General features: G+C 42.2%; 3 protein-coding genes across 9 annotated transcripts; 1 reads left to right on the top strand and 2 right to left on the bottom strand.

Moving 5' to 3' along the window:
* The first annotated feature begins 23,981 nt into the window (after positions 1-23,981).
* Positions 23,982-49,583, top strand: zc3h14 (zinc finger CCCH-type containing 14). 7 transcript variants are annotated; one of them, XM_082977084.1, is made up of 18 exons: positions 23,982-24,199; positions 24,924-24,966; positions 25,186-25,300; positions 25,456-25,496; positions 26,026-26,179; positions 26,447-26,825; positions 27,108-27,289; positions 27,688-27,788; positions 27,959-28,135; positions 31,282-31,365; positions 34,641-34,762; positions 35,809-36,032; positions 36,472-36,692; positions 37,464-37,599; positions 37,815-37,960; positions 47,784-47,863; positions 48,051-48,157; positions 48,929-49,583. In XM_082977084.1, exons 1-18 carry the CDS (start codon positions 24,164-24,166, stop codon positions 48,930-48,932), a joined length of 2,352 nt encoding a protein of 783 aa, XP_082833210.1. In that variant the 5' UTR covers positions 23,982-24,163; the 3' UTR covers positions 48,933-49,583. The 7 variants fall into 7 exon arrangements, with proteins under 7 accessions (XP_082833210.1, XP_082833208.1, XP_082833207.1 ...); XM_082977082.1 differs by having other exon boundaries at positions 23,984-24,199; positions 26,450-26,825; positions 36,469-36,692; XM_082977081.1 differs by having other exon boundaries at positions 23,984-24,199; positions 27,111-27,289; positions 36,469-36,692.
* Positions 49,584-53,076: 3,493 nt separating this feature from the next.
* LOC106608291 (translation initiation factor eIF2B subunit beta) lies at positions 53,077-58,005 on the bottom strand. Its single transcript, XM_014206154.3, has 8 exons — positions 57,718-58,005; positions 56,407-56,527; positions 55,854-56,005; positions 54,938-55,101; positions 54,043-54,138; positions 53,785-53,922; positions 53,443-53,509; positions 53,077-53,279 (listed from the first exon to the last, which is right to left on the bottom strand). Exons 1-8 carry the CDS (start codon positions 57,887-57,889, stop codon positions 53,122-53,124), a joined length of 1,068 nt encoding a protein of 355 aa, XP_014061629.1. The 5' UTR covers positions 57,890-58,005; the 3' UTR covers positions 53,077-53,121.
* A 2,329-nt stretch (positions 58,006-60,334) lies between these two features.
* On the bottom strand, positions 60,335-70,323 carry tmed10 (transmembrane p24 trafficking protein 10). Its single transcript, XM_014206155.3, has 5 exons — positions 70,044-70,323; positions 69,116-69,236; positions 68,514-68,587; positions 60,997-61,123; positions 60,335-60,737 (listed from the first exon to the last, which is right to left on the bottom strand). Exons 1-5 carry the CDS (start codon positions 70,218-70,220, stop codon positions 60,616-60,618), a joined length of 621 nt encoding a protein of 206 aa, XP_014061630.1. The 5' UTR covers positions 70,221-70,323; the 3' UTR covers positions 60,335-60,615.
* Between the last annotated feature and the right edge of the window lie 1,515 nt (positions 70,324-71,838).

Here is a 71,838-nt window from a genome sequence, read left to right as displayed (position 1 = left end):
GGCCTTGGTCAAAAGTAGTGCACTAGTGATGTATTTTTTTAAAATATATATATATATATAGATAATTTTTATGATTTTTCAGGGGGTGCTGTAGCACCCTAAGCACCCCTACATCCCCGCGGCTATGGTTTATGGTCATTAAATATTATATGAATGAAAGACGAGTTGAATAGAAAATGACTCGGGAACTGTCAAGGGATGACGCTGGAGAGGAGAAGCAAGTACGGGGAGTCAAACATTTAATAGGGAACGGACATAGAACCAGACAGGAACAGCGTCAGCACACGGGTAATACAGACAAATTACAATCAATGCAGCAGCGGGGAACAGAGCTGGGGAACTGACAAATATAGGGGAGGTAATAAACAGGTAATTGAGTGAGTCCATGTGAGTCCAATGTCGCTGATGCGCATGACGAGGGAATGCAGGTATGCGTAAATGAAGGTGGCAGGAGTGCGTAATGCAGGGCAGCCTGGCGCCCTCTAGCGCCAGGGGGGAAGAGCAGGAGCAGGCGTGACAGTACCCCTTCCCCCCTCTAGGGGAGCCACCCGGCGTCCCACAAGGGCAAGCCGGCTGGGGCTAAACTCCCCACGAACCAGCAGGGGCGTGGGAGCCTGGCGAGCCGACTGAGGCATAGGAGGCTGACGATCCGGCTAAGGCTAGGACGCCTGTCGATCCCGCTACGGCGTGGGAGCCCGATAATCCGGTGGAGCATGACATGGGATGGAAACCTGCCGAGCCAACCGAGGCAAGGAAAAATCTCGATCCAGCCAGGACGTGGAAGCCCGACGAGCTGGCTTTGGCACCCCCGGATCCATCGGCGGAGGAATCCAAACCCGACGTCGCCAACAAAACAACAAAAACTCCTGGGTCGGCTGGGCGAACAAGACCTGACGATCCGGCTGAGGCCCGACGTGGGATGGGCGCCTTCCGAGCCAACCGGGGCAAGGAAACCTCTCGAGCCAGCTAGGGCGAGGAAGCCCGACGAGCTGGATAGGCACCCCCGGTTCCATCGGCGGCGACCCAGAGACTCCCCGATGCTTCGTGTGATGGCTGCTGCATTCTGTCAAGGGATGACGCTGGAGAGGAGAAGCAGGTACGGGGAGTCAAACATTTTAATAGGGAACGGACATAGAACCAGACAGGAACAGCGTCAGCACACGGGTAATACAGACAAATTACAATCAATGCAGCAGCGGGGAACAGAGCTGGGGAACTGACAAATATAGGGGATGTAATAAACAGGTCATTGAGTGAGTCCAAGTGAGTCCAATATCGCTCATGCGCGTGACGAGGGAAGGCAGGTGTGCGTAAATGAAGGTGGTAGGAGTGCGTAATGCAGGGCAGCGGGAGCAGGTGTGACAGGAACCGGAATGGCTGAAATAAATAAATCGTATTTCTCATCTTGAGAGAATGTGAATGTGCAGTTAGGGACCGTCTGTAAAGGTGCTATCTTTATCAGCACCATAACAGCTGATAGTATTTCAACCACATAAAATATGCATCCAAGCCGAACTGAAATCTTATCAGAAACATGTTGGGTCGTTTTCACAGCTTTCTATTTCCTTACAACTGGTCAATAAAATGTTGCACATAAAATCTTTTCATTTTTTGTTGTTGTTGTTATTGCATTTTCTCCCTGGTCCCTAAATGCCTTCGCTCCGTGACAGAGGCAGAGATAGTGAAGATGTTTCTATAGTGTAGAGGTCCACTGGCATCTTCATTTCCTGGTTTCTATAGTGAAGAGGTCCACTGGCATCTTCATTTCCTGGTTTCTATAGTGAAGAGGTCCACTGGCATCTTCATTTCGTGGTTGTGCCAGATCCAAACAGAAAAATGGCTTAGGTTCACCTGATCCTCTATGACTCGGATGTCTTAATTCACTTTACCTATAAGGGACTCCTAACCTCCCCATTCAAATTCTTGATATGGTGATGTTTGACAGCACAAGACTACATGGCCAGTGGCGTGTATTTATGGATGCCAAGGGAAGGCCGGCTTCCCCCAAAAATGAACTAAGAAAAAATATATATAATATTCATATTTCGTCTCTCTGTGTTTTATAGTTTTCCTTCAATTCGCAATAGGCTGAATGTATCTCACCGGAGAAAGCATTCGAGCGAACATAACAGCAACCCTCTGTCTCTGTATATGTAGCCCATCTATCTGATGCTGTCTGGTCAAAAAGACTATGATATTGTTGCCGCCCGTAGCATTGAAAGCAAATGAAGCCAGCAAGCATTTGGCCTCCCTTGATTAAAAAAAAAAAAGTCTACAATAATAGCCAATCAGCATTGAGCTAAACTGAGTGAGCTCAACTGTGAACGGTCCTGGCGCACCAACAAAAAAAAGTGTCAAGTGAAGTCAGTTTGGATTTGGCTTCACAGCAATCACATCACATCAGAAGCTAAATCTCATTGACAGAAGAAAAAAAACGTGAATTGTTGCATCTTGTTGTGTTGTTGTCCTCCGGTGGCTAGCTAGCTAAAATTGTCCCTTTCCTAAATTAGCCATGGATAGGGATTTGAACTTGTGGTTAAAGAGCAAACAACGCAATTATCACAATACATAGATTGTAATATGTTGTTTTTTTTCCTGGCGTGGCTTCCCCAGCGATTTTACCCAGGCACCGCTACTGTATGTGGCTACAGATTGAAACCCAGATCATGTGATATAACCAAAGATTTTGTTGTCCATTACTGGAAAGCCTCATACAAACCGCCACCATAGATTTTTCAACTAACTTGCTCTTGGTGATACTTTCTTCAATCTTAGAAATGTCAATTTCCTGTTGCAGGTGGTTCTAGAAGGTTCCTCGTCAGGGGCAGCAGGTATACTATCAGTTAAGAGGTGAGCCAGCAACCGGAAGGTTGCAAGTTCAAATACCTGGTCGGACGGGAAAAATATGTCAGGAAGTGAACTGGCAACCGAAGAGTTGGTGATATCAAATCCTAGATGCCATTGCCTACCGTTGTGCCTTTGACCAAGCACTTACCCCCCCGGTTTCATACAACTGTAATTGCTACTGTAATCAAACTGACTGAGATAAGATTTCACAATGAGCCGCATGGGTTTAGAAAATAAAATACCGTAAATGAATTGAGATTTCACATTGTCTCTGTGCTCTGGCTACTGGTTAGATATCTAAAACATTAGAAATAACACCCATTAACCTTCACCGTGTGTCAGTCACAGAACAAGGACCAGCGTCGTACATGGTAGACTTTGACGGTGGCAACAACAATATGACACATGAATGGACTAACTGGAGAGAGTGTGTTAGACCGACGCTTGTCTAGACGGAGAGAGCAAGATCCTTCCCGTTATTGTTAGGTGGCATTGAGCGGCTGCAAAACAGGAAGCTATCCCTGAGGAAAAACAGAAAACAGCCGTAAAATAAACCTTTGAAAAGAAGCAGTGGGCTGTAACGCTACAGTTGGATTCTGTTTGACATTCCCTGTTCTACTACTGTACAAGCTGCTTCTACAACAAAGGCCTTATGCCATAGGGCCTTCAAATTCAAATCTGGACCTCCAAGCCAGTTTCACTACTGATTTTCATTCTTCCCCTCTGATCAAAGACTGATTTAGACCTGGGAACACCAGGTGGGAGAAATTAATTATCAGAAAACCACTTGTTCACCAGACCACGTAGGGTAAAAGATTTGAATAGGTATTGAAAGACCAAAAAAACAAAGCCAGGTTGTATTGTAACAGCCCCCATTGACTTCAGTTCCTACAATGTAGTGGTACTCAGGATGCTGGTGCTCACAATAACACTTCGGCGGACTGATTTGTCATATTACACAACCCTTGCTAATCATTCATGGGGTGGCAGGTAGCCTAGTGGTTAGCGCATTGGACTAGTAACCGAAAGGTTGCAAGATCGAATCTCTGAGCTGACAAGGTAAAAATCTGTTATTCTGACCCTGAACAAGGCACTTAACCCACTGTTCCTAGGAGGTCATTGTAAATAAGAATTTGTTCTTAACTGACTTTTCAGTGCTAGCCTCGGGCTTCCTCTTAAGGCTTGGTCTGATTTCAAGGTTTTACTGTTAAGTTACAAAGCATTACTTTCTCCTACTTATCTCTCTGATTTGGTCCTGCCGTACATACGCACGCTACGGTCACAAGACGCAGGCCTCCTAACTGTTCCTAGAAGTTCTAAGCAAACAGCTGGAGGAAGGGCTTTCTCCTATAGAGCTCCATTTTCATGAAATGGTCTGCAGATCCATGTGAGTCTCAGACTCGGTCTCAATCTTTAAGTCTTTACTGAAGACTCATCTCTTCAGTAGGTCCTATGATTGAGTGTAGTCTGGCCCAGGGGGTGTGAAGGTGAACGGCAAGGCACTGCCTCTGACCTATAATAGGGGCTGAATCACTGGCTTGCTAGTGCTCTCCCATGCAGTCCATAGGAGGGGTGTATCACGTCTTGCCAGGATTTTTTTATCTCGCAAATACTCGACTTGAGTGGGTTGAGTGATTGACGTGATCATCCTGTCCGGTTGTGCACCACATCAGGCTTGTGCGGTGGGGAGAGATATTATTGGGTTCAGCCTTGTCTCAGGGTAGTGTTGATGGTCTGTTGATATCCCTCTAGTGGTGTGGGGACTGTGCTTTGGCAAAGTTGGTAGGGGTTATATCCGGCCTGATTGGCCCTGTCCGGGGTTATCGTCGGACGGGGCCAGTGAAGAACGATCTGGCCTTAATGGACATGTAGTCTTATAATCTCCACCAGGCACAGCCAGTAGAGGACTGACCACCCGTCAGAGCCTGGTTCCTCTGGTCTACCCAGTACAGCCAGTAGAGACTGGCCACCCCTCAGAGCCTGGTTCCTCTCTACCCAGTACAGCCAGTAGAGGACTGGTCACCCCTCAGAGCCTGGTTCCTCTCTAGGTTTCTTCCTAGGTTCCTGCCTTTCTAGGGAGTTTTTCCTAGATAATGTGCTTCTACATCTTCGTTGCTTGCTGTTTGTGGTTTTAGGCTGAGTTTCTGTATAAGCACTTTGTGACATTGGCTGATGTAATAAAGGCTTTATAAATACATTTGATTGATTGATATTTGTGGTGACGAAAACACTTCAGGCCAGATGAAGCATCAGAAGCCTCTTATCAGTAGGCTCACGACCATGAAACACCAAAGACTTGCCCATTCTTGAGAGTTTATCAAAAGTATGTGGACACCCCTTCAAATTAGTGGATGAGGCTATTTTAGCCACAACTGTTGCTGACAGGTGTATAAAATCAAGCACATAGCCATGCAATCTCCATAGACAAACATTGGCAGTAGAAATGGCCTTACTGAAAAGCTCAGTGACTTTCAACGTGGCACCGTCATAGGATGCCACCTTTCTAACAAGTCAGTTCGTCAAATTGCTACATTGCTAGATCTGCCCCGGTCAACTGTAAGTGCTGTTATTGTGAAGTGGAAACGTCTAGGAGCAACAACGGCTCAGCTGCGAAGTGGTTGGCCACACATGCTCACAGAACGGGACCACCGAGTGCTGAAGAGCGTAGCGCGTAAAAATCGTCTGTCCAGGGTTGCAACACTCACTACCGAGTTCCAAACTACCTCTGGAAGCAACGTCAGCACAAGAACTGTTCATCAGGAGCTTCATGAAATGGGTTTCCATGGCTGTAAAGTTTGGTGGAGGAGGAATAATGGTCTGGGGCTGTTTTTCATTGGTTTGGGCTAGGCCACTTAGTTCCAGTGAAGGGAAATTCATATTAATGCCCATGATTTTGGAATGACGAGCATTCATCCCCATACCTTTGGTAATTTGGTGAATATATATATATATATATATATATATATATATATATATATATATATATACTTCATATTAATGCCCATGATTTTGGAATGACGAGCATGTATCCACATACCTTTGGTAATTTGGTGAATATATATATTCACCAAATTACCAAAGGTATGTGGATACATGCTCGTCATTCCAAAATCATGGGCATTAATATGAAGTTGGTCTCCCCTTTGCTGCTATAACAGCCTCCACTATTCTGGGAAGGCTTTCCACAAGGTGTTGGAGCATTGCTGAGGGGACTTGCTTCCATTCAGCCACAAGAGCATTACTGAGGTCGGGCACTGATGTTGGGCGATTATGCCTAGCTTGCAGTCGGCGTTCCAATTCATCGCAAAGATGTTCGATGGGGTTGAGGTCAGGTTTCTATGCAGGCCAGTCAAGTTCTTCCATATATATATATATATATATATATATATATATATATATATATATATATATATATATATATATATATATATATATATATATATATATATATACACACACATTCAAAGGACAGTTTATTAGGTACACCACCCCGTTCATGAAAATGGATCACCGTGGCCGTGGCTTGCTATATAAAACAGGCATCCAGACATTCAGTTACTGTTGGATTGAACGTTAAAACGGGCAAAACGAGTGACCCAAGCAACTTTGAGCGTGGTATGATCGTCGGTTCCAGGCGTTCCGGGTCCACTATCTCAGAAACGGCCTCCTGGGATTTTCACACACGACAGTATCTAAGGTTTACCGAGAACGGTGCGACAAACAAAAATAATCCAGTCAGCGGCAGTCCTGTGGGCGAAAACAGCTCGTTGATGAGAGGTCGAAGGAGAATGGCAAGAATCGGGCAAGGTAACAGGCGGGCCACAAACAGACAAATAACGGCGCAGTACAACAGTGTTATGCAGAAAGGCATCTCGGAACTGCCACAACTCTTCTGTCCTTCTCACGGATGGGTTATTGCAGCAGACGACCACACCGGGTTCCACTCCTATCAGCTAAAAACAAGAAGCGTCTCCAGTGGGCGCGCCATCACCAACACTGGACAACTGAGGAGTGGAAAAACATTCCCTGGTCCAACGAATCCCAGTTCCTGTTGCGTCATGCCAGAGTCAGGATTTAGTGTAAGCAGCATGAGTCCATGGCCCCATCCTGCCTGGTGTCAACAGTACAAGCTAGTGGCGGTGGTGTAGCGTCGTCCAATCTGCAGCAACTGTGTGATGCTGTCGCGCCAGCATGGACCAACATCCCTGTGGAACGCTTCCGACCTGTAGAATCCACACCTCGAAGAATTCTGACTGTTCTGGAGGCAAAGGGCGTCCAACACAGTACTATATGGGTGTAACTAATAAACTGTCTGGTGAGTATATAAACGTAACCCTTTATATATTAGCCTACATATTTCCAATGAGTATATTATTCCTTTTAATACATTTTTATTGACAACTTTGACTCACAATATGACTGATGTGTTCTGTTGAGCTGTTGACGTGAGCTGACAGAAATGTGCTGTTCTGTTGAGCTGTTGAAATGAGCTGACAGAAATGTGCTGTTCTAATGAGCTGACAGAAATGTACTGTTCTGTTGAGCTGTTGAAATGAGCTGACAGAAATGTGCTGTTCTGTTGAGCTGTTGAAATGAGCTGACAGAAATGTGCTGTTCTGTTGAGCTGTTGAAATGAGCTGACAGAAATGTGCTGTTCTGTTGAGCTGTTGAAATGAGCTGACAGAAATGTGCTGTTCTGTTGAGCTGTTGAAATGAGCTGACAGAAATGTGCTGTTCTGTTGAGCTGTTGAAATGAGCTGACAGAAATGTGCTGTTCTGTTGAGCTGTTGAAATGAGCTGACAGAAATGTGCTGTTCTGTTGAGCTGTTGAAATGAGCTGACAGAAATGTGTTGTTCTGTTGAAGTGAGCTAATAGAGCCTTGTGTAAACATACAAATTCAACACAGTTGTATATATGATAGTCACCGTCTGCCCCCTAGTGGCCATTGGTTGCATTTTTATAGTGACGTTTCCCTTTTAAGCAAAATATAGAGGGTCTTGGGGTCATGGCTGGAAGGGATCCAGCTTTTTGGCAAATGAATGTCAGAAGTAGAACATTTTTGCACTAACCCTAACCCATTTCCTAACCTTAACCTAATTCTCCTAAACTGCTAAGTTAATACTCATAACCTGTATTTTTTGGTCTCAAGTATTTTTTGACAATCATTAGATACACATTTCACGTGGAAAGTCAAGTCAATATAACATTTGCCCAAATAGCATACTTTTTACCCAAATAACTGCTGTAGTAAATTAGATTGTCTTTCCATGTGAAATTACTTTATTTTGCAGTTGTTCATACTGCAATGTTCGATCTTGTTCGTGTCATTTTTTCAATCCAGGCATTGTTCATGATAAACAAGGTCTTTGAAGTCAAAAGATTACCCTTTTTTTTGGTAATGTAGAAAAGGAATAGCATTCACAAATTTCTACGACATCTTCAAATTCTGGCATGATCATCATTATTGGGGTGAGGGTTTAGGGCAGGGGGTGTCAAACTCATTCCACATAGGGCTGAGTATCAGCGGGGTTTTGGGTTTTTCTTTCAATTAAGTCCTAGACAACCAGATGAAGGCAGTTAATTGGTGACCTTAATTCATCAATCAAGTACAAGAGAGGAGCGAAAATCCTCAGACACTCGGCTCTCCGTGGAATGAGTTTGACACGTGGATTAGTGTTTAATAATGGACAATATACTACAGCATCTGCAGTACATTTAGCCTGTATTTCAACTCTCTCTCTCTCTCTCTTCGTTGCCTCTGGGCTTGTTGAGTTGTTCTCCTTCCACAACCTCTTCTGTAAAAATGTTATTATTTTAGCTTTATCCCCCCCCCCCCAACCCAAAACCATCTCGCCGAGTGCAGCATGCCTGTAATCTCTCTGGACTTGCTAGAGAAAGAGCGACCTGATAATGGAGTTCCTCAACCCAAAATGACTGCTATGATTGGCCTCAGCCAAGCTCAACAATCTCTATGAGGTTTATCAACCCTATTGGAGCTGGAGTTACAGTCATATCCAAAATGATTGGCACCCTTGATAAAGACGAGCAAAAAAAGGCTGAATAAAATGAATACAAATACTAAGCTACATTGTATGCTAAAAAAGATAGGAAAATTCAATTTTAGATGAATACAATTACTTAAGAGGAAAATATTTTTAAACAACGCACCCTGTTTTCAATACCTTACCTTGCGAGAATAAATGTTTTATGAGATTGGAGAACTCATTGGGAGGGATCTTTGACCATTCCTCCATACACAATCTTTCCAGATCCTTGATATCCTTCCATCTGGTCATATGGACTGCTCTCTTCACCTCAAACCACAGGTTTTCAATGGAGTTCCAAGTCCGGAGACTGAACCCTAACCCTAACCCATTGCAAAAATTTTATTTTGTGGTCAATTAACCATTTGTTTGTGGAGTTTCATGTGTGCCAAGTGTCAGCCTCCCGTTTTTGGGGCAAAAATGTCCTGCTGCTGGGTAAAGTTAATCATGCCACATCTTTATCAAGGGTGCCAATACTTTTGGGACCTGACTGTACACTGTGGTGGTGGGGCAGCATGCATCACCTGTCTCCATGACCCTATAGGCTGAACCCTCCATGATGTTGAGGCCCTATCCTCCATTAGGAGGCTGCTGAGGCCCTATGCTCCACTAGGAGGCTGCTGAGACCCTATGCTCCACTAGGAGGCTGATGAGACCCTATGCTCCAAAAGAGAAGTATAAATGACAGGTTGTATAAATGACTCAGTGTCTTTTTTCCCAAAGCAATATTTAGTGCCAAACAACTGTTGTGTTAAATGTGTTGTACAACCTGACAGGGTATGTGGGCAATGTGTGTTTGTTTTTCAGTTCCCTCCATCCAGCCCTCATCAAGAGTAGGAGTGAGGAGAATAATATCAAATCAAGTGTTTATGTGTGTGTGTTTACAGGCATGTTACTTCAGTATGATCCTATGAACCAATCAGAAGTCAGTTGTGTCTTACATATAAAAAACAAAAAGTACATTTCATGTGGTTCCCCATAAACCATATAAACAGGTTTGTGTGTGTGTGTGTGTGTGTGTGTGTGTGTGTGTGTGTGTGTGTGTGTGTGTGTGTGTGTGTGTGTGTGTGTGTGTGTGTGTGTGTGTGTGTGTATGCGTTGTGTGTGAGACCAGTTCATATACTGTATGAAAAATGACCTGATTAAATAAAACTAGTTTTATGAAACACTTGACTAAGACTGTTGAATCCCTGAAAAATATATTGTTCCTTCATAGACCGATTGCTTTGGAGGTTCAACTAACCTTTTGTCTCAGAAAGGTGGACATTGGTGAATTTGAATAGATAAAGCTTGACAAAACACTAACTCTATATCCTGTGGTCTATATCCTGGGGTTTACCAAGGGCCTCTTCCAGTATAAATGGTTTACCAAGGACCTCCTCCAGTATGAGGGGTTTACCAAGGACCTCCTCCAGTATGGGTGGTTTACCAAGGACCTCTTCCAGTATGAGGGGTTTACCAAGGACCTCTTCCAGTATGAGGGGTTAACCAAGGACCTCCTCCAGTATGAGGGGTTTACCAAGGACCTCCTTCAGTATGAGGGGTTAACCAAGGACCTCTTCCAGTATGGGTGGTTTACCAAGGACCTCCTTCAGTATGAGGGGTTAACCAAGGACCTCCTCCAGTATGGGTGGTTTACCAAGGACCTCCTCCAGTATGGGTGGTTTACCAAGGACCTCTTCCAGTATGGGTGGTTTACCAAGGACCTCCTCCAGTATGAGTGGTTTACCAAGGACCTCCTCCAGTATGGGTGGTTTACCAAGGACCTCCTCCAGTATGAGGGGTTTACCAAGGACCTCCTTCAGTATGAGGGGTTAACCAAGGACCTCCTCCAGTATAAATGGTTTACCAAGGACCTCCTCCAGTATGAGGGGTTAACCAAGGACCTCCTCCAGTATGAGTGGTTTACCAAGGACCTCCTCCAGTATGAGTGGTTTACCTAGGACCTCTTCCAGTATGGGTGGTTTACCAAGGACCTCTTCCAGTATGAGTAGTTTACCAAGGACCTCCTCCAGTATGAGTGGTTTACCAAGGACCTCCTCCAGTATGAGTGGTTTACCAAGGACCTCCTCCAGTATGAGTGGTTTACCTAGGACCTCTTCCAGTATGAGGGGTTTACCAAGGACCTCCTCCAGTATGAGGGGTTAACCAAGGACCTCCTCCAGTATGAGGGGTTAACCAAGGACCTCCTCCAGTATGAGGGGTTAACCAAGGACCTCTTCCAGTATGAGGGGTTTACCAAGGGTCTCTTCCAGTATAAATGGTTTACCAAGGACCTCCTCCAGTATGAGGGGTTAACCAAGGACCTCTTCTAGTATGAGGGGTTTATCAAGGACCTCCTCCAGTCTAAATGGTTTACCTAGGACCTCCTCCAGTATAAATGGTTTACCTAGGACCTCCTCCAGTATAAATGGTTTACCTAGGACCTCCTCAAGCATTACTGCCATCACCACAGCAGCCAGGTAACTGTCGATGCAAGCCAAACATGTTGAATAGCAGGTTTAGTCATAGGGTCACAGTCATCATATGACTCCCTAATGGATTCCAATGAAAACCTTGTAGAGTGATATAGGACAATTTTATTCAAAGGTGAATGTCTTTAAACTGCATTTTTCTCATGATGTATAGCATGTCTCAAATAAGTCAAGTTGGGAACCACTACGTCAGAGTCTCCCAACATGTTTAATCCATCATGTGACACCTGTCCTTATTCTCATGACAGAAAGGGTTGTGAAAACAATGAAAACAATATATATTTTGGGATATAAACCAGAAATATGAATCGCTGTTGATCCATCCTGTTCTGATCTAATGAGATAGATATAGGGTCTTCTGGTATCTTTCCCAGTCATGGTATGACAGAAACAGCTGTGCCTCTCCCTGAAGACCACTACTGAATTGTGGGTAGGATAGGATATCGTGGTAGTACATCCACACAGGTTAGGGCTAGGCATGGTATTTCATGTCAGACTCTTCAATGCCACTTTTTCAACATCTTTGACACCAAAGGTTGTTAATTAACCCTTTTTAAGCTCATAGGACTTGTACAATTTTGATAGGTAACAAATGATAATTTCTCACTAAATATTGCTTCTTACACAGATTACAGGCTAGGGTTAGGTGTGGAATTCCATGTCAGACTCTTAAATGCCACTTGTTTATCTTGTCATCTAATAGGAAGTATTAAATGGCCAAAACATACTTGGATCGAGGAAGTTTGCCAGTGTCTTCTATAATACATTGAAGGCAATTAGCGATGTGTCAAAATGTATTCTGGGTAGGTTTTAGAGCTGGGACATATAGACAACATGTATTATTCTGGGTAGGAGTTAGAGCTGGGACATATAGACATGTATTATTCTGGGTAGGAGTTAGAGCTGGACATATAGACAACATGTATTATTCTGGGTAGGAGTTAGAGCTGGGACATATAGACATGTATTATTCTGGGTAGGTGTTAGAGCTGGGACATATAGACATGTATTATTCTGGGTAGGAGTTAGAGCTGGGACATATAGACATGTATTATTCTGGGTAGGTGTTAGAGCTGGGACATATAGACAACATGTATTATTCTGGGTAGGAGTTAGAGCTGGGACATATAGACAACATGTATTATTCTGGGTAGGTGTTAGAGCTGGGACATATAGACGTATTATTCTGGGTAGGAGTTAGAGCTGGGACATATAGACAACATGTATTATTCTGGGTAGGAGTTAGAGCTGGGACATATAGACAACATGTATTATTCTGGGTAGGAGTTAGAGCTGGGACATATAGACAACATGTATTATTCTGGGTAGGTGTTAGAGCTGGGACATATAGACAACATGTATTATTCTGGGTAGGAGTTAGAGCTGGGACATATAGACATGTATTATTCTGGGTAGGTGTTAGAGCTGGGACATATAGACATGTATTATTCTGGGTAGGAGTTAGAGCTGGGACATATAGACAACATGTATTATTCTGGGTAGGTGTTAGAGCTGGGACATATAGACAACATGTATTATTCTGGGTAGGAGTTAGAGCTGGACATATAGATATGTATTATTCTGGGTAGGAGTTAGAGCTGGGACATATAGACAACATGTATTATTCTGGGTAGGTGTTAGAGCTGGGACATATAGACAATATGTATTATTCTGGGTAGGTGTTAGAGCTGGGACATATAGACATGTATTATTCTGGGTAGGTGTTAGAGCTGGGACATATAGACAACATGTATTATTCTGGGTAGGAGTTAGAGCTGGGACATATAGACATGTATTATTCTGGGTAGGAGTTAGAGCTGGGACATATAGACAATATGTATTATTCTGGGTAGGTGTTAGAGCTGGGACATATAGACAACATGTATTATTCTGGGTAGGTGTTAGAGCTGGGACATATAGACATGTATTATTCTGGGTAGGTGTTAGAGCTGGGACATATAGACATGTATTATTCTGGGTAGGTGTTAGAGCTGGGACATATAGACAACATGTATTATTCTGGGTAGGAGTTAGAGCTGGGACATATAGACATGTATTATTCTGGGTAGGAGTTAGAGCTGGGACATATAGACAACATGTATTATTCTGGGTAGGAGTTAGAGCTGGGACATATAGACAACATGTATTATTCTGGGTAGGAGTTAGAGCTGGGACATATAGACATGTATTATTCTGGGTAGGTGTTAGAGCTGGGACATATAGACATGTATTATTATGGGTAGGTGTTAGAGCTGGGACATATAGACAACATGTATTATTCTGGGTAGGAGTTAGAGCTGGGACATATAGACAATATGTATTATTCTGGGTAGGTGTTAGAGCTGGGACATATAGACATGTATTATTCTGGGTAGGAGTTAGAGCTGGGACATGTAGACATGTATTATTCTGGGTAGGAGTTAGAGCTGGGACATATAGACAACATGTATTATTCTGGGTAGGAGTTAGAGCTGGACATATAGACATGTATTATTCTGGGTAGGTGTTAGAGCTGGGACATATAGACAACATGTATTATTCTGGGTAGGTGTTAGAGCTGGGACATGTAGACAACATGTATTATTCTGGGTAGGAGTTAGAGCTGGGACATATAGACAACATGTATTATTCTGGGTAGGAGTTAGAGCTGGGACATATAGACATGTATTATTCTGGGTAGGTGTTAGAGCTGGGACATATAGACAACATGTATTATTCTGGGTAGGAGTTAGAGCTGGGACATATAGACATGTATTATTCTGGGTAGGAGTTAGAGCTGGGACATATAGACATGTATTATTCTGGGTAGGAGTTAGAGCTGGGACATATAGACAACATGTATTATTCTGGGTAGGAGTTAGAGCTGGGACATATAGACAACATGTATTATTCTGGGTAGGTGATAGAGCTGGGACATATAGCCAACATGTATTATTCTGGGTAGGTGATAGAGCTGGGCTCATGGACAACATGTATTATTCTGGGTAGGAGTTAGAGCTGGGACATATAGACAACATGTATTATTCTGGGTAGCTGTTAGAGCTGGGACATATAGACAACATGTATTATTCTGGGTAGGTGTTAGAGCTGGGACATATAGACATGTATTATTCTGGGTAGGAGTTAGAGCTGGGACATACAGACATGTATTATTCTGGGTAGGAGTTAGAGCTGGGACATATAGACATGTATTATTCTGGGTAGGAGTTAGAGCTGGGACATATAGACATGTATTATTCTGGGTAGGAGTTAGAGCTGGGACATATAGACAACATGTATTATTCTGGGTAGGAGTTAGAGCTGGGACATATAGACAACATGTATTATTCTGGGTAGGAGTTAGAGCTGGGACATATAGACAACATGTATTATTCTGGGTAGGTGTTAGAGCTGGGACATATAGACATGTATTATTCTGGGTAGGTGTTAGAGCTGGGACATATAGACATGTATTATTCTGGGTAGGTGTTAGAGCTGGGACATATAGACAACATGTATTATTCTGGGTAGGAGTTAGAGCTGGGACATATAGACAACATGTATTATTCTGGGTAGGTGTTAGAGCTGGGACATATAGACATGTATTATTCTGGGTAGGTGTTAGAGCTGGGACATATAGACATGTATTATTCTGGGTAGGAGTTAGAGCTGGACATATAGACATGTATTATTCTGGGTAGGTGTTAGAGCTGGGACATATAGACATGTATTATTCTGGGTAGGAGTTAGAGCTGGACATATAGACATGTATTATTCTGGGTAGGTGTTAGAGCTGGGACATATAGACAACATGTATTATTCTGGGTAGGAGTTAGAGCTGGGACATATAGACATGTATTATTCTGGGTAGGAGTTAGAGCTGGGACATATAGACATGTATTATTCTGGGTAGGAGTTAGAACTGGGACATATAGACATGTATTATTCTGGGTAGGAGTTAGAGCTGGGACATATAGACAACATGTATTATTCTGGGTAGGTGTTAGAGCTGGACATATAGACAACATGTATTATTCTGGGTAGGAGTTAGAGCTGGGACATATAGACAACATGTATTATTCTGGGTAGGAGTTAGAGCTGGGACATTTAGACAACATGTATTATTCTGGGTAGGTGTTAGAGCTGGGACATATAGACATGTATTATTATGGGTAGGAGTTAGAGCTGGGACATATAGACAACATGTATTATTCTGGGTAGGTGTTAGAGCTGGGACATATAGACATGTATTATTCTGGGTAGGAGTTAGAGCTGGGACATATAGACATGTATTATTCTGGGTAGGTGTTAGAGCTGGGACATATAGACAACATGTATTATTCTGGGTAGGAGTTAGAGCTGGGACATATAGACAACATGTATTATTCTGGGTAGGTGTTAGAGCTGGGACATATAGACAACATGTATTATTCTGGGTAGGAGTTAGAGCTGGACATATAGACATGTATTATTCTGGGTAGGTGTTAGAGCTGGGACATATAGACATGTATTATTCTGGGTAGGTGTTAGAGCTGGGACATATAGACAACATGTATTATTCTGGGTAGGAGTTAGAGCTGGGACATATAGACATGTATTATTCTGGGTAGGTGTTAGAGCTGGGACATATAGACAACATGTATTATTCTGGGTAGGAGTTAGAGCTGGGACATATAGACAACATGTATTATTCTGGGTAGGTGTTAGAGCTGGGACATATAGACAACATGTATTATTCTGGGTAGGAGTTAGAGCTGGGACATATAGACAACATGTATTATTCTGGGTAGGAGTTAGAGCTGGGACATATAGACAACATGTATTATTCTGGGTAGGTGTTAGAGCTGGGACATATAGACATGTATTATTATGGGTAGGAGTTAGTGCTGGGACATATAGACAACATGTATTATTCTGGGTAGGAGTTAGAGCTGGACATATAGACATGTATTATTCTGGGTAGGAGTTAGAACTGGGACATATAGACATGTATTATTCTGGGTAGGTGTTAGAGCTGGGACATATAGACATGTATTATTCTGGGTAGGTGTTAGAGCTGGGACATATAGACATGTATTATTCTGGGTAGGTGTTAGAGCTGGGACATATAGACATGTATTATTCTGGGTAGGTGTTAGAGCTGGACATATAGACATGTATTATTCTGGGTAGGTGTTAGAGCTGGACATATAGACATGTATTATTCTGGGTAGGAGTTAGAGATGGGACATATAGACAACATGTATTATTCTGGGTAGGTGTTAGAGCTGGGACATATAGACAACATGTATTATTCTGGGTAGGTGTTAGAGATGGGACATATAGACATGTATTATTCTGGGTAGGTGTTAGAGCTGGGACATATAGACAACATGTATTATTCTGGGTAGGTATTAGAGCTGGACATATAGACAACATGTATTATTCTGGGTAGGTGTTAGAGCTGGGACATATAGACAACATGTATTATTCTGGGTAGGAGTTAGAGCTGGGACATATAGACAACATGTATTATTCTGGGTAGGAGTTAGAGCTGGGACATATAGACAACATGTATTATTCTGGGTAGGAGTTAGAGCTGGGACATATAGACAACATGTATTATTCTGGGTAGGTGTTAGAGCTGGGCTCATGGACAACATGTATTATTCTGGGTAGGTGTTAGAGCTGGGACATATAGACATGTATTAGTCTGGGTAGGAGTTAGAGCTGGGACATTTAGACAACATGTATTATTCTGGGTAGGAGTTAGAGCTGGGACATATAGACATGTATTATTCTGGGTAGGAGTTAGAGCTGGGACATATAGACAACATGTATTATTCTGGGTAGGAGTTAGAGCTGGGACATATAGACAACATGTATTATTCTGGGTAGGTGTTAGAGCTGGGACATATAGACAACATGTATTATTCTGGGTAGGAGTTAGAGCTGGGACATATAGACAACATGTATTATTCTGGGTAGGTGTTAGAGCTGGGACATATAGACATGTATTATTCTGGGTAGGTGTTAGAGCTGGGACATTTAGACAACATGTATTATTCTGGGTAGGAGTTAGAGCTGGGACATATAGACAACATGTATTATTCTGGGTAGGTGTTAGAGCTGGGACATATAGACATGTATTATTCTGGGTAGGTGTTAGAGCTGGGACATATAGACAACATGTATTATTCTGGGTAGGAGTTAGAGCTGGGACATTTAGACAACATGTATTATTCTGGGTAGGAGTTAGAGCTGGGACATACAGACATGTATTATTCTGGGTAGGTGTTAGAGCTGGGACATATAGCTGGACTCATATAGGAGTTAGAGCTGGACTCATGGACAACAATCCGTATCATAATAAATTACTTGAATTGATGTGATAATGATAAATAGAAGTATAAGTTTATAACATCAATGTGGACCCCAGTTTTTATTTATTCTCCTTTAAACTACTAGTATGATGGTTGTAGGCATCAATTCTCCCCTTAACAATCACCCATATTAGCAAACTTATTTCATTTCAAACTTCACATTTCTCCATTATAGGCTACTTATCATAATGAACGATATCAATAAAACGCCTGCCCATAAGTGATAAGTATGGTTGGAGTCGATAATTTTCGGTTTATCATCCCAGCTCTTAGCAGTAGTCCTGTGATGTTCTGATATTAATCCGCTTGCTATCAGTTAATGGGTAAATCCATGCTTTTCTCCTGGATGTAAGTCGTTGATCTTCCTACATTAAACTATCACCATTCACTCCAGGAGACATATGAGCCGACTAGGTGAATAATCTCTCGATGTGCTCTTGAGCAAGGCACTTAACCCAAATTGCTCCTGTAAATCGCTCTGGATTAGATCATCTGCTAAATGACTACAATGTAAACATGTAAATACCACTCCAGCTAAAAACAGCTGCTGTGTGTGAACCACTAAATATGCATAACAAAATATGGAGAGTGAAATATGGAGGCAGTAGAAATCTCCATGACGAAACAACGACCCTCCTCAGGCAGAACATTCAGGTAAACAAACGACCCTCCTCAGGCAGAACATTCAGGTAAACAAACGACCCTCCTCAGGCAGAACATTCAGGTAAACAAACGACCCTCCTCAGGCAGAACATTCAGGTAAACAAACGACCCTCCTCAGGCAGAACATTCAGGTAAACAAACGACCCTCCTCAGGCAGAACATTTTTCATCTGGGATTCGTTGTTTCCCTGTTTGCTACTCAAAGATATTTGACTTATTAAATAGACATAATTTACTGCAATACACTGCAGAACCTTCGCAGACCCATTGTAAAATGAGAGTCATAGACTGTTTTATCTTCTACCTCACGGCAAGAGGTACCGATGCACCAAGTCTGGACCCAACAGGACCCTGAACAGCTTCTACCCCCAAGCCTTAAGACTGCTAAATAGTTAGTATGGGTAGCTACTGGTTAACTTTTGAACTGTCTGCACTGACCCTTTTTGCACTAACTCTTTTGACTTATCCCATACGCTGTTGTTACTGTATATTATCTATCCTGTTGCCTAGTTACTTTACCCCTACCTATATGTACATACAGTATCTACCTCAATTACCTCGTACTCCTGCACATGGAATCAGGTACTGGTACCCCGTGTATATAGTCAAGTTATCGTTACTCATTGTGTATTTACTACTCCTTTCATTATTACATAGCCCATCTGTAAATAGCCCATCCAATCTACCTACCTCATCCCCATATTGTTTTTATTTACTTTTCTGCTCTTTTGCACACCAGTATTTCTACATGCACATCATCATCTGATCTTCTATCACTCCAATGTTAATCTGCTAAATTGTAATTACTTCGCTACTATTGGCCTATTTATTGCCTTGCCTCCTCACGCCATTTGCACACACTGTATATAGACTTTCTTTTTTTCTATTGTGTTATTGACTGTACGCTTGTTTATTCCATGTGTAACTCTGTGTTGTTGTTTGTGTCGCACTGCTTTGCTTTATCTTGGCCAGGTCGCAGTTGTAAATGAGAACTTGTTCTCAACTAGCCTACCTGGTTAAATAAAGGTGAAATAAAAAATAAATACAAATAAATAAGTGTTATTGTATTTCTATGTTTCTTCTTGCATTGTTGGGATGGGCCAGTAAGTAAGCATTTCACTGTTAGTCTACACCTGTGTTTACGATGCGTCTGACAAATACAATTTGATTTGAGCCCATAGACAAAGACACAACACTCTCTTGAATAGAGTGGTGAAAAGAAGGAGTCTACCATGTCCAGAAGCGACTTCCTCATTCATTTCCTGTATTTAGGGTTCACTCAAACATCATTTCAAGCTTTGTTTTACTATTGATATTCGGGATTGTATATCGATTTGCTTTGCTTCAATATAAATCATCGGATTTATTATTTGCAGCAGCTAGGATTCCATCCAATTGGCGACAGATTTTCATACGAATATTCTAAAACCAGCTTGAAACCAATATGCGCAGCCCCCCAGAGATGTTTCCATCAAATTGACTTGTTGCAGATAAAAAGCTGTGCGTGATGACATACCTTTTTGCGGTTAAAATTGCCCATGTACCGGATTTAAAAAAACACATGGAGAAAATGGGTTTCCATCTCATTTTCAACTCTACTGATGGTTTTCTCACAACAAATGTTGAGTAATATAACGACTGAGCCCACTCTGGTATTAGCAAGTGCGCTCTAGCCAACAGCGCTGTCTGCGGGCGGCTGGCTAAAGAAGAACACGTATAGACTACACGATGACATTATTATTATGGACAAAAGAGATAGATTATTTATATTTGTGAAACGGCAGCCAAGCTATCATGTAACCAAGATAAGACCCTCGATATTTATTGGAAAGGAGCATCACCACCATTTATTTAATATGTTGCCTATTTGTTTTCCCGAAGAGTCGCAGTGGGAAGACCACACAACACGTCATCGTGCTACTCAAGGTTTACTTCAATATGATGGTTATTATATCAATATTTCCGCATAAAAGCATTTCTCGCCGTCACTTTTCGCAGAATTCAATTTACCGTCACTAAAAGATTCCACCTCTTCTAACGTATTTTGTTTTGGCGACATTTTACCAACAAAATGTTCTGTTTCCATCAAGACTGTCATTGCATTTTCTACTCTACTCGCATAAAAAGGTTGGATGGAAACCTGGTTAGTCTCTAAATTGTTTAATCAAACTTTTCGCCGCAAAACTCCTGATATCAGGGCCTAAAAACTACAATCCATCTCCTGAATTAGCCTAGTTGGTGCACATCCACACTAGGCCCGAGCTCATTTCCCCTGGTTTTCCCTGGCTAAACTAGGGTCTTTACTTGTTACCGTAGCCACAAAGTCAGAATTATCGCCACCACCTATTTCTACAATGTATCTTCTTAAAATCTGATTTTAAACCCTAAACACACTGCTAACCTTATGCCTAACCTTTTTATTTTCATGGATTTCTACAATATAGTCCATTTTGACTTTGTGGCTGTGGGAACTAGTGACAACCCTAAACTTTTTTTAAATATATATTTTATTTCACCTTTATTTAACCAGGTAGGCAAGTTGAGAAGAAGTTCTCATTTACAATTGCGACCTGGCCAAGATAAAGCAAAGCAGTTCGACACATACAACAACACAGAGTTACACATGGAGGAAAACAAACATACAGTCAATAATACAGTAGAAAAATAAGTCTATTTACAATGTGAGTGTAACCGATGTGAAATGGCTAGTTAGGAACCTACACTGTTACATGAGCAAATGAGGTGAGATTAAGGGAGGTAAAGGCAAAAAAGGCCATGGTGGCAAAGTAAATACAATATAGCAAGTAAAACACTGGAATGGTAGATTTGTAGTGGAAGAAAGTGCAAAGTAGAAATAGAAATAATGGGGTGCAAAGGAGCTAAATAAATAAATACAGTAGGGGAAGAGGTAGTTGTTTGGGCTAAATTATAGATGGGCTATGTACAGTTGCAGTGATCTGTGAGCTGCTCTGACAGCTGGTGCTTAAAGCTAGTGAGGGAGATAAGTGTTTCCAGTTTCAGAGATTTTTGTAGTTCGTTCCAGTCATTGGCAGCAGAGAACTGGAAGGAGAGACGGCCAAAGGAGGAATCGGCTTTGAGGGTGACCAGAGAGATATACCTGCTGGAGCATGTGCTACAGGTGGGTGCTGCTATGGTGACCAGTGAGTTGAGATAAGGGGGGACTTTACCTAGCAGGGTCTTGTAGATGACCTGGAGCCAGTGGGTTTGGCGACGAGTATGAAGCGAGGGCCAGCCAACGAGAGCGTACAGGTTGCAGTGGTGGGTAATATATGGGGCTTTGGTGACAAAACGGATGGCACTGTGATAGACTGCATCCAGTTTATTGAGTAGGGTATTGGAGGCTATTTTGTAAATGACATCGCCAAAGTCGAGGATCGGTAGGATGGTCAGTTTTACGAGGGTATGTTTGGCAGCATGAGTGAAGGATGCTTTGTTGCGAAATAGGAAGCCAATTCTAGATTTAACTTTGGATTGGAGATGTTTGATGTGAGTCTGGAAGGAGAGTTTACAGTCTAACCAGACACCTAGGTATTTGTAGTTGTCCACATATTCTAAGTCAGAACCGTCCCAGAGTAGTGATGCTGGACGGGCGGGCAGGTGCAGGCAGCGATCGGTTGAAGAGCATGCATTTAGTTTTATTTCTATTTAAGAGCTGTTGGAGGCCACGGAAGGAGAGTTGTATGGCATTGAAGCTCGTCTGGAGGGTTGTTAACACAGTGTCCAAAGAAGGGCCAGAAGTATAGAGAATGGTGTCGTCTGCGTAGAGGTGGATCAGAGACTCACCAGCAGCAAGAGCGACATCATTGATGTATACAGAGAAAAGAGTTGGCCCAAGAATTGAACCCTGTGGCACCCCCATAGAGACTGCCAGAGGCCCGGACAACAGGCCATCCAATTTGACACATTGAACTCTATAAACTAGCTGGCTAGCTGAACTATGCTAGTTTTCATCCTCATTGCTAAACTTAATACATACTGCAACCTTAACTTCAAGTCCTCTGTTAGTTAGTTATACAATCATGTAACTAAGAAATTAGCTGGAAAGAAACTTAAATGATGTATTGTTTTGTTGAATAGTCATGACTGGTTCGAGATATCGTTCTTAAAATGACGGTGGTGAAGGATATCACTTGCTAGGTTTCCATCCAATTTGTGACAGATTTTCATGCTAATATTTTGAAAATCTGCATAAAACTTGGCTCGTCGCACTCTAGCGACACCTAGTGGCTGACTTCCGGTAGTCAGTTTAACAGTGTTTCCTCCGACACATTGGTGCAGCTGGCTTTCAGGTTAAGCGGACGGTTGTTAAGGAGCTTTGTTTTGGAGGATGCATGACTCGACCTTCGCCTCTCCCGAGCCCGTTGGGGAGTTGCAGCGATGAGACATGATCGAAAAAGAGGGTAAAAAAAAATAAAAAAAATGTAATAAACATTAAAAAGGAAATGGCTTACCCTGGCGTGATGTTTTGATAACCATGCAAATCTCTCTAGGACATGGTGACTTTTATTAATATATTTGGCTCTATTTACCCCCCCCCCCAAACATTTTTTTTAAATGCTGATTAGCTGCTAACGTGGCTATCACAAAGAACTACAAATACCATGATGATCTGAGACTGCCAAATCGAGGCGAAGGTATGAATCTCTCTGGATTAACTATCTAATGTTAGCTAAACGTAGTAATTAATACATTGGCTATACTGTATGTCTTTAAATTGACAATTCTGTGAACTGTCATGTGCAAGTTTTAAACTCACACAATACCTGTTAGGGAAGGTGTCAACTAGAGATGACATGCATGAGCTTGCTGGGATATGCGTGATGTCTACTTTGAAGCTAAATTAGTATTCTTGAATCTGAGAGTAAACAGAGCCGAATATATTGATAAAAGTCACCTTGTCTGAGAGAGATTTGCATGGTTGTCTGAGAGAGATTTGCATGGTTATCAAAACGTCATACCAGGGTAAGACTACCCGACACAAAGATCTTATTTGAAGTGTTTCTAAAATCCCCTGTTGGAAAAATGAATGGTAGAAAAACGACTGTAACCATATCTGTTTGACCGCTAGGTTATATGGGTTTTATGACACCTCCACTCTGGGGCTCTTTTGACGGAGCTGGACGTTTCTGAACGGTATTGGAACTGTGACAACCGGCAACCACACCCAGCTCGGCTCGATGAGATATAGTGATTTTTGCCAACACAGACAGATTTATAACCTGTTATCAACTGACTATAATATTTGATAATTAAATCGGACTTCATTAATATGAGTAATCCATGAATGTCACCAGTTAATGAACACGATAAAACTCGAGATATAACAAGTCTATAGATCACAATGACTACAATGAATGGCTAAATGAATTCCGGACATTATTAATAAGGGTCTTCCTCACTGATGTATAATGAGAACGGGATGACTTCCTCTCGGATAGAGAGCAGAGCAATAAACAAATAAAAAATTATATCGTGAGTTATTTAGGAATAAAATGAAGCCTTAAGTAACGGAAGTTCATTATTGTATTTATGTATTTATTTATTCACCCACAATAAAAGAAAGCTGAAAAACAGTCGGTTGGGCTGTGCCCCGCACCTTGCTACCGGAGACTCCACCATCCCACATTGCATTGCGAATGTGTTTGCTAGCATTTAGCATTCAGTGGCGTTAGTGTTTTTGTAGGGAAGGACATGTTGGTTTAGTGAATAACCTACTTTTTTATTATTATTATTAATAACGACTCTTAGTGTATTAGGTACAGCACACGCAAACATGGAGATCGGCACAGAGATAAGCAAGAAAATACGGGTGAGGTCATTTCGATGCTAGTTATTTGTCTTATTAACTCTCTAGTTAGGTAGCTAACGCTGGCTAGCTAACGGTGCCATCTTTATTTTGTGTTAAGCTAACGGTGCTACCTTGCTATTAGCTCAACTGACGTTAGCTAGCTAACTAACCCATGAGAGAATTTGTACAAATGTACAAGCAACCCAGAAATATGCCTATTAGGGACCCAGTACAGAAACTCACATGTTGGAAGTCCACAACAGCTCTGAGGTGCCGAATAGGCTTTTTTTCCCGGTTGCTTGTACATTTTTATTTAAACCTTTGTTTAGAAGTAATGTTAGCTAACTAAATACCGGCGGTAACGGTGGTAAATGAATATAGCTAACGTTAGTTGCGCTGTAAAACTCCATATTTTGTGAGTAACCAACACATTTTGACATTAACGCTTGCAGAACAGTAGCTTTGGGACACAATATCGGGAGTGTGTAGAATGGGAGTTTGAAACGGAGCTTTCTGACCGTAAATTGGATTTCTAACGCAAATATACTGGTTCAGCTATGTCTAAATTTGATATTTCAATGTCCAATTTTTCAGTTTATTACCCAAACAGGGGTGGGGAATAGACATTGTTATTGTTTCTACTGCTGATTGCTGCTTTAAATGTTCAACCGGACCTGGTACCTAGTAACTAGTTGTTTTCTGGCCCAAGGCTAGCAATTGACAATATATTGTTATTTTCTTCCAGGCTGCTATCAAGGGAAAGCTTCAAGAACTCGGTGCCTATGTTGGTTAGTGTGAATATTCACCTCAGCTTCTGATCTGCAGCAATTCATCTGACTGCTGTTGACATTAGGAATATATATATATATATATATATATATATATATATATATATATATATATATATATATATATATATATACAATTCTAATATTTCTATGGATGTTGACCTTCTACCAAGGGTTCTAGAATATAATACGTTTCTCTGATTGTTCTCTCTCCCCTAGACGAAGAGTTACCAGACTATATCATGGTGATGGTAGCCAACAAGAAGACTTCACAGCAGATGTCTGATGACCTGTCCCTCTTCCTCGGCAACAATACCATCAAGTTTACTGTCTGGTACGTATGCGACCAGCTATCCCTGGTCCCAGAAATTTTAAAGTCATTGTCTCGCTGTTTGGCAGCTATAGCAAGTGTCTTGAGTTGAGAAGATTGTTTGGGTGTAACTTTGTATTTTCGATTTCAATGGTTCTAAGTATGGTGTGTTGTTACAGGTTACATGGAGTCCTGGAGAAGCTGAGGTCTGTGGCAGTAGGTAAGTTCAGGTTACATGGAGTCCTGGAGAAGCTGAGGTCTGTGGCTAAGTTCCAGTGACCACAAAGGAGTACCAGCTCCCTAGGTGAAAAAGTCCAAATATACTGTATTGAACAGAGTATATCACCATATGTATTTATTTAACTAGGCAAGTCGGGTTAAGAACAAATTCTTATTTACAATGACGGCCTACCCCAGCCAAACCCGGACGACGCAGGGCCAATTGTTATACACCTAGATTTGAACCAGGGACTGTAATGGCGCCCCTTGCACTGAGATGCAGTGCTTTAGACTGCTGCGCCACTAGATTCCCACCCTAGTGGGAATTGAAAGACCTTGAGTCGTTCGATGCCAAAACAAACAACCCCTAAGAGAGGATTGTAACAGTCTTATCAAGGCTAGGAACGTTCCAGCACTATAGCATAAAGTAGTCTAGCTATTTGAGTATGTTGTAGAGCTGGCTTTGACCAGTATTCTATCTATCTTTACCCTTGTATAGCTAAATTGACAATCTCTCTGTGTGTATCAAGAACCTGCGTCCCTGAGGCCTCAGCTGTACTCCGACACTGGCACCTCGTCAGGGAAGAGTGAGTGGAAGGGGGAGGAGTCAAAGGGCCTTGCGGTGTCCAGCTCACGCTCTGATAGGACAGAGGCCCGTGTGTCAAGCTCTGCCCATGAGCACAGGTACGGGTTGAGTTTCTCAAACATTGATTAGCTATATATTGAAAAGGCCATGCCATGTTCACTGAAATCAGCATGGTTCGGGTTGGCTTGGATCATGTGAAAGACCCCGTAACACATTTATTTCATTCAGAAGTAGCTCCTCAGACGAGACTTCAACACCTACATGTGGATCAATTAATTGCCGTGAAGCTTCAGCATTTTATTGCAACCAAACAGGGTGAAACAGCTCATACTCGCACACACTAACATCACTGTCATTCTGTCCAGAAGGGTCTCCTCAGACAAAACTTCCTCGTCCCGCCTCACCTCCACGGTCAAGCCCCTGATGGACCCTCCCTCCTCGGAGGCCGTCATCGACATCAAGCCCGAGCTAGACGATGACCTCATCGGCGAGGACCCCGTGGACATGGGCGTCCTCCCAGGTCGCCTGCGTGGATCCACCTCCGGAGGAGGAGGGCGGGCATCAGCTCAGATCTACAGGCCACCCCAGGGCAGGTCCTCCTCGGGGACAGGCAGGTCGGCGGACGCCTATAGGTCCTCAGAGGGGTCCTCGGGGTCTCACAGCAGGCAGCAGCACAGCAGCTATCACCTGGACAGTAGGAGCAGCAGAGACAGCAGGCCATACAGAGAGGGAGGCAGCAGCAGGGTGCAGATTGTTTACGTGTTACCTTTATTAAGTCAAGGGCCTTGCTCCAATACATCAGAAATACATCCTTCCTCATTTTCTTGACATAATCAGAGATCAAGAAGTCATTTTAGATTGGTGAAACCACCGTATTACTTTTAATCATTCCAACCAATGAGATCTCTGATTACTTAAAGGAAAGAAGGATGCATTTCTTAATCATTTGAAATGGATCAAACTGTCGCCAGTCGGTACGGCTTTCCCGTGTCTGTCGCCAACCATCTCTGGTCTTGTTGTCTCCAGCAGCAGGAGGAGGCTTCGAGGAAGCGCAAAGCCCCAGTGGTGAGCTCCGTGGTGCGGGTGAACCAGGCAGCAGACGGCGGTCGAGACAGTGATGAGGAGGAGGATGATGAGGAAGATGATGAAGGATACGGGGTCAAGAACCTGTCTAGCAGAGTGTCCCTGCCTTCCAAACCAGAACGCAAGTAAGGGAACGCACACACACGCACACTATCCCTCTACCTCTGTTACTCTCTCCTTTCCACACTATCCCTCTACCTCTGTTACTCTCTCCTTTCCACACTATCCCTCTACCTCTGTTACTCTCTCCTTTCCACACTATCCCTCTACCTCTGTTACTCTCTCCTTTCCACACTATCCCTCTACCTCTGTATGTTTTGCTTCTTGTTGTGTTGAGTAGCAACTCTTGATTCTAGATAGTTAAGGACCTTAGGACAGCAGCAGAACTGTTTTCAACATCCCTACTTTCACATTACTGGTACACTCTGTTGGGACACCCCCCCCCCCCAGGGGGTTGTCTGTGTTGGGACACCACCCCCAGGGGGTTGTCTGCGTGTTGACCCATGTCTCGATGTGTTTCTAGACCCTCCCTGCCCCCGGCCAAACAAGCCAACAAGAACCTGCTACTGAGGGCTATGTCTGAGGCCCAGATCTCTATCAACAAGACTGCAGCCTACCCACCTAGTACGTTTCCCTCACTCTCTGTCAATCTGCCTTAATTAAACCAAGATTACATCTGACTATTAGAAATTACTACCTGTAATGTGTCGTCCTGTTTTATCATGACACCTATTACTGACTAAACTAATGAAAACATACTGTCAAAGGAACTGTATGAAACCTGTGTTTCCCAGTACCACAGAGACAGACTGTTCCAGTGGCACCCAGGACGCGTTCAACCACTGACGAGATGAACGCAGCCATCCAACTGGTTCAGGAGCACCTCCACGGCCTGGTCCCCAGGGGGCAGTCTTACACCCCCTCAGAGCCTCAGCCCCCCAGGCAGCTAGGTAAGAGCCCCAGCACCCCAGGTAAGACCCCCAGGCAGCTAGGTAAATCAGACTCCAAGGCCCAATCCTAAATTACCCCTATGGAAATCTGAGAGAGATGTTCAATGGCGCCGGAGGAGATTGCTGCCGTTTTACGGTCTCCTAAACAATTGTGTGTTATTTGTAACTTACTTTGTACATTTTTCTGCAACTGTAATTTATGACCGAAAAGAGCTTCTAGATATCAGGACAGCGATTACTCACCTCGTACTGGACAAAGATTTTTTTTCTTTAACGAATCAGACGCAAAGGATTTACTTAAGACACCAGACAAGACCTAAGCTCCTGTCGTGTCTTTGGGGTACCATTAAACTGAAGACATGTTTATCAATTAGCTCCCTGTAATTATTATCACGTGATTAAACTGATTAATCGTTTAATTGTAATTAACTAGGAGATCGGGGCACCAAGGAGAATATTCAGATTACAAAGCTATAATTTTCCTAATATAACTTTCCTGTACTATAATATTATATTCTATTATAGTATGGGCCGATTATCTTCTGGTTTAAATGGTGTATTTTACCTCTAGTCCAGTCTCATTCCAAACGTCGTAAATTGTTGTATCTGCACGAACCCAGTCTTTACTAAAATCATCCATACATCAATTGTCTTAAAATCATTTATTTACTACACTAAGTAATTAACAGAAAACATACAAACAGTAATTATCGTCACAAAGGATTGGTAGAGGAATGTGCGCTAATGGCTAACAGGCATGGCTGGTCTGTTAGACAATGGGTCATAAACGGTCAGCTGAGAAGGTACAGAGTTCATTAATATTGACAATTGAAGGCTCACTCATTCGGGAACAATTGCAATCAATATATATTTGCGCTCATGTGTCGTTCTTTGTTGGAGCGTCGTTCGGTGGAGAGTTTTGTCTCTCTCTCGGTTAGAATGGATCTTTCAAAGCGACATTCATTAATGTCGTCATAGAATGGATGTTTCGTTGGTCTTCGCGTTCGATGATAAAATTTACTTAGCTGCAGACTAATAATTAATATCAAAGACTTGTTCTTATTCTGTCGGTCTTGATAGTCTAAAAGTTAACCACGTGGTGTAGTTCACTTTCAGTAGAGGAATTGGATGGTAAAACCTATTGGCCATAGAGTGTAGGCCTGGTCTGGAGAAATGTAAATCAGGGTGGGTTTTATAGTGACCCTTGAACAGGCTTGTCAAATGACGCCTGGTCCTGTATGGGTCCCTGGGGGCGTGCCTATGACTGAGTTAGACTTGGTTACAGAAATACAATTCTATCACATTACATCAGTAAATAGCATCTCAATGTATTACAAAAGCTTTATCCTTATTAATACATTCTATACAACCATTATGATGCAAGTCTCAAGCTGAGTCTATTATATAAACAGTTTTATGGTAATATGGCTATATTGTCTCTTCTGAGTATCACAAAATTGTACCAAGCGGATCAGTTCGTAGCTGGATTCTTCACCAATCTTCCATACCTTCTCCAGAACACACATGTCGCTCGGTTCTCCAATTCTATGAGTTGGAAGAATTTCCTGTGTCTCTCTATGGGCCATGTGGCCAGAGACTCTCCTGGAATTTTAGAGTTTTTACAACCCTTTCACACAGGGCCTGGGTTGGGGGGAAGGTAGGTTGGGTGGTGGTGCAAAAGGGAGGGGGTCAACTGTCCTCCCTGTACCAAAAGAGGCCAACGTCATGACACTCCTGTGATTCACATTAGAAAGAGACAGAGATATCGGGGACGTAGGTTGGGGTGCCTTGTAAGGATCCGACGGCGAGTGGGTAATTTTCCATTAACATCGGTCCTATTAGCCAACGTACAATCATTGGATAACAAAATAGAGCTACGATCACAAATATCCTACCAACGGGACATTAAAAACTCTATCTTATGTTTCATCGAGTCGTGGCTGAACGATGACATGAGTAGCATACAGTTGGCTGGGTTTACACTGCTTCTGCAAGATAGAACAGCTCCCTCTGGTAAGACGAGGGGTGGTGGGTTTTGTATGTTGGTAAACAACAGCTGGTTCATGAAATCTAATAGTAAGGAAGTCTCTAGGTTTTGCTCGCCTGAGTTAGAGTATCTCATGATAAGCTGTAGACCACACTATTTACCAGGAGTTTATCTATATTTTTCGTAGCTGTCTATTTACCACCACAAACCGATGCTGGTACTAAGACCACACTCATAGAGCTGTATAAGACCATAAGCAAACAGGAAAAGTAGCGGCAGGTAGCCTAGTGGTTAGAGCGTTGGGCCAGTAACCGAAAGGTTGCTAGATCGAATCCTCGAGCTGACAAGGTAAAAATCTGTCGTTCTGCCCCTGAACAAGGCAGTTAACCCACTGTTCCTAGGCCGTCATTGTAAATAAGAATTTATTCTTAACTGACTTGCCTAGTTAAATTAAAAAATTGGGGCGGCGCTCCTAGTGGCCGGGGACTTTAATGCAGGGAAACTTAAATCAGTTTTACCTCATTTCTACCAGCATGTTAAATGTGCAACCAGAGGGGGGGAAAAAAACTCTAGACCACCTTCACTCCACACACAGAGACGTGTACCAAGCTCTCCCTCGCCCTCCATTTGGAAAATCTGACCACACTCTGTTATTATCTATGCATAGTCACTAACTCTACCTACATGTACATATAACCTCAATTACTTCGACTAACCGGTGTCCCCGCACATTGACCCTGTACCAGTACCCCCTGTATATAGCCTCGCTACTGTTATTTTACTGCTGCTCTTTAATTATTTGTTATTTAAAAATTTTTAAATTTTTGTTTTGGGGCTTGTAAGTAAGCATTTCACTGTAAGGTTTACACCTGTTGTATTTGGCGCATGTGAATGGGATTTGATTGCTATAAGCAAGTAACTTCCACCTAGCCTAATCAGAGAGCAAACTTCTATATTGAGTACACCTTTCAAATCCACTCAGCTCTCTGCATAGGGTCTAGGGTTGGAATTGGAATTGAACCCATGGTTTCTCATTACAGAAGGAGCATGAATGTTCTTTGTCACGTGCACTATTACAGTGAAATGCATTTTAATTTTTTTTCTTTTTGTTTGCAAGCTCCAAATGCAATAATCAATATTACTGCATTGTCCTGACTATGACTGTACTGTTCTCTCCCAGTAGTTCAGTCTCGGTCGCTGGCCTCTCGGCTGCAGTTAGACGTGCCAGAAGACAACATGAGAGCACAGCACAGTGACTATTTAGGTGAGTCTGTCACATCCTAACTAGAAATCTTTATGGATCCACCAAGGCTACAGCGGGTTCGGATCCAGAATTCCAAATAATGTCACGGGTAATGGGTCGGCTCTGATATGATCAAATAAAATGTTATTAGTGGCGCCACACGTATTTTGCAGATGTTATCGCAGGTGCAGTGAAATGCTGATGTTTCTATATATAGCTCCATCAGCAGTAATACTGAACAAAACTACACAAATCCCCCAAAATAAAGACATTTAAGAAATATCATAATGAGCAGTGTCTGGACTGTACTGAACTAAAATATAAAAATTTTGCCACAACATGTAAAGTGTTGGTCCCCATGTTTCATGAGCTGAAATAAAAAGATCCCTGAAATGTTCTAATATGAATGAAAAGCTTATTTCTCTCAAATGTTGTGCACAAATTTGTTTACATCCCTGTTAGTGAGAATTTCTCCTTTGCCAAGATAATCCATCCACCTGACAGGCTGTGGCATATCAAGAAGCTGATTAAACAGCATGCTCATTACACAGGTGCACCTTGTACTTGATGATAAAATTTACTTAGCTGCAGACTAATAATTAATATCAAAGACTTGTTCTTATTCTGTCGGTCTCGATAGTCTAAAAGTTAACCACGTGGTGTAGTTCACTTTCAGTAGAGGAATTGGATGGTAAAACCTATTGGCCATAGAGTGTAGGCCTGGTCTGGAGAAATGTAAATCAGGGTGGGTTTTATAGTGACCCTTGAACAGGCTTGTCAAATGACGCCTGGTCCTGTATGTGTCCCTGGGGGCGTGCCTATGACTGAGTTAGACTTGGTTACAGAAATACAATTCTATGTTTTGCTTATGGTAGAGAAATTAACATTAAATTCTCTGCTAACAGCTCTTGTTGCTATTCCAGCAGTCAGCATGCCAATTGCACACTACCTTAACTTTTAGTGGCCTTTTATTGTCAGTATTCATACCCCTTCACTTTTTTTCCACATTTTGTTACGTTAAAGCCTATTCTAAAATGTATTCAATTGTTTTTTTCCCTCATCAATCTACACACATTACCCCATAAGGACAAAGCAAAAACAAAATAAAATAAAAAAACATCACATTTACATAAGTATTCAGACCCTTTACTCAGTACTTTGTTGAAGCACCTTTGACAGTGATTACAACCTCGAGTCTTCTTGGGTATGGCGCTACAAGCTTGGCACACCTGTATTTGGCGAGTTTCTCTCATTCTGCTCTGCAGAGCCTCTCAAGCTCTGTCAGGTTGGATGGGGAGTCACTGCACAGCTATTTTCATGTTTTCAGAGATGTTCAATCAAGTTCAAGTCCGGGCTCTGGCTCGGCAACTCCAAGACATTCAGAAACTTGTCCTGAAGCCATTCCTGCGTTGTCTTGGCTGTGTGCTTAGGGTTGTAGTCTTATTGGAAGGTGAACCTTTGTCCCAGTCTGAGGTCCTGAGTGCTCTGGAGCAGGTTTTCATCAAGGATCTCTCTGTACTTTGCTCCGTTCATCTTTCCCTCGATCCTGACTAGTCTCCCAGTCCCTGCCGCTGAAAAACATCCCACAGCATGATGCTGCCACCACCATACTTCACCGTAGGGATGGTATTGGCCAGGTGATGAGCGGTGCCTGGTTTCCTCCAGACGTGACGCTTGGCATTCAGGCCTAAGAGTTCAATCTTGGTTTCACCAGACCAGAGAATCTTGTTTCTCATGATCTGAGTCCTTTAGGTGCCCTTTGGCAAACTCCAAGTGGGCTGTCATATGCCTTTTACTGAAGACTGGCTTTCATCTGGCCACTCTACCATAAAGGCCTGATTTGTGGAGTGCTGCAGAGATGTTTTTTCTTTCTGGAAGGTTCTCCTATCTCCACAGAGGAACTATGGAGCTTTGTCAGAGTGACCATCGGGTTCTTGGTCACCTCCCTGACCAAGGCCCTTCTCCCCCGATTGCTCAGTTTGGCCGGGCAGCCAGCTCTGTGGTTCCAAAGTTCTTCCATTCAAGAATGATGGAGGCCACTGTGTTCTTGCGGACCTTCAATGCTGCAGAAATGTTTTGGTCCCCTTCCCCAGATCTGTGCCTCGACACAATCCTGTCTTGGAGCTCTACGGACAATTCCTTTGACCTCGTGGCTTGGTTTTTGCTCTGACTTGCACTGTCAACTGTTCAATGGAAACAGGATGCATCTGAGCCCAATATCGAGTCTCATTACATAGGGTCTGAATACTTCTATAAATAAGCTATCTCCATTTTTTTATTTTTAATACATTTTCAAAGAAATCTAAACCTGTTTTCGCTTTGTCATTATGGGGTATTGTGTGTAGATTGAGGACTGTTTTGTCCAACGTTGCGTGATTAGTGCTTTTTGAGGGCGGTTCAATTATAAAATAATTCAAAAAAATTATGGGTTTCTATAATTTTTTAGAAACATTAAATACATTGAAATTATGACTTTTATTTTAGAGCTTTTTAATGGAAAAGCCAAAAATGGGGAACATTCATTTGCCAAAATATTACATTGTCTCTGTCCAGACATCAATAGAAAAATTATGAATTACTATGAAATAATAAAATATTTTAATAACTTTCGTTTTTCTTTCTTTACTTTATTTTTCATCCTTACACTCTTCTCAGGAAGTATCAGCCAGCCAGACAATGTTCTCGCTCTGCTCTCCATACTGTACTGTCTTTAGTCGTCCTGTTTAGCTAGGCAAGCCTGCCTGAACATGCTGTCTGACGAAATCATTTGACTAGTTCTTCAAAATTGACTTTCAAACTCTCTCTCTCTCTCTCTCTCCCCGTGTTGTGTACATTCTTCTCTCATACGGTCTGTGTATATAACTTAAAGTAGCAGGCATAAGTGTATCCATCTCTGTCCGAGCTGGAAAGAACAGGCACAATGGATTATGGTCATTGCAGTTAATTACCACGTTTATACACTGAATTAGGTTGAATATTTGGTTAATGAAAACTAAACTACCTTCAGCCCAGTGTCCCACATAGTTCTTGATTCGATTTCTCTCATGAATGATTTGATTTCTCTCTAGAAAAACGGCACATTGGGCTCACAAAAATAACTAAATGGAATTCAAGTAATTTAACTGACGTTAGTCAATTATAATAACAAAAAACCCATTTACCTACATTTTGGTTAATCGCTCACCGCTACTAACACACTGGAGAGTAGGACTGTTTAACTCAGGGGACCAACTCCTTCACTTCTGATTTTTGGATCAACTAACAAAATATAGTTTTCTCACATCATCCTTGTGCAGCTCTGGAGGTGGCTGAGGGGAGTGTTCTGAAGCCGTTTGACACGCGCTCCTTCATCGTGAGGAGGCCTGAACTGGAGGAGGAACTGGTTCCTGTCCGGAGCAGACTGGGACAACTGGACAAGGTGATGATGATGAACATAACGAATTATATCCATTTAGCCCCCCCCCCCCCCCCCCAAAAAAACGATTTCCATGTCAGCATGGAAATACATTTAGACAGGCTGAAGTCTAAGCTATTGGGGGGGGGGGTTCTACTAGGCTTACATATGGAATTGTTTTAAGATGGTTATACCATGGATCACTTAGCTCTTTGCTTTAGTATTTTAGGACCCCTTTAGGTATTTATTTCAACTTTTATTTAACCAGGTAGGCCAGTTGAGAACAAGTTCTCATTTACAATTGTTTTACTTTATTATTTTGAAACATTTTAGAATTTGGCCTTTACTACTATAGACCAGAGAAACGCACAGAACAGGCAAACAATAAATCATAAGGTTTTGAAGTGTCTGTCCTGAATCTAGGACCGGGGTATTCGACTCTGACCCTGTGAGGCCCGGAGCCTGCTGCTTTTCTCTTCTACCTGATTATTAATTGCAGACACCTGGTGTCCCAGGTCTAAATCAGGGCCTGATTTTAGAGGGGGAACCACCCACCTGGTGTCCCAGGTCTAAAATCAGGCCCTGATTTTGGAGGGGGAACCACCCACCTGGTGTCCCAGGTCTAAAATCAGGCCCTGATTTTGGAGGGGGAACCACCCACCTGGTGTCCCAGGTCTAAATCAGGCCGTGATAAGAGGGGAACAATGTAAACCCGCAGTGGAACTGGCTTTGAGGTCCAGAGTTATTTGAGGGATTTCAAAACTACTTCAATTCCTTTTTTTTTTTTTTTTTACCGGTACCATGGTTACTTTCAGACGTGTCCTGTGACACTTGTGAGGGTCGTAGAGCAAAATGGAGAACACCAACGTGTTCCTGAGTCATCTTTCCATAGAGGGGTCATATTAGTTTTGTTGGTCAAAATGTTTTCGTGAGACCTAGGCAGATGGATTGAGACATGAAGAAACACTTAACCACTCTATTGTGATCTCATAGAGTAACAACAGTGTTTTTTTTAAAGTCATTGAGTATAACACAACCTGAATATCTTATTTCCACTGTGGTCCTGTTAGGTACCTATGACGAGTAGGCTGGGGTTAGAGGAGGTGCCACCTCCTATGAGGAGTGGACTGGAGGAAGTGGCACCTCCTATGAGGAGTAGACTGGGACTGGAGGAAGTGGCACCTCCTATGAGGAGTAGACGGGAGGAGACCACAGTGCCTATGAGGAGCAGGCTGGGAGCCATGGTCAAGGAGGAGATCCAGCCAGCTACTCCACGCATGGTGCAGCCAGCCAGGTATATCACACTGACTGCCCTCTTCGCGGCTCACACTGACTGCCCTCTTCGCGGCTCACACTGACTGCCCTCTTCGCGGCTCACACTGACTGCCCTCTTCGCGGCTCACACTGACTGCCCTCTTCGCGGCTCACACTGACTGCCCTCTTCGCGGCTCACACTGACTGCCCTCTTCGCGGCTCACACTGACTGCCCTCTTCGCGGCTCACACTGACTGCCCTCTTCGCGGCTCACACTGACTGCCCTCTTCGCGGCTCACACTGACTGCCCTCTTCGCGGCTCATAGTGTGCTGGCTCAGATATTTTCTTTATACGTCATTGTTGCAGCAGCAGGGTTCCAGCATGGCTCACTGAAAACAAGCCAAGTAAACAAAACTGTCATAATGCTTTTGTCTGTCTCCCTTCCTCTGCCTCCCTCTGCCTTCCTCCCTCCTAGCAGTGAGAAGGCTGAAGCCGTGGGGTCAGCCAGTCCTAAGTTCATTGTGACCCTGGATGGGGTTCCTAGCCCCCTGGGTAACCTAGGAGATTGTGACATGGAGACAGATGACAGTTATCCTAAACCAACCAAGACCATCATGCCTGACCCCTCCATCCACCTCGGAACAAAACCCAAACTCAGCATCCACCACAGACTGCAGGGGGAACCACAATACCCTGATGGTAAAGGGATTGATTTATTCATTCATTTATTGGCAAAATGGTTAGAAATAAAATGCATTATTTTATTTTTTTTGCTTCTATAATTAGTATTCGGTTGTGAGCCTTGACACTCGGGTATTACAATTGTGAAGGCTTTTTCAGTGGTTAAGCACTTCCATCTGTCAGCACTTGATTCATCATTATTACTAGTGACTGATCATAATAGTCCACACCAGATGTTGTTCTGATTGGCTGTCTCTGTATAACAGCTGAGGCTACCACACCAGATGTTGTTCTGATTGGCTGTCTCTGTATAACAGCTGAGGCTACCACACCAGATGTTGTTCTGATTGGCTGTCTCTGTATAACAGCTGAGGCTACCACACCAGTCAGCCACACTAACACTTTCTGTCAACTACACTATAGCTCCTCTAGGATTTCAACGTTGTCCTAAGTGACCAGTTTTCTGGGCTAGTCTGTAACCTGACTGGGGATGTTCACCAGTCACTACTGTCAGTGTCAGCCACCAAACTACAAGAAATCTGTATTTTTCAATGGAAAGAGGTTCTGGTGAGGTAAGGAGACTTTGGGCTGAGCAAGGTTCTCACTAGCCAGCTTTGACACTGTGCTGGATAGGGTACGAGTCAAAGTTTTTTGTTTGGTATGCTTTTTTTGTAAGAAACACCCAGAGAGCTAGGTGGATATCATTCTACAGAGTCGTTTCTGGTCTAGGAAAGCCGGCCTTCATCTAAACTCTTTCATCCTTCTAATCGTGTCGTTTCTCGGTTTCAGAGTTGGGGATGGAGACTGAGGAGGAGGAAGAGGTGGGTCCTGTGAAGAGACAGAAGGTTCTGGAGAGGTGTAAGTTCTGGCCCGTCTGTAAGACTGGAGATGAGTGCGTTTACCACCACCCTACCACTCAGTGCAAGTAAGAACAACCTTACTCAGATGGATTTCCCTTCAGCCTCTAGAATGTTGAATAGAGACCGATAGACACTCCATGAATTGAAAATCAAAACAACGTCTGCATTTTGTTTTTGTGGAATTGTGGGGTTTTAAACCCTAAAGCTACATACATTTAGATTTTTATTGGCTTGACTAATATGTTGTTCTCTCCTCCGTCCCCCCTCTCTCTGTGGCTAGAACTTTCCCCAGCTGTAAGTTTGGGGACAAATGCCTTTTCGTCCATCCTAACTGTAAGTTTGACGGCAAGTGTTCCAAACCAGATTGTCCCTTCACTCACGTCAGCCGCAGAGGACCTGCCCCCTACACCCCCCCAATCAGACCAGGTACAGACACACCCCTTTAAGCACCGCCCCCCCCCCCAGTAGATTAGAACGTTATGCTGCATTCATGACATGTGGGGAAACTCAGAAAATAGTACTTGTAAACTGGAAGCAATGAGTTGTGTGCTTTGAACTGATTTTAAACGCTGATTGCTAATGGTGAACGAGCTGGGCCAACCATAAATTGAAAGTACAGCTGTCATACTCCTATGCAAATTATAATGTTAAAAAAACAAACATATTTTATGAGATGTTATGAACGCAGGAATAGATTAGGATGTTTGTATATGTTCGTTATTAAATGTGTAGATATTACCAGTTGAGATTTTACCTTTTTATTTGATGTCTTCTACCTTTGTATCTAACAGCAGTGTTTTAATTAGTGTCTCCAGTCCAGACCAGCAGTGTTTTAACTGGTTTAATTACAGTGTCTCCAGACCAGCAGTGTTTTAACTGGTTTAATTACAGTGTCTCCAGACCAGCAGTGTTTTAACTGGTTTAATTACAGTGTCTCCAGTCCAGTCCAGCAGTGTTTTAACTGGTTTAATTACAGTGTCTCCAGTCCAGTCCAGCAGTGTTTTAACTGGTTTAATTACAGTGTCTCCAGTCCAGTCCAGCAGTGTTTTAACTGGTTTAATTACAGTGTCTCCAGTCCAGACCAGCAGTGTTTTAACTGGTTTAATTCCAGTGTCTCCAGTCCAGCAGTGTTTTAACTGGTTTAATTACAGTGTCTCCAGTCCAGACCAGCAGTGTTTTAACTGGTTTAATTAGTGTCTCCAGTCCAGACCAGCAGTGTTTTAACTGGTTTAATTACAGTGTCTCCAGACCAGCAGTGTTTTAACTGGTTTAATTACAGTGTCTCCAGTTCAGCAGTGTTTTAACTGGTTTAATTACAGTGTCTCCAGTCCAGACCAGCAGTGTTTTAACTGGTTTAATTCCAGTGTCTCCAGTCCAGCAGTGTTTTAACTGGTTTAATTACAGTGTCTCCAGTCCAGCAGTGTTTTAACTGGTTTAATTACAGTGTCTCCAGACCAGCAGTGTTTTAACTGGTTTAATTACAGTGTCTCCAGTCCAGACCAGCAGTGTTTTAACTGGTTTAATTAGTGTCTCCAGTCCAGACCAGCAGTGTTTTAACTGGTTTAATTACAGTGTCTCCAGTCCAGACCAGCAGTGTTTTAACTGGTTTAATTACAGTGTCTCCAGTCCAGCAGTGTTTTAACTGGTTTAGTTAGTGTCTCCAGTCCAGTCCAGCAGTGTTTTAACTGGTTTAATTACAGTGTCTCCAGTCCAGACCAGCAGTGTTTTAACTGGTTTAATTACAGTGTCTCCAGTCCAGCAGTGTTTTAACTGGTTTAATTACAGTGTCTCCAGACCAGCAGTGTTTTAACTGGTTTAATTACAGTGTCTCCAGTCCAGCCAGCAGTGTTTTAACTGGTTTAATTACAGTGTCTCCAGTCCAGCCAGCAGTGTTTTAACTGGTTTAATTACAGTGTCTCCAGTCCAGTCCAGCAGTGTTTTAACTGGTTTAATTACAGTGTCTCCAGTCCAGACCAGCAGTGTTTTAACTGGTTTAATTACAGTGTCTCCAGTCCAGACCAGCAGTGTTTTAACTGGTTTAATTACAGTGTCTCCAGTCCAGCAGTGTTTTAACTGGTTTAATTACAGTGTCTCCAGTCCAGACCAGCAGTGTTTTAACTGGTTTAATTACAGTGTCTCCAGTCCAGACCAGCAGTGTTTTAACTGGTTTAATTAGTGTCTCCAGTCCAGCAGTGTTTTAACTGGTTTAATTACAGTGTCTCCAGACCAGCAGTGTTTTAACTGGTTTAATTACAGTGTCTCCAGTCCAGTCCAGCAGTGTTTTAACTGGTTTAATTAGTGTCTCCAGTCCAGCAGTGTTTTAACTGGTTTAATTACAGTGTCTCCAGTCCAGCAGTGTTTTAACTGGTTTAATTACAGTGTCTCCAGTCCAGTCCAGCAGTGTTTTAACTGGTTTAATTACAGTGTCTCCAGTCCAGACCAGCAGTGTTTTAACTGGTTTAATTACAGTGTCTCCAGTCCAGTCCAGCAGTGTTTTAACTGGTTTAATTACAGTGTCTCCAGTCCAGACCAGCAGTGTTTTAACTGGTTTAATTAGTGTCTCCAGTCCAGACCAGCAGTGTTTTAACTGGTTTAATTACAGTGTCTCCAGTTCAGCAGTGTTTTAACTGGTTTAATTACAGTGTCTCCAGTCCAGACCAGCAGTGTTTTAACTGGTTTAATTCCAGTGTCTCCAGTCCAGCAGTGTTTTAACTGGTTTAATTACAGTGTCTCCAGTCCAGACCAGCAGTGTTTTAACTGGTTTAATTCCAGTGTCTCCAGTCCAGCAGTGTTTTAACTGGTTTAATTCCAGTGTCTCCAGTCCAGCAGTGTTTTAACTGGTTTAATTACAGTGTCTCCAGTCCAGACCAGCAGTGTTTTAACTGGTTTAATTAGTGTCTCCAGTCCAGACCAGCAGTGTTTTAACTGGTTTAATTACAGTGTCTCCAGTCCAGCAGTGTTTTAACTGGTTTAATTACAGTGTCTCCAGTCCAGCAGTGTTTTAACTGGTTTAATTACAGTGTCTCCAGTCCAGCAGTGTTTTAACTGGTTTAATTACAGTGTCTCCAGTCCAGCAGTGTTTTAACTGGTTTAATTACAGTGTCTCCAGTCCAGTCCAGCAGTGTTTTAACTGGTTTAATTACAGTGTCTCCAGTCCAGACCAGCAGTGTTTTAACTGGTTTAATTACAGTGTCTCCAGTCCAGTCCAGCAGTGTTTTAACTGGTTTAATTACAGTGTCTCCAGTCCAGTCCAGCAGTGTTTTAACTGGTTTAATTACAGTGTCTCCAGTCCAGTCCAGCAGTGTTTTAACTGGTTTAATTACAGTGTCTCCAGTCCAGCAGTGTTTTAACTGGTTTAATTACAGTGTCTCCAGTCCAGTCCAGCAGTGTTTTAACTGGTTTAATTACAGTGTCTCCAGACCAGCAGTGTTTTAACTGGTTTAATTACAGTGTCTCCAGACCAGCAGTGTTTTAACTGGTTTAATTACAGTGTCTCCAGACCAGCAGTGTTTTAACTGGTTTAATTCCAGTGTCTCCAGTCCAGCAGTGTTTTAACTGGTTTAATTACAGTGTCTCCAGTCCAGTCCAGCAGTGTTTTAACTGGTTTAATTACAGTGTCTCCAGTCCAGCAGTGTTTTAACTGGTTTAATTACAGTGTCTCCAGTCCAGCAGTGTTTTAACTGGTTTAATTACAGTGTCTCCAGTCCAGACCAGCAGTGTTTTAACTGGTTTAATTACAGTGTCTCCAGTCCAGACCAGCAGTGTTTTAACTGGTTTAATTACAGTGTCTCCAGTCCAGCAGTGTTTTAACTGGTTTAATTACAGTGTCTCCAGTCCAGCAGTGTTTTAACTGGTTTAATTACAGTGTCTCCAGTCCAGCAGTGTTTTAACTGGTTTAATTACAGTGTCTCCAGTCCAGTCCAGCAGTGTTTTAACTGGTTTAATTACAGTGTCTCCAGTCCAGACCAGCAGTGTTTTAACTGGTTTAATTACAGTGTCTCCAGTCCAGACCAGCAGTGTTTTAACTGGTTTAATTACAGTGTCTCCAGACCAGCAGTGTTTTAACTGGTTTAATTACAGTGTCTCCAGTCCAGCAGTGTTTTAACTGGTTTAATTACAGTGTCTCCAGTCCAGTCCAGCAGTGTTTTAACTGGTTTAATTCCAGTGTCTCCAGTCCAGCAGTGTTTTAACTGGTTTAATTACAGTGTCTCCAGTCCAGTCCAGCAGTGTTTTAACTGGTTTAATTACAGTGTCTCCAGTCCAGCAGTGTTTTAACTGGTTTAATTACAGTGTCTCCAGACCAGCAGTGTTTTAACTGGTTTAATTACAGTGTCTCCAGTACCAGCAGTGTTTTAACTGGTTTAATTACAGTGTCTCCAGTCCAGCAGTGTTTTAACTGGTTTAATTACAGTGTCTCCAGTCCAGCAGTGTTTTAACTGGTTTAATTACAGTGTCTCCAGTCCAGCAGTGTTTTAACTGGTTTAATTACAGTGTCTCCAGTCCAGCAGTGTTTTAACTGGTTTAATTACAGTGTCTCCAGTCCAGCAGTGTTTTAACTGGTTTAATTACAGTGTCTCCAGTCCAGCAGTGTTTTAACTGGTTTAATTACAGTGTCTCCAGTCCAGTCCAGCAGTGTTTTAACTGGTTTAATTAGTGTCTCCAGTCCAGACCAGCAGTGTTTTAACTGGTTTAATTACAGTGTCTCCAGTCCAGACCAGCAGTGTTTTAACTGGTTTAATTACAGTGTCTCCAGTACCAGCAGTGTTTTAACTGGTTTAATTACAGTGTCTCCAGACCAGCAGTGTTTTAACTGGTTTAATTACAGTGTCTCCAGTCCAGTCCAGCAGTGTTTTAACTGGTTTAATTACAGTGTCTCCAGTCCAGCAGTGTTTTAACTGGTTTAATTACAGTGTCTCCAGTCCAGTCCAGCAGTGTTTTAACTGGTTTAATTACAGTGTCTCCAGTCCAGCAGTGTTTTAACTGGTTTAATTACAGTGTCTCCAGTACCAGCAGTGTTTTAACTGGTTTAATTACAGTGTCTCCAGTCCAGCAGTGTTTTAACTGGTTTAATTACAGTGTCTCCAGTCCAGCAGTGTTTTAACTGGTTTAATTACAGTGTCTCCAGTCCAGCAGTGTTTTAACTGGTTTAATTACAGTGTCTCCAGTCCAGCAGTGTTTTAACTGGTTTAATTACAGTGTCTCCAGTCCAGCAGTGTTTTAACTGGTTTAATTACAGTGTCTCCAGTCCAGCAGTGTTTTAACTGGTTTAATTACAGTGTCTCCAGTCCAGCAGTGTTTTAACTGGTTTAATTACAGTGTCTCCAGTCCAGCAGTGTTTTAACTGGTTTAATTACAGTGTCTCCAGACCAGCAGTGTTTTAACTGGTTTAATTACAGTGTCTCCAGACCAGCAGTGTTTTAACTGGTTTAATTACAGTGTCTCCAGTCCAGTCCAGCAGTGTTTTAACTGGTTTAATTACAGTGTCTCCAGTCCAGTCCAGCAGTGTTTTAACTGGTTTAATTACAGTGTCTCCAGTCCAGACCAGCAGTGTTTTAACTGGTTTAATTACAGTGTCTCCAGTCCAGACCAGCAGTGTTTTAACTGGTTTAATTACAGTGTCTCCAGTCCAGACCAGCAGTGTTTTAACTGGTTTAATTACAGTGTCTCCAGTCCAGCAGTGTTTTAACTGGTTTAATTACAGTGTCTCCAGTCCAGCAGTGTTTTAACTGGTTTAATTACAGTGTCTCCAGTCCAGCAGTGTTTTAACTGGTTTAATTACAGTGTCTCCAGTCCAGCAGTGTTTTAACTGGTTTAATTACAGTGTCTCCAGTCCAGCCAGCAGTGTTTTAACTGGTTTAATTACAGTGTCTCCAGTCCAGTCCAGCAGTGTTTTAACTGGTTTAATTACAGTGTCTCCAGTCCAGACCAGCAGTGTTTTAACTGGTTTAATTACAGTGTCTCCAGTCCAGCCAGCAGTGTTTTAACTGGTTTAATTACAGTGTCTCCAGTCCAGACCAGCAGTGTTTTAACTGGTTTAATTACAGTGTCTCCAGTCCAGACCAGCAGTGTTTTAACTGGTTTAATTACAGTGTCTCCAGTCCAGACCAGCAGTGTTTTAACTGGTTTAATTACAGTGTCTCCAGTCCAGACCAGCAGTGTTTTAACTGGTTTAATTACAGTGTCTCCAGTCCAGCAGTGTTTTAACTGGTTTAATTACAGTGTCTCCAGTCCAGCAGTGTTTTAACTGGTTTAATTACAGTGTCTCCAGTCCAGCAGTGTTTTAACTGGTTTAATTACAGTGTCTCCAGTCCAGTCCAGCAGTGTTTTAACTGGTTTAATTACAGTGTCTCCAGTCCAGTCCAGCAGTGTTTTAACTGGTTTAATTACAGTGTCTCCAGTCCAGACCAGCAGTGTTTTAACTGGTTTAATTACAGTGTCTCCAGTCCAGCAGTGTTTTAACTGGTTTAATTACAGTGTCTCCAGTCCAGCCAGCGTGTTTTAACTGGTTTAATTACAGTGTCTCCAGTCCAGCCAGCAGTGTTTTAACTGGTTTAATTACAGTGTCTCCAGACCAGCAGTGTTTTAACTGGTTTAATTAGTGTCTCCAGTCCAGTCCAGCAGTGTTTTAACTGGTTTAATTACAGTGTCTCCAGTCCAGACCAGCAGTGTTTTAACTGGTTTAATTACAGTGTCTCCAGTCCAGACCAGCAGTGTTTTAACTGGTTTAATTACAGTGTCTCCAGTCCAGTCCAGCAGTGTTTTAACTGGTTTAATTACAGTGTCTCCAGTCCAGTCCAGCAGTGTTTTAACTGGTTTAATTACAGTGTCTCCAGACCAGCAGTGTTTTAACTGGTTTAATTACAGTGTCTCCAGACCAGCAGTGTTTTAACTGGTTTAATTACAGTGTCTCCAGTCCAGTCCAGCAGTGTTTTAACTGGTTTAATTACAGTGTCTCCAGTCCAGACCAGCAGTGTTTTAACTGGTTTAATTACAGTGTCTCCAGTCCAGACCAGCAGTGTTTTAACTGGTTTAATTACAGTGTCTCCAGTCCAGTCCAGCAGTGTTTTAACTGGTTTAATTACAGTGTCTCCAGTCCAGTCCAGCAGTGTTTTAACTGGTTTAATTACAGTGTCTCCAGTCCAGTCCAGCAGTGTTTTAACTGGTTTAATTACAGTGTCTCCAGTCCAGTCCAGCAGTGTTTTAACTGGTTTAATTACAGTGTCTCCAGTCCAGCAGTGTTTTAACTGGTTTAATTACAGTGTCTCCAGTCCAGCAGTGTTTTAACTGGTTTAATTACAGTGTCTCCAGTCCAGCAGTGTTTTAACTGGTTTAATTACAGTGTCTCCAGTCCAGCAGTGTTTTAACTGGTTTAATTACAGTGTCTCCAGTCCAGCAGTGTTTTAACTGGTTTAATTAGTGTCTCCAGTCCAGACCAGCAGTGTTTTAACTGGTTTAATTACAGTGTCTCCAGTCCAGCAGTGTTTTAACTGGTTTAATTACAGTGTCTCCAGTCCAGACCAGCAGTGTTTTAACTGGTTTAATTACAGTGTCTCCAGACCAGCAGTGTTTTAACTGGTTTAATTACAGTGTCTCCAGTCCAGTCCAGCAGTGTTTTAACTGGTTTAATTACAGTGTCTCCAGTCCAGACCAGCAGTGTTTTAACTGGTTTAATTACAGTGTCTCCAGTACCAGCAGTGTTTTAACTGGTTTAATTACAGTGTCTCCAGTCCAGCAGTGTTTTAACTGGTTTAATTACAGTGTCTCCAGACCAGCAGTGTTTTAACTGGTTTAATTACAGTGTCTCCAGTCCAGTCCAGCAGTGTTTTAACTGGTTTAATTACAGTGCAGTCCAGTCCAGCAGTGTTTTAACTGGTTTAATTACAGTGTCTCCAGTCCAGCAGTGTTTTAACTGGTTTAATTACAGTGTCTCCAGTCCAGACCAGCAGTGTTTTAACTGGTTTAATTACAGTGTCTCCAGTCCAGACCAGCAGTGTTTTAACTGGTTTAATTACAGTGTCTCCAGTCCAGACCAGCAGTGTTTTAACTGGTTTAATTACAGTGTCTCCAGTCCAGACCAGCAGTGTTTTAACTGGTTTAATTACAGTGTCTCCAGTCCAGCAGTGTTTTAACTGGTTTAATTACAGTGTCTCCAGTCCAGCAGTGTTTTAACTGGTTTAATTACAGTGTCTCCAGTCCAGACCAGCAGTGTTTTAACTGGTTTAATTACAGTGTCTCCAGTCCAGTCCAGCAGTGTTTTAACTGGTTTAATTACAGTGTCTCCAGTCCAGTCCAGCAGTGTTTTAACTGGTTTAATTACAGTGTCTCCAGACCAGCAGTGTTTTAACTGGTTTAATTACAGTGTCTCCAGTCCAGTCCAGCAGTGTTTTAACTGGTTTAATTACAGTGTCTCCAGTCCAGTCCAGCAGTGTTTTAACTGGTTTAATTAGTGTCTCCAGTCCAGACCAGCAGTGTTTTAACTGGTTTAATTACAGTGTCTCCAGTCCAGACCAGCAGTGTTTTAACTGGTTTAATTACAGTGTCTCCAGTCCAGACCAGCAGTGTTTTAACTGGTTTAATTACAGTGTCTCCAGTCCAGACCAGCAGTGTTTTAACTGGTTTAATTACAGTGTCTCCAGTCCAGCAGTGTTTTAACTGGTTTAATTACAGTGTCTCCAGTACCAGCAGTGTTTTAACTGGTTTAATTACAGTGTCTCCAGTACCAGCAGTGTTTTAACTGGTTTAATTACAGTGTCTCCAGTCCAGTCCAGCAGTGTTTTAACTGGTTTAATTACAGTGTCTCCAGTCCAGTCCAGCAGTGTTTTAACTGGTTTAATTAGTGTCTCCAGTCCAGTCCAGCAGTGTTTTAACTGGTTTAATTACAGTGTCTCCAGTCCAGACCAGCAGTGTTTTAACTGGTTTAATTACAGTGTCTCCAGTCCAGCAGTGTTTTAACTGGTTTAATTACAGTGTCTCCAGACCAGCAGTGTTTTAACTGGTTTAATTACAGTGTCTCCAGACCAGTCCAGCAGTGTTTTAACTGGTTTAATTACAGTGTCTCCAGCCAGCCAGCAGTGTTTTAACTGGTTTAATTACAGTGTCTCCAGTCCAGTCCAGCAGTGTTTTAACTGGTTTAATTACAGTGTCTCCAGTCCAGACCAGCAGTGTTTTAACTGGTTTAATTACAGTGTCTCCAGTCCAGACCAGCAGTGTTTTAACTGGTTTAATTACAGTGTCTCCAGACCAGACCAGCAGTGTTTTAACTGGTTTAATTACAGTGTCTCCAGTCCAGACCAGCAGTGTTTTAACTGGTTTAATTACAGTGTCTCCAGTCCAGACCAGCAGTGTTTTAACTGGTTTAATTACAGTGTCTCCAGTCCAGTCCAGCAGTGTTTTAACTGGTTTAATTACAGTGTCTCCAGTCCAGACCAGCAGTGTTTTAACTGGTTTAATTACAGTGTCTCCAGTCCAGTCCAGCAGTGTTTTAACTGGTTTAATTACAGTGTCTCCAGTCCAGTCCAGCAGTGTTTTAACTGGTTTAATTACAGTGTCTCCAGTCCAGTCCAGCAGTGTTTTAACTGGTTTAATTACAGTGTCTCCAGTCCAGTCCAGCAGTGTTTTAACTGGTTTAATTACAGTGTCTCCAGTCCAGTCCAGCAGTGTTTTAACTGGTTTAATTACAGTGTCTCCAGTCCAGTCCAGCAGTGTTTTAACTGGTTTAATTACAGTGTCTCCAGTCCAGTCCAGCAGTGTTTTAACTGGTTTAATTACAGTGTCTCCAGTCCAGTCCAGCAGTGTTTTAACTGGTTTAATTACAGTGTCTCCAGTCCAGCAGTGTTTTAACTGGTTTAATTACAGTGTCTCCAGTCCAGTCCAGCAGTGTTTTAACTGGTTTAATTACAGTGTCTCCAGTCCAGCCAGCAGTGTTTTAACTGGTTTAATTACAGTGTCTCCAGTCCAGCCAGCAGTGTTTTAACTGGTTTAATTACAGTGTCTCCAGTCCAGTCCAGCAGTGTTTTAACTGGTTTAATTACAGTGTCTCCAGTCCAGTCCAGCAGTGTTTTAACTGGTTTAATTACAGTGTCTCCAGTCCAGCAGTGTTTTAACTGGTTTAATTACAGTGTCTCCAGTCCAGCAGTGTTTTAACTGGTTTAATTACAGTGTCTCCAGTCCAGCAGTGTTTTAACTGGTTTAATTACAGTGTCTCCAGTCCAGACCAGCAGTGTTTTAACTGGTGTTACTTTAATTCCAGTACCTCCAGTCCAGACCAGCAGTGTCTGCCGTTTCTTCCCAGAGTGTAAGAAGATGGACTGTCTCTTCTACCACCCCAAGGTCAGAACGATACTCTAGGACCATGAGGTTGAAAGGAGTTTGTCCTCAAATACCTGTTTGAGCTGTTTTGTTATAAAATCTTTCATTAGGCACTAGTAAGGAAATAATGAATGTTTTGAGTGCTGATCAAAATGTTTCTGTATAACTTCAAGATGATGTTTTAAGACTGTTTTCTTTTCTCTGTCAGCCTTGTCGGTTTGGAGTCCTGTGTAAACATACTGGCTGCACCTTCTACCACCCCACTGCCCCGGTCCCTCCCAGACACGCCCTCAAGTGGACTAAGGCCCAGAGCAGGTAACCAGGCATTACATACCTAGTATTACCTACCCAGAGCAGGTAACCAGGCATTACATACCTAGTATTACATACCCAGAGCCGGTAACCAGGCATTACATACCTAGTATTACATACCCAGAGCAGGTAACCAGGCATTACATACCCAGAGCAGGTAACCAGGCATTACATACCCAGAGCAGGTAACCAGGCATTACATACCCAGAGCAGGTAACCAGGCATTACATACCCAGAGCAGGTAACCAGGCATTACATACCCAGAGCAGGTAACCAGGCATTACATACCCAGAGCAGGTAACCAGGCATTACATACCCAGAGCAGGTAACCAGGCATTACATACCCAGAGCAGGTAACCAGGCATTACATACCCAGAGCAGGTAACCAGGCATTACATACCCAGAGCAGGTAACCAGGCATTACATACCCAGAGCAGGTAACCAGGCATTACATACCCAGAGCAGGTAACCAGGCATTACATACCCAGAGCAGGTAACCAGGCATTACATACCCAGAGCAGGTAACCAGGCATTACACATACCCAGTATTACCTATCCAGAACAAACTCTACATACTTAACGTTACCTCTCATAACTTCTGTGGTGTGCTTTTAAAAGCTGGAACACATGTTTTGCCATTCATCATTTGTTATGCAACATATTTTACTGGTACTTTGTTCAAATCCAAGTAACTGAAATGATGTCTCATGAAAATCTCCAAACTGTGTCCTATTTGGTCCTAATGCTCTTTTTATTTTCCTTGTATCTTCCTAGCTAGACTACAAGAGTACCCGAGACTGACCGAGTCAAGATGATGTGAAGCTATAGAACAGGGTTCCCCAACTGGTGGCCTGCGGGCTGAATTTGGCCCGCAGCTGATTTTATTTGCCCTGCCTCCAAGTTTTCTGAGCAAAAATAAAGTGTTTATTATTGTTGGACATAAGACTGTGTAAAAACACCAGCATTTCAGCTTCAAGTGATTTTTAACTTTGGAAATGTGTTCCAAACTATTCCCATGCATAATAAAGACATTTGATTTGTATACAAATGTAAGCAAAGTTTGAAGTAATTGTTTTAGTCAAATATATCTGAACTTCTTGCTGTCAATTTGCAGTCTACAATTATTTTTTTTTAAGTTCTGGCCCCCTGAACATTCTTTAGAATGTTTTTTTGTTGTTGCCTGTGGCTGAATCTAGTTGATCCCTGCTGTAGAAGATATGGTCATACTGTTCAGTTATTGTTTTATTCTCTTACGGTTTAATTATCAACCATCTGGTCAGTCCTTTATTTGTTTTTATTTCATTTTGTGAAACTGACCATTTTTTTTTTTTTTTAACCAGACAAAACTTACAGGGTTTTGTAAAGTTGTTGTACTGCAGATTTTTTGGGGGGGATAATGTTGAAAGTATATTAAAATACTCCATGTCAAGTTTGCTGGTCTGTGTATTTTCATAACCTCGTCCCCAGGCTCAGTTGAGGGAGAGACCGATCATTACGCTGCTGGACTGACTGGGTGCCACCCCTTAGATCTGTCTGGACCTGCTGTTTCCACACTGAACATCAGTCAAATGTATTTTGTAAAGCCCTCAGCAGTTGTCAAAAAGTGCTTTATATAGAAATCCAGCCAAAAACCCCAAAGAGCAAGGAATGCAGATGTAGAAGCACTGTGGCTAGGAACAATTCCCTAGATGGCAGGAACCTAGAGAGGAAGCAGGCTCTGACAGGATTTTCTGATGAGGGGTGGGTGCTGAGGAGCCTGGTTACCCAATGGCTGTGCCTCTGCCCAGTCATGTGAAATCCATAGATTAGGATCTAATGAATTTATTTCAACTGACTGATTTCCTTCTATGAACTGTAACTCAGTAAAATCTTTGAAATTGTTGGATTTGTATTTGTGTGTGTGTGTGTACACACAAGTATGTGTACACACACAAGTATGTGGACACCCCTTCAAATTAGTGGATTTGGCTCAGAACGGGACCACTGAGTGCTGAAGTGAGTTTCGTGTTAAAAACTGTCTGTCCTCAGTTGCAACACTCCCTACTGAGTTCCAAACTGCCTCTGGAAGCAACGTCAGCACGTGAACTGTTTGTCGGGAGCTTCATGAAATGGGTTTCTATGGCCAAGCAGCCGCACAGAAGCCAAAGATCATGTGCAATGATAAGCGTCAGTTGGAGTGGCGTAAAGATCGCCGCCATTGGACTCTGGCGTGATGAATCACGCTTCACCATCTGTCAGTCCGACGGACAAATCTGGGTTTGTTGGATACCAGGAGAACGCTACCTGCCCGAGTGCATAGTGCCAACTGTAAAGTTTGGTGGAGTAGGAATAATGTTCTGGGGCTGTTTTTCATGATTTGGGTTAGGCACTTTAGTTCCAGTGAAGGAAAATGACATTCTTGACGATTCTGTGCTTCCAACTTTGTGGCAACAGTTCGGGGGAAGGCCCTTTCCTGTGTAAGCATGACAATGCCCCTGTGCACAAAGCGAGGTCCATACAGAAATGGTTTGTTGAGATCGGTGTTGAAGAACTTGACTGGCCTACTCAGAGCCCTGACCTCAACCCCGTTGAACAACTTTGGGATGAATTGGAACACCGACTGCGAGCCAAGCCTAATCACCCAACATTAGTGCCCGACCTCACGAATGCTCTTGTGGCTGAATGGATGCAAATCCCTCCCAGAAGAGGGAATAAGGCTGTTATAGCTGCAAAAAGGGGGAACCAACTCCAAATGAATGCCCATGATTGTGGAATGAGATGTTGGATGAGCAGGTGTCCACATACTTTTGGTAATGTAGTGTATCTCAGACTGCCACTCTAAGCTATTGTACACCATTGCATAATATGGAAACCATTACTATGGAAACCAATAACATGGAAACCATTACTATGGAAACCAATAACATGGAAACCATGTCCTTTTCAGGATCACTAAGTGTCAGAAACCAGTTCACACCAAGTAAAACGTACATCATTTATCATCTTTGTCCTTCAATAAAATGAATTAACTGTTACAAGACACAAGACTTAGCTTAGCACCGGAGTTTCTCTCTTTCTCTCTGCTCTCGGAGGACCTGAGCCCTAGGACCATGCCTCAGGACTACCTGGCATGATGACTCCTTGCTGTCCCCAGTCCACCTGGCCGTGCTGCTGCTCCAGTTTCATCTGTTCTATCTGCGGCTATGGAACCCTGACCTGTTCACCGGACGTGCTATCTTGTCCCAGACCTGCTGTTTTCGACTCTCTCTACCGCACCTGCTGTCTCTAAGAAAAGCCAACTGACATTTACTCCTGAGGTGCTGACCTGTTGCACCCTCTACAACCACTGTGATTATTATTATTTGACCCTGCTGGTCATCTATGAACATTTGAACATCTTGGCCATGTTCTGTTATAATCTCCACCCGGCACAGCCAGAAGAGGACTGGCCACCCATCATAGCCTGGTCCCTCTCTAGGTTTCTTCCTAGATTCCTGCCTTTCTATGGAGTTTTTCCTAGATACCGTGCTTCTACATCTGCATTGCTTGCTGCTTGGGGTTTTAGGCTGCATTTCTGTACAGCACTTTGCGATATCAGCTGATGTAAAAAGGGCTTTATAAATACATTTGATTGATTGAGTTTACTGAGACAAAAGTGCATTAAGCTTTTTCATAGTTATACAATACATTTACATTTTAGTCATTTAGCAGACGCTCTTATCCAGAGCAACTTATTACAGTTAGTGGATTCACCTTACGGTAGCTCAGACAACCACATAGATATCACGGTCATAGTAACTATATTTTGAACAATAAAGTCATTATTTGTAAAGTCAGTGCTAATAGGAAAAGACAAGTGCGAGTGGTAGTTATTTTTTCTTTCTTTTTTTTACATGAGTAGATAGATGTACCTTATGTAAGATGTAACTGGGCAGGACAACACGGAAGTCAAGCAAAATTTCAACAACACTGCAATTTCGTACACCACCGCAACAGGTCGCTGTTGTCCACACTAGAAGCCGTGTGACGCGGTGTGTGACGTCACGAATTTAACTTGAAATGCCCTAAAAATGCTCTGGTTTCTCGCCGGGTGCAGTGGCGTGCGCCTGTAATCCAAGTTGCTGGGAGGCTTAGGCTGGCGGATCGTTTGAGCTCAGGAGTTCTGAGCTCCAGTGGACTATGCCGATCGGGTGTCCGCACTAAGTTCGGTATCGATATGGTGCTCCTGGGGGAGCCCGGGACCACCAGGTCGTCTAAGGAGGGGTGCACCGGCCCAGGTCGGAAACGGAGCAGGCCAAAGCCCCCGTGCCGCTCAGTAGTGGGATCGCGCCTGTGAATAGACGCTGTAGTACAGCCTGAGCAATACAGCGGGACCCAGTCTTTTTGAGCCTTTTTTTTATTTTCTTCCATCTTTATGAATCTGTTGGTTTGCATATATAACAGAAATATGCAGAAATATGCTATTACAATGACAACACTCGTATCGTGAAGAAACCCACAGAGCAGAGCAGACAATGTATAATATCCATTGAAAGTAAATGTAAACAACGTTGATTCAACTTGTGTGTGTCCACTGACAACAATTTGTAAACGATAATGTTAATTCTCGCCCGCGAGGAGGCTGCCTCCTGCTGGTGCTCCGGCGTAACTACAACTATCTTTCTGAATACTTCATCCCGAGTTCCAGTAGTGGGCGCTGTTCCGGCTTCCTACTGGTAAGCAATATCATTGTAAAGAATTTATTTTCTTCTTTGAAATAACATTCTGTAAATTCTATTAAATTACAATGAAGTCTGATACAAAAAGTTCAGAAACTTGCAGCAAATCAAATCTATTTTTTACATTTCTTACATCAGCTGATATATCAAATCATACTATAAACTCAGTGGTTTCACAAATCATTGAAAAGACTAAAACAAACCAAATGCAATCCATTGCATAACCCTTTTTTAATATGTTTTATTTATTATGATTAGCATTTACACTGATTACAGTTTGTGGTCCTCAGGGTGGTAGAGCTCACTCATCAGCCGGTAGATGTAAGAGGGAGCGTTGCCGCCGATGTTAGAGATGAACAGAGTGATGAGTTCTGGAGGAACGTAGTCGAACACGGGGCAGTGCACGTTCACCTTGGATAGAATCTCTCCTACAGAGACAAACAGATGAGAGTCAGATGAGAGAATTTTTTTTATGAGTCATTGCTAGCTTTTACACAGACAAGCGTTGATTACTTTCTGGTGTTACAGACACTTTGGTAAAGAGTCTCAAGAGTATAAAACACTAAATAAGTTCTCAATTAAAAGTACTACCTGCTGCGAATGGAAGCACCTCGTGTGGGGAGACAAACTTATGGAATGTGTCCTCTTCATTGGGGAACTGAGAACAGGAAAACAACTATTTTCGTCATTCAATGATAAGGAGCTTTCAGGTGAAGAAAGGGCTCACTGACATCCATCTCCATCCAGAAGGTGTTCATGTTCATACTGAATATCAAATCATCAAATTTATAAACGCCCATCTTACATCAGCTGATGTCTCAAAGTGCTGTACAGAAACCCAGCCTAAAACCCCAAAACAGCAAGTAATGCAGGTGTAGAAGCACGGTGGCAAGGAAAAACTCCCTAGAAAGGCCAGAATATGGTTGTGAATACCTGAGGCGAGAGCTTAAACATGGGAGAGCAGATGATGAGCGGAGTAGAGTGGTGCCTGGCTGCTAGAGCTACAGAGTGAGTTCCATTGACCGCCCTGAGCCCGCCATTGGCTAGAACTGTCTGTGTGCCGATGATGACCTGGAAAACACCACATCTGGTCCATTAACAGCAGTCAAGCTATCAATAGTTTAGTAAGAGCCTGTTCTAAAATAAGCAACATCACAGTAAAACATTTTTTTTTTTTTAAGTCAAACTCACCTTATTCACTCGGGACATCACTGCAAATATGGCAGCATCTGCTATTACAGTGGTCTCAATCCCCGCTTTGGAGAGACCAGTAGCCATTTCATGACCCTTGGGAGAGGGACAAAGGTCATTACTGTAGCATATTAAATAATGAAATATTATGGAGAGAATAAATTAATTAAATAGATGCCTCCCATGTGTGCTTCCTTTAACACTACTGTATATACATATAAATAGATAGAAGGATGGCGGGATGGATAGATAGAGGAATGATAGATGGATAGGAGGGAGGGATGATGATGAGGGAGGGATAGAGGGATGATGGATGAGGGAGGCAGGGATGGATGAGGGAGGGAGGGCTAGAGGAATGATAGATGGATAGGAGGGAAGGATAGAGGGATAATGGATGGATAGAGGGAGGCAGGAATGGGGGAGGGAGGGAGGGATGATGGATGGATAGAGGGAGGGAGGGATGATGAAAGAGGGAGGGAGGATGGATGGATGGATAGAGGGAGGCAGGGAGGGATGAGGGAGGGATAGAGGGATGATGGATGGATGGGGGAGGCAGGGAGGGATGATGGATGGATGGATAGAGGCAGAGAGGGATAGAGGGATGATGGATGGATAGAGGGAGGGAGGCAGGGATGGATGGATGGATGAGGGAGGGATAGAGGGATGATGGATGGATGGATGGATGAGGGAGGGAGGGATGATGGATAGATGGATGGATAGAGGCAGGGAGGGATGCTGGATGGATAGAGGGATGATGGATAGAGGGAGGGAGGGATAGATGAATGGATGGATAGATAGAGGCATGCAGGAAGAGAGGGATAGATAGAGATGGAGGTATAGTTGGATGGTGGGTGGGATGTTGGGAGCGAATGAGGGATGAAAGGATGGCGTATACCTGGCAGAAGGGGGCACACTCAGCCACGATGACGTGGAACTTGCGTTTCCTCGCTGCGTCTTTGAGGAAAGCCTCGACGGTGCGTGAGCGGCCGACAGTCATGATGACCTCGTTGGAGTGGATGTGCTCCAGGGCCTGCATGGCGATGTTGTCTGTGGTGCCATCTGGGAGAGAGAAAGACGACAAGAAGGAGAATATAACAGTAAACTCAGTGCTGCTTGACCAAGGATAATATTCTCATAGGATCTTTAGGAATAAGCAGTGTACAGATTAAAAGCACTAGAGAACATGGGGGCTGAAAGGAGACTTCAGCTAATGCCAACTACGTCCTTCCGATGGTACAAAGATACAGTCAGATGTTATTTTCCTTACTCTTCAGTTAAGCGACATGATTATATCTCCCTCACTAACTTTAAGCATCAGCTGTCTGTGCAGCTTACAGATCATTGCACCTGTACATAGCCCATCTGTAAATAGCCCATCCAATTACCTCATCCCCATATTGTTATTTATTTTTTGCTCCTTTGCACCCCAGTACCTCTACTTGCACATTCATCTTCTGCACATCTATCACTCCAGTGTTTAATTGTTAAATTGTAATTATTTTGCCACTATGGCCTATTTATTGCCTTACCTCCCTAATCTTACCTAATTTGCACACACTGTATGTATACTTTTTCTATTGTATTATTGACTGTACGTTTGTTTATGCCATGTGTATCTCTGTGTTGTTGTTTGTGTCACATTGCTTTGCTTTATCTTGGCCAGGTCGCAGTTGTAAATGAGAACTTGTTCTCAACTGGCCTACCTGGTTAAATAAAGGTGAAATAAAATAAATGAAAAAGCTTAAAAGCTGCTGGAATGAATTTGATAACGGTTGGTGTTAATATGTGTGTGATATCAGTGAGAATCTTACCAAGCTCTGTGAGGAGTTCATTGATGGCCTCTATGACGTTGGCTTTGAGATGAATAAAGTGTTGTCTGAAGTTCTCCTCAATCAACCCCCCTGACGTCAGCAGCTTGTGGAGGGACTCCTGCTGCTCGGTCTCCTCACTGCTACCACGGAACCTGAGGAAACAAAAAACATAGTTGACATGAGAAGAGAGTGACAAGCTGAGTATATTTAATTGAAATGACCGTAGAACAACAAGACATTGTACAGATGGTAGCTTTAACATGAGGAGAGCGGCAACAGAGAAATCGTCAACAAGTCCATCTATTACATAATTAACCAGAATCTGTTTAGCTAACGTTCCACTCACTGTACTCCATGACATATGCCCAAAATGATGTTTAGCATGACAGGGTTGGTAAGGAGTGGAACGATAGCTAAACAGATTGGTACCCAGACTAGCCTATGATATGGACAACCATAACAAGTGTATCAGACACCAGATGAACAATGTTGATTATAAACCGTCAGCCTGTTCTTTGAAGGAATATTCCCCAGACTCCCCCATCTCTCTCACCTGGCATACTCCTCCCTGATGATCTTGAGTACGCGCCGTACCATGTTGCCCACGGTGGTCTCCGACGGTTGGGCGGCCGTCATTCTCCTTCCCTCGTTGCGAATTATCTCCATCAGGTCACCTGTTATAACATACAAGAGGATTTCTTTGTCATACATCATTCCTAGTAAGTGAATAGAGAAATAGTAATCGCGTCTTTTTGTGAGAACGAACTCAGCCATGGTTTGTTGTACAAAGCATATGGGGGAAATTATTAGCGTTTTTTTTAAGGGGTTTCGGATAAAACGTTGAAAATAAAGTCTGTGGTAAACAGACTTAGGATATCTTATATGTTTTGTTATATGAGAATCTTCATCAGCTAATGTCAAATTCTTCAAAATTCACAAAAAGTATGTAATGATTAAAAAAACACAAAGCACATAAAGGCTTCATAATTCATAAAGTTCATGTTAACTGACTGGTATTATCGCACAGAACAAAATGTATTAACCTCAGACCTTATTTTCGGTATTTATTATTAATTCCCCATTCATTTTTCCCTATAGGGATGGCTGAACGAGCAAGAGATAACTTATTTCCGGGTTTTAGAACTACAAACTGGCTATTAACTATTATCAAAGACTTTTAGAAATAACCCAAGATAGACCACTGCCTGTCGTTTTCAACGGGAGCAAATTAAATCATAGTGGTCAGAACGAGTAAGGAGACAGTGAGCTCCTATTGGCGCGTTCTGGCATTTATTTGCATATTTCCGTTAGGTAACGCCTACTATGTAAAGTGCGTGTGTTCAATAACTCAATTCGCCCTTTCTCTCCTAAACAATGCCATTTAAAAAAAGCTTTGGCAAAGGTTAAAGTCTAAAAAAAAAACGCAATCCACTTTGTTTGTTACAGATCCTAGTTTTGGAAACAGAAAACTGTATATGAATTCAAATGTTTAACGATGAGAAAAAATAGCAGAAATGTCGGTCAAAATCCATTAAGCTCCATCTTCTCCCACTGGGCTTCCCTCTCATCACCATATTTGGTAGTGAGTAGAAACGTCAACCGGATGCTTCACATTTATAAATCCGGTGAAATATCTGTCTAATTGTTCTATCTGTACTATGATGTCCAGACAGCTCAGTCACACCATTGACCAGTTTCAAAATTACATCAGCTTCTTGTGGCAGTTCAGATTTTGACAATGCGTCTGATAGCGGATAAAAAGTTGGTCACAAATGTGAAATGTAATTTACAAAAAACACTTACAGCTATCTTGAGAACTAGAAAACCATTAATCTAGCTAGAGTTCTGCTGTTATAATGTTCACCTGCGCTGCTCCATCGTGCTTGGGCTGTTATTCTCCGAAGCAAATATGTGGTTTCTCTGGCCATTTCCCCCGACCCTCGGAGGGGTCCTGTCCCACTACCTCCCCGCTTCAAATCGGCAAGAAAAGCCTCGATTCGTTCCGTAAGATCTGTTTCCTTGTCTGCCCCAGGCATATTGTTTTCTGTATTCACCTGCTAGATGCTGTATAAAAATAAATAAAAAACAATTGGGTGTTGTCACACATTTACTTAAGAGGGAAATTGAACCGGAACTACATTGCGCGTGAAGGATGGCGCTTCCGGGTCATTATATTAGTCCAATGCTGATTGGACCAAATTATTAGAAACCCACATCATGCAATGTTTTCATAGATTTCATAATTTATTCATAAAAATTGTATATTATTAGGTAGACAGTAACAGGTAGACAGTACTAGTGTAACCTTAATACAATAATATATGATCCATTTATGAAGATGCCATAATGACAAAGATTTTTAGAGCCAAGCAGGAGCTAATGAGATCCTGTTGGTGCCTTAGGGAACTCCTCCCCTGTGAAGTGCTTGTGCAGTAACTCAATTCGCCCATGCACTCTTTCTAAACAACGCTCTTTGTAGAAACATTGGCAAAGTCTACAAAATGCGCTCCACTGTTACATATTTTAGTTTTGGAAACAAAGCTATATGGAATTAAAATGTTTAAATCGATGAGAACATGCAGAATGTAGGCCAAAACCCACTGCCGGACACTTGGCTTCCTCTCGTCACCAGATTTGGTAGTGAGTGGAAACGCCAACTGGATTTTTCACATTTTTACATCCGGTGAAATATTTGGCTCATTGTTCTGTGATAATGCTGCGTGGATGTCATTTGGTCATCCCATCACAAAATTCCAAGCAACATTTTTTTATTTATTTTTTATATCCATCCAATATTTTATTGAATAAAAGCCTAACACAAACCTTTTCCAAATTGATATCACCATAGAAATCATTGACTGAAAACATAGCAAATGTTCACTGTTAAAAAATGATGTACCCCACATAATTGGTTAATGCAGTAGCTTAATAACAGTGACAAAAAAATTGTTGGAATATCTTTTAACCAACTCCAAACCCTCATGTAACCCAGACCCCATAATTATCTCAGAAAGAATGTTGGATGGATCTTGGTCGCAGATCGGTTTGTACTCTAACTCCATTGCCGTCCTCATCACGCAAAACCTGACAAAGAGTTGCCATGATAGCACAAAGAGTGGCACTCAGGCTAGGATCTTGGATGTAAGTGTTTGTAATTTGAAATCGATCCCCAAAAAAATCAATAAGCAATAGCCTGGTCCCAGATCTGTTTGTGTTGTCTTGCTTTGCCAACTCCAAATTGTCACTGTTGTCAAACAAACAGATCTGGGACCAGGCTAAAGCAACAAATCATTTCCCCTGAAATTGCAGTAAAAATAAAAAAACACTAGCCTACTCAAATGGAACACATTCCAGGAAGAGTCAGGATATTTTCCATGTTACTACAAAACTACCACCGATGCAAAGCTGGCATGTAAAATGGCAGTACAATCGTACTATCCTGATGTTGATGATAGTATACTGTCAGGTTTGACATGCATTTGTGGGTCAGGTTCTAATAGCCAGATGATTCAAGGGTTCTCAAAAGAAGAAGGGTAATTCATACAGGGAACTTCTACTTGGCTTAAAAACACATTCAGATGGCAATGTAGATGTGTGGCTGTTATATTTTGTATATCTTAAAATAAAATAAAAACTTAAGAACTAGCAACAAGTGTTCTAGAAATGACCTAGTTTTCAAAATGATATTTAACTGCATCCAAAATTACAGCCTATTCCCTAAATAGTGCACTACTTTTGACCAGGGCCCAATGCATTTTTATATGGAATAGGGTGACATTTAAGACAACCAACCAACCATTCAGTCATTCCCTGATAACTTATGAAACCCTCTCCCTCAAAATACCTGCCCTGCGATAGCATTTACAAAATCAAAACAAACTAAAAGACGCTGTCAAAATGTAGTTACCAAACATGTATTCAAATGAATTAACCGACAAAGCACAGAAGTTCAGTGGTTGCCATAGTTTCTCTCTTTTGAGTTATACCACATTCCACCTGCTGTTCATAAAAGGCTTCACTTAAAAAGGGCAACAATATAAAGGTACATCTCAAAAGGTACCCTATTGCAATACTTTTGACCAGAGCCCTATGGGACCTGGTTAAAAGTAGTGCACTATATAGGGAATAGGGTGCCTTTGGCGACACACAGCACACTATAGCCTATAGCTCGCTTGGCATGGCCAAGACTTTGTACAACACTATAAAGGGCCATAGACGTTCTCTCAAGGGGGCAACCATTCATCCCAACAAAATAAAAAAGGCATAACTCCAAATCAAACTGTACACATTAAATGACAATCTGAGAAATGTAAATAACACATGGAATATTTTCGCTCTCTGAAGATAAATCTGTGTATATTCTACATTTCTACCTGTACCTTTAAAAAAAAATAATAATAATAATAATTTCACTCTGCTGAATGAGCCCCAGGTGTATATAGTTTTCAGAGAATAGGCTACCCCTTGGTGCCCTCTCACACCACCGAAACTAGTAGAGAGTTCTGCTCAACCCTTTGTTTTGTCATTATTGGATAGGTCCGAAACGGTGCCCTGGTTATTCCCTGTATAGCGCACTACTTTTGACCAGAGTCTACAGGGTTTCGGTAAAAACTTCAGCCTATGGGGCTCTGGTCAAAAGTAGTTCACTATACAGGGTGTCATTTTGGACAGAGCCATAGTTTTTGTTGAAGCTAGTCCGAGGAGGGTGAAGGTTGATCGGGTAGCATCGGCTGCTCCCCCTGGGTATAGTGGTGATGCCTCTCTACTCAATCAGCTTCTTTGCCTTGAAGAAGCGTCGCAGGTAGAAGACCTGCCAGGTGGCCAGGCCAATCAGACAGCACATAGAGAAGATGCTGAAGTACAGGACGCGTGTGTTGGTGGACTCTGGAAGACAGAGAACAGAGTTAGAAATATAGAAATATAGATGATAATGAGTAATGTCATGTAAAAAATGTGTTGACGATGAGCTAAGACTGTACATCAGAATGATCACATGTATAACTTGAAATTCTGCATAAAACATGTATTGATGGTCAAGGGAAGATTTCTCAAATGGACGGACTGAGTTCACACAATCACACAACACAGGTCCATGTCAGACTAGTAAATGGAAGTACTACCATCAGTACTGTGCTCTTCTTACCGTTGGTATCTCTCATCTCCTCCTCCCTCCTCTTCATGTAGGCAAAGTCATTAACGATGGACTCTGATAGGTCCTCCAGTCGCCTTAGCTCCACCTCCAGGGGCTTCAGCTTCTCCACTTTGGCGATCTGAGTGGACGAGAGAACCGCCAATCAAAAAAACAATTCAACGCCACAATTCATCCCTTACTGGTAGGTGTTTATTGGATTGGATTTAGGATCTCAACTTGTTCCGTTGGATAGTGCAGCAGGAAAGGGATGAACATTTATAAATAAGGAAATTCTAGATGAAGTTTGTCCAGTAGATGTCACTGTCGAGCTGCGCTGTAGCAGTGCCAGTTTTCCCAGTAGTTCAACAGGAACACAGTGCAATCGGTCTGGTATGCAGAACGCTTTAGCCCTCCTCTCTCTCTAGTTTTACAGAATTTCTCTTCCCACAAGCTACAAGCTAAAACATATAAACTCAGCCAAAAAAAATAAAAAAAAAACATCGTCTCACTGTCAACTGTGTTTATTTTCAGCAAACTTAACATGTGTAAATATTTGTATGAACATAAGATTCAACAACTGAGACATGTACTGAACAAGTTCCACAGACATGTGACTAACAGAAATGGAATAATGTGTCCCTGAACAAAAGGGGGGGGGGGGGGCAAAAGTAACAGTCAGTATCTGGTGTGGCCACCAGCTGCATTAAGTACTGCAGTGCATCTCCTCCTCATGGACTGCACCAGATTTGCCAGTTCTTGCTGTGAGATGTTAACCCATTCTTCCACCAAGGCACCTGCAAATTCCTGGAGGGAATGGCCCTAGCCCTCACCCTCCGATCCAACCGGTCCCAGACGTGTTCAATGGGATTGAGATCCGGGCTCTTCGCTGGCCATGGCAGAACACTGACATTTCTGTCTTGCAGGAAATCGCGCACAGAACGAGCAGTATGGCTGGTGGCATTATCATGCTGGAGGGTCATGTCAGGATGAGCCTGCAGGAAGGGTACCACATGAGGGAGGAGGATGTCTTCCCTGTAACTCACAGCGTTGAGAATGCCTGCAATAACAACAAGCTCAGTCCGATGATGCTGTGAAACACCGCCCCAGACCATGACGGACCCTCCACCTCCAAATCGATCTCGCTCCAGAGTACAGGCCTCGGTGTAACGCTCCTTCCTTCGACGATAAACGCGAAAACCGACCATCACCCCTGGTGAGACAAAACCGCGACTCGTCAGTGAAGAGCACTTTTTGCCAGTCCTGTCTGGTCCAGCAACGTTGGGTTTGTGCCCATAGGCGACGTTGTTGCCAGTGATGTCTGGTGAGGACCTGCCTTACAACAGGCCTACAAGCCCTCAGTCCAGCCTCTCTCAGCCTTTTGCGGACAGTCTGAGCACTGATGGAGGGATTGTGCGTTCCTGGTGTAACTTGGGCACTTGTTGTTGCCATCCTGTACCTGTCCCGCAGGTGTACCGATCCTGTGCAGGTGTTGTTACACGTGGTCTGCCACTGCGAGGACGATCAGCTGTCCGTCCTGTCTCCCTGTAGTGCTGTCTTAGGCGTCTCACAGTACAGACATTGCAACTTATTGCCCTGGCCACATCTGCAGTCCTAATGCCTCCTTGCAGCATGCCTAAGGCACGTTCACACAGATGAGCAGGGACCCTGGGTATCTTTCTGTTGGTATTTTTCCAGAGTCAGTAGAAAGGCCTCTTTAGTGTCCTAAGTTTTTATAACTGTGACCTTAATTGCCTACCGTCTGTAAGCTACTAGTGTCTTAACGATCATTCCACAGGTGCATGTTCATTAATTGTTTATGGTTCATTGAACAAGCATGGGAAACAGTGTTTAAACCCTTTACAATTAAGATCTGTGAAGTTATTTGGATTGTAACGAATTATCTTTGAAAGACAGGGTCCTGAAAAAGGGGCGTTTCTTTTTTTGCTGAGATTATAAAGAAATTGGATCAGGACAATATTGAAAAAAAAATAATCTGTATTTTGGCTAGGGCAATTTCAAATATATACATACACACACGAATGGAGGATGTCAGAAAAACTGGAAAATCACAATTCTCAACCAATTAAATAACTTTGTAACGATGCCGTATTCCATTGGAAATGATGTACTTTTGGTTTACCAAAACGCAATGACGTTGTCGGGCTGGTCGAGGCGTAAGAAAAAAAAAAAAAAAGAGAACAAGTGACATCAAGCTGACCAGACAGACCAGGTGACCAGACGGACCAGACAGACGTCAAAGTAGCAGGACATTGCGTTGGTTACAGACAAGACAGGGATTCTAGCCAACTTGCACTTCCTGGTTTCCTTGCCAACTAGACTCTACTCTAACACCACACGTTGACGTAGCTAAGTACGCATGTACTGTACAGTATTCACCCACATAGGCATGCCCACATTAACACAGACACCAGTAGCTGGTCCTCCAACCCACGCATGAGCTTCGGGCTCAATCAGTATGTGTGGGGTGTGGGTAGAGTGGATTATCAATTCACAATACAAGTCAGCAGAACAGTGTGTGCAGTGTTTACTCTAGTGCCTTCAGAAAGTATTCACACCCCTTTACTTGTTCCACATTTTGTTGTGTTATAGCCTGAATTTAAAATGAATTGTGTCACTGGCCTACACACCATACCCATTAATGTCAAAGTATAATGTTTTTTATTTTATCAAACACAGATCCAACCACAAAAGACCAGAGAGGTTTTTCAATGCCTCGCAAAGAAGGGCACCTATTGGTAGATGGGTAAAAAGAAAGCATAGATTGAATATCCCTTTGAGCATGGTGAAGTTATTAATTACACTTTGGATGGTGTATCAATAAACCCAGTCACTACAAAGATACAGGCGTCCTTCCTAACTCAGTTGCCGGAGAGGAAGGAAACCGCTCAGGCATTTCACCATGAGGTCAATGGTGACTTTAAAACAGTTACAGAGTTTAACCTGTTATGGCTAGGGGGCAGTATTTTTACGGCCGGATAAAAAAACGTACCCAATTTAATCTGATTATTACTCCTGCCCAGAAACTAGAATATGCATATAATTATTCGCTTTGGATAGAAAACACTCCAAAGTTTCTAAAACTGTTTGATTGGTGTCTGTGAGTATAACAGAACTCATTTGGCAGGCCAAAACCTGAGAAGATTCTGTACAGGAAGTACCCTGTCTGACCATTTTTTGGCCTTCTTGATTATCTCTATCCAATACAGGGGATCTCTGCTGTTACGTGACACTTCCTACGGCTCCCATGGGCTCTCAGAAGGCGGCAAAAAGCTGAATGATATCGAGGCAGCCCCTGGCTGAAAAACATTAGCGCGTTTGGATAGTGGCCAGTCACAGTACTATGAGACTCAGGCTCGTGCACGAGAGGATCCCATGCTTTTATTTTCTCTCTCTTTTGTACGTAAACACGCTTTCCCGGTCGGAATATTATCGCTTTTTTACGAGAAAAATGACATAAAAATTTATTTTAAACAGCGGTTGACATGCTTCGAAGTACGGTAATGGAATATTTAGAATTTTTTGTCACGAAATGCGTCGTGCGCATGACCCTTATTTACACTTCGGATAGTGTCTTGAACGCACGAACAAAACGCCGCTATTTGGATATAACTATGGATTATTTTGAACCAAACCAACATTTGTTATTGAAGTAGCAGTCCTGGGAGTGCATTCTGATGAAGAACACCAAAGGTAATCAAACTTTTCTAATAGTAAATCGGAGTTTGGTCAGGGCTAAACTTGGTGGGTGTCTAAATAGCTAGCCGTGATGGCCGGGCTATCTACTCAGAATATTGCAAAATGTGCTTTCACCGAAAAGCTATTTTAAAATCGGACACCTCGATTGCACAAAGGAGTTCTGTATCTATAATTCTTAAAATAATTGTTATGTTTTTTGTGAACGTTTATCATGAGTAATTTAGTAAATTCACCGGAGGTTTGCAGGGGGTATGCTAGTTCTGAACGTCACATGCTAATGTAAAAAGCTGGTTTTTGATATAAATATGAACTTCATTGAACAAAACATGCATGTATTGTATAACATAATGTCCTAGGCGTGTCATCTGATGAAGATCAAAGGTTAGTGCTGCATTTAGCTGTGGTTTTGTTTTTTGTGACATTATATGCTAGCTTGAAAAATGGGTGTCTGATTATTTCTGGCTGGGTACTCTGCTGACATAATCTAATGTTTTGCTTTCGCTGTAAAGCCTTTTTGAAATCAGACAGTGTGGTTAGATAAAGGAGTCTTGTCTTTAAAATGCTGTAAAATAGTCATATGTTTGAAAAATTGAAGTTTTTGTATTTTTGAGGAATTTGTAATTCGCGCCACACCTATCATTGGATATTGGAGCAGGTGTTCCGCTAGCGTAACGTCTAGATGTAAGAGGTTAATCACTGTGATAGGAGAAAACTGAGGATGGATCAACAACATTGTAGTTACTCCACAATACTAACCTAAAATGGCAGAGTGAGAAGAAGGAAGCCTGTACAGAATACAAATATTCCAAAACATGCAATAAGGCACTAAAATAATACTGCAAAAAAATGTGGCAAAGAAATTACCTTTATGACTTAAATACAAAGTGTTATGTTTGGGGCAAATCCATATTTTCAAACATGGTGGTGGCTGCATCATTTCATGGGTATGCTTGTCATCGTTAAGGACTAGGGAGTTTTTTTGTTTTTTTTAAAGGAACGGAATAGAGCTAAGCACAGGAAATATCCTAGAGGAAAACTTGCTTCAGTCTGCTTTCCACCAGACACTGGGAGATGAATTCACCTTTCAGCAGGACAATGAACTAAAACACAAAGCCAAATCTACACTGGAGTGGCTAACCAAGAAGACAATGAATATTCCCGAGTGGCCGACAGGGAATCAAATTGTCTTTTTTTGGTCCACCAGCCACTGTGAGAAGTAGATTTTTAAAAAAAAATTTTAAATCTACCAGCCACTGATTCTTTTTACCAGCCAAAATATTTTTGGCCCACTAAAATTACACCAACAAAACACACAAAAACAGATGAACATGCTTTGTAATGTTTCTAAAAACAATAAATGTATTACTAGTAAGAAGTAATGTGGTATATTGTTTAATTTCATCTTTTGTGACCTGGGTCTTTTAACCCCCCCAAAATGTTCACCTGCCCCTTTAAGGTTACGGTGGTAATGTGACTCCAGTCATGTTTGTACCTGTGAGATAGAGTCTGACTAGTAGAAACGCCGTCTTCTCTTCTCTAGCAGTTGAAACTCAAATGTAGAAAAACAACCTAGCGTGTGAACAAAATAATGTAAATTGCCAAGAAACAAGGACAAAGTCTCACTTTCGTTTCAAGTAAATTAAAGCTATTTTTATGCCTGTGCGCAGCGCTTCTAAAAATCAATCTTTCACTCAGCTCTTCAGGTGTGCACAGCCCCCAGCCAGGCAGTGTTGCAGCACGAGGTGGAATAGGCTATATAGGATTCCTAGTTCTTTGACTTTGGGCGATTGACATACCAGCTGTGAAACAAAACAGCGGAAATACATTGAAAACAGCTACCGCAGCATTTATGTTACTATAAATTTGATCTTGCAACACTATTTATTTATTTTTATTCACAAATGCGAGTGAAATGATCGCACAGTAGAGCCCTGACTTCCCACCAACATGGCTGGTGAAACAGACATCTTACCCGCCAAAATCTACCCACATTTGGCAGATGTTCATTTTAAGCACTGGTGGCCGAGTTACAGTTTTGACTTAAATCTACTTGGAAAATCTACAGCAAGACTTGAAACTGGCTGTCTAGCAATGATCAACAACCAACTTGACAGAGTTGGAATAATTTTTAATAAAAATGTGCAAATATTGTACAATCCAGGTGTGCAAAGCTCTTAGATAAGTACCCAGAAAGAGACTCACAGCTGTAATCGCTACCAAAAGGTGATTCTAACATGTATTGACTCAGGGGTGTGAATACTTATTTCTGTATGTACATTTTTAATACATTTTCCACCCCCCCCCCCCCCAAAACATTTTTTGTTGTTGTTGTCATTATGGGGTATTGTGTGTAGATGGATGAGAATTTTTTTATTTAATACATTTTGAATTCCGACTAACAACAAAATGTGGAATAAGTCAATAGGTTTGATTACTTTCTGAGGGGCCAACACACCATGTTCTAATACTAGCCCAGTGACACGATCATCATAACAATCAGCCCCATGCCATTACATTTGTTTTTCTGTTTCATTTTTTAGATTGTCTAGTTTTTATTTTGGTGGTTGTTAGTTCTCAAAGAAGATGATCTTATAAATATATTGTATATCTGCATTAACGTTTTGTGACTTTATATCCGTTAACTTTACATTAGCTAGGTTTACATCCAAATGACGACAGATTTCACGTAAATATTCAAAAAAATCTACATTAAAAACAATGAGCATTTTTTCCAACCATGTTTCCATTAAACTGACTTTTTTGCAGATGAAAAGCTGTGCGTGATGACGTAGTGCACATAAAAATAACTTAGTGATTCAATTATTTTTTTATTTAAAAAACAAGTTAAATGGGTTTCTATCTAATTTAACTCTACTGCGTTATATAGCGAATGTGCCCACTCTGGTCTTGGCATGTGCGCTCTAGCCAACAGCTTCACTGATACAGTGCGGATAAACTACCTACAATACATGAGATTATTATTATGGACAAAAGAGCCATATCATTTTTATTTGTCAAAATGGCAGCCAGCCATCGATTATCACCAGAAAAAGACCCTCGATCATCTCACCGTGCACTTTCACCATCTTGTGAAATTCATCATCATTTATTTAATCCGTAGTCTAATAAACTGCATGCCTTTCCCCCGAGTCGTAGTGGGAGGACCACACACCATGTCATCCGCATGACTCCAAATTTACTTCAATATTTCGTTATTATATCAATATTTGCGCATAGAGACGTTTCCGCCGCCATTTCACTCAGAATTAATTTTACAGACACACAAGAACAAAAAATCCAACCTTGTCTAGCATATATATATACACCGCTATATAATATATATATATTGTTTTGTCGACATTTGGAATGTTTACAGTGAAATTTGCTGTTTCCATCAGGCCCGTCGTGACATTTTTATCCGACGTACTTAACTCGCATAAACCTTTTTGAAAGGAAACGTTCTGCCATCCCCAAAATTATTTCTACTTTTTTTTTTGTGGCGGCACCTTACATTAAACATTTTGTCCCTCAAAATGTCATGAAATGCTTCTTAAATCCATACCAAAATGTTGGCACCAAATTAACAAGTCATACTATTCCAGACCAATGTGCAGAGGGGCTTCTTTAAACAATTTCAACTATCATTTAACATTTCCTAGACACTGGGCCTGCAAAGCAAAGAAGCAATCCCTTAATGGTGCAAAAGTGTACGTGCATTTCAGTTTCACTTTGCAGCAGTACCAGCAGCAGTACCAGCAGCAGTACCAGCAGCAGTACCAGCAGCAGTACCAGCAGCAGTACCAGCGACTCACCTCTTCATAGTTCTTGGCCTCCACGCCGTGCTTCATGTCCAGATTAAGGAGCTGGTCGGGGATCCTCCCAGTTCCTGGGTGACAGAACAAACATTATTTACAAGGCATGGATGGCTTTACTCAGCTCATTCAATAACAGCAAGCAATAATACATGTTGGAAGGACTCCTTCCAGTCACATGGACCGCGTTCGGCAGGACACAATGTTTTGTTTCATTCAGATAGAAATATGCTACGTAGAACAAACAATGTTCACATTTCTATCTGATACATTTAACAGAGTTTGGGTACTGAATGTGACCCAGCTATAAACCTATCCCGTCCTAACTTATCCCCTGCCTCTTCATTCACTTATTGGTTGCTGACTGACTGGCCTCCATTAACTGTTTAAACAGAGTAATGTTCTCAGAACCCTGACTCAAATGTTGCATGTGCTGGCCAGCTATAGCCTGAAATCCAGAACAGATGGGTACCCACTACTTGTGGTGTAATGCAGTTAGGCTATCAATTGCATTGAACAATGCCTGCTCCTTGCAAACATCTAGGTTAAGGATTACCATTACTTTAAGTACCACAAAATAAATACTATTCACTTTGACTTACCCATGGGCGATTTGCTCTCAAAGCACACTTCAAACATGTCATAATCCTCTGTCGTGAAGGCAAACTTCCCTTTCGTTGCACCTTCCTTTGAGTATAGGATGTGTCCCGACGAGTCTGTGATCTAACGTTAAAACACAGGTGATGGTACAACAACATAAAAAGGCAGAAAATACAACACGTGTATTGACAGCTGGTGCATGAGTGTTGCAACGGGCAACGTTTACCCAATGGAGTGTAATTATAAACTCTCTCACATAACATCAGCTAACTTTGTCCATGTAGTAAGGCAAAATTATAGACTTGTATGATTATAATTTGTATGAGTTGTCAAGTCTTATTTTAACTCTGCATCCACTTTATTGACATCCTCATGAGCAAGATTTTACAGCATGCTAACATCGCTAGCTAAGTAGCTAGCTACACGTATCACAGAGTGGATGGGGGGAGTTAAGACTGACGTGTAACATCCTGAACGTTCACCAACTCAACAGATACTAAACACTGAAATAAAATAGTTACGTTTAAATACCGTTACATGTAATATTATACACACTTCGTTTGATTAAAAAAAAAAGTACAATTCTGCTATTTCAATCAAAACCCATTTAAAAGAGAAAGAACCAGGAAGGACCTGTCACAGGCCCAACCAGGCTACCGTTAGCTACCAGGCTAACGTTAGCTATCAGGCTAACGTTAGCTATCAGGCTAACGTTAGCTAACAAGATAACAGCAGCTGTCAACAAGACATTTAGCTAGCCAGCTGTTATGGATAGCAATTTATATAAATACGGTTGCATTTCCACGTATTGTTTTAAGTCACTTCTCGTCAGAAAATGATATGACCAAACTGCGTTTGGGCCTTCACTTTTAACAGTTAGTAGCTAGTTAGTTTAGCTTAGCTTAGCTTAGTAGTCAGCATCAAACTCACCTTCAGGTTGGTTTTTGTGTTAGACTGGTCGCTGACTTCATACTCCCCCGTGACGAGCACGTCTTTGTGAATCTCTTCCCGTAAACATTTCCTTGAATTTACCGGTAAAAAGAAAGAAATTGATAATACCGATTCAATGAGAACCGGTAAAAGCAACAGGGTAGCGAACCGAGCCATGGCTACTAGCCGAAACAAACATGCGCAACCGCTAGTAATACTACTGCAGTTTGGGCTAAATAGCGCCGCAACCGTAAAGGAGGTCAACGAAAGACCAAACGGATGGATGTTTCCACTAGTTACCACAGCCACAAAGTCAAAATTGGTTACATGTATTCAAGGATGGAGTTAGGCATGAGGTTATACATGTGGTTAAGGGTAGGGTTCATGTCAGGGTTAAGTTTAAATCATATTTTAAAAAGATAACTTGTAGAAATTGGGTTTTGTGACTTTGTGGCTGTGATAACTAGTGACGACCGTGGCTGGACGGATGGATGGATGGATCTATAGACAGATAGATTACACAATGATCTAACCAGACAGTACAGTAAGTGTTTAATCCCCAACAGCATTATATAACAGGCCATATCACATTCACAGTTACTGGGGTATTCTGAAGATCCCCAAAAACTATTATTTTCTCGTCAGCAGCAGCTCAGGGATTAACCAATTAGGTTTGATGGGAGTTTATTCGGTCCCTCGAGAGAACGCATCACTCCACTCAGGCATATCCTCAAATGGCACCTTATGCTCTATTCAGTGCACTACTCCCGTTTAGTAAGTCAAACAACCCCTCTGAATGTCAGTCTCCCTGACAGTTTTCTGAAGTGCCATTAACCGCATGTTTGATGTTATTTAACCACTATTTATCTAGGTTAGTCTCACTGACTGGGATCCAATCTATTACCACAATAGATCTGGATTGGGGCCAATTCCATTTCAATTCCAGACAATTCGGAAAAAGAAAACCAAATTACAAATTCCCAACATTTCCTAATTGAAAATCATTGAAGAAAATTGGAATTTCAGTGTACTTCCTGAATTGACTGAAATTGAAATGGAATTGAGCCCGACCCTTCAAAAAATGGCTCACGAACAGCTTCTAAGACTGCTAAACAAGGCTGCTAAATAGTTAACCAGATTGCTACCCCGGCTACCTGCATTGACTCTTTTTTGACTATACACACACACTGGACTACACACACACTCACACATACTTACACTGACACTCCAACACACACACACACACACACACACACACACACACACACACACACACACACACCACACACACACACACACACACACACACACACACACACACACACACACACACACACACACACACACACACACACACACACACACACACATACTTACACTGACACTCCAACACATACACACACACACTCATTGTTGGCACACCGTCACCACACACACACTTCCACATTCATCACATACGCTGCTTCTACTGTCTATTATCTATCCTGTTGCCTAGTCACTTTACCCCCTACCTATATGTACATATCTACCTCAATAACCTCGTACCCCTGCACATCGGCTCAGTACTGGTAACCCATGTATATAGCCAAGTTATCATCGGTTCAGTACTGGTACTACGTGTACGGTGTATATAGCCAAGCTATCATTGCTCATTGTGTATTTATTCCTCGTGTAACAATTTTTTTTCCTATTATTATTATTTCAATTGTTTTATTGTATTCTGCATTGTTGGGAAGGGCCTGTAAATAAGCATTTCACTGTTAGTCTACGCCTGTTGTTTACTAAGCATGTGACA

Source organism: Salmo salar, chromosome 06, assembly GCF_965601325.2.
Source record: "Salmo salar chromosome 06, fSalSal1, whole genome shotgun sequence".
Taxonomy (NCBI): Eukaryota; Metazoa; Chordata; class Actinopteri; order Salmoniformes; family Salmonidae; genus Salmo; species Salmo salar.
The sequence above is the reverse complement of the archived record's forward strand: the minus strand, read 5'-3'. Positions and strand labels throughout refer to the sequence as shown.

Bases quoted from the DNA above. Each gene is read 5' to 3' on its own strand.
- zc3h14 (XM_082977079.1), top strand. From the start codon at position 24,164: ATGGAGATCGGCACAGAGATAAGCAAGAAAATACGG. The intron at 25,497-26,025 runs GTAAGTTCAGGT...GTGTGTATCAAG, and splicing joins GCTGAGGTCTGTGGCAGTAG to AACCTGCGTCCCTGAGGCCT. The intron at 27,789-27,958 runs GTACGTTTCCCT...TGTGTTTCCCAG, and splicing joins GACTGCAGCCTACCCACCTA to TACCACAGAGACAGACTGTT.
- LOC106608291 (XM_014206154.3), bottom strand. From the start codon at position 57,889: ATGCCTGGGGCAGACAAGGAAACAGATCTTACGGAACGAATCGAGGCT. The intron at 55,102-55,853 runs GTAAGATTCTCA...TCTCTCTCCCAG, and splicing joins TGAACTCCTCACAGAGCTTG to ATGGCACCACAGACAACATC. The intron at 54,139-54,937 runs GTATACGCCATC...CCCTCTCCCAAG, and splicing joins AGTGTGCCCCCTTCTGCCAG to GGTCATGAAATGGCTACTGG.
- tmed10 (XM_014206155.3), bottom strand. From the start codon at position 70,220: ATGGCTCGGTTCGCTACCCTGTTGCTTTTACCGGTTCTCATTGAATCG. The intron at 68,588-69,115 runs GTAAGTCAAAGT...TCTGTCACCCAG, and splicing joins TGAGAGCAAATCGCCCATGG to GAACTGGGAGGATCCCCGAC. The intron at 60,738-60,996 runs GTAAGAAGAGCA...TCTGTCTTCCAG, and splicing joins GGAGATGAGAGATACCAACG to AGTCCACCAACACACGCGTC.